The sequence below is a fragment of the Lactuca serriola genome, chromosome 8 (assembly GCF_051521515.1).
Source record: "Lactuca serriola cultivar US96UC23 chromosome 8, Lser_US96UC23_V15, whole genome shotgun sequence".
NCBI classification, from domain to species: Eukaryota; Viridiplantae; Streptophyta; class Magnoliopsida; order Asterales; family Asteraceae; genus Lactuca; species Lactuca serriola.
Window position 1 is genome coordinate 30423895 of NC_136415.1, and position 72089 is coordinate 30495983.

General features: G+C 35.9%; 3 protein-coding genes and 1 pseudogene across 4 annotated transcripts; 3 read left to right on the forward strand and 1 right to left on the reverse strand.

Annotated features, from left to right (window-relative positions):
- Positions 1 to 13207: 13207 nt before the first annotated feature.
- On the reverse strand, positions 13208 to 13687 carry LOC145066757 (uncharacterized). Its single transcript, XM_079014031.1, has one exon. The coding sequence runs from the start codon at positions 13685 to 13687 to the stop codon at positions 13208 to 13210; it is 480 nt and encodes a 159-aa protein (XP_078870157.1).
- Positions 13688 to 37877: 24190 nt separating this feature from the next.
- Positions 37878 to 39376, forward strand: LOC145065936 (galactinol synthase 2-like). The gene is made up of 2 exons (XM_079013055.1): positions 37878 to 38346; positions 38436 to 39376. Exons 1-2 carry the CDS (start codon positions 38011 to 38013, stop codon positions 39117 to 39119), a joined length of 1020 nt encoding a protein of 339 aa, XP_078869181.1. The 5' UTR covers positions 37878 to 38010; the 3' UTR covers positions 39120 to 39376.
- Positions 39377 to 58755: 19379 nt separating this feature from the next.
- Positions 58756 to 61379, forward strand: LOC145068939 (acetolactate synthase small subunit 1, chloroplastic-like). Its single transcript, XM_079015905.1, has 10 exons — positions 58756 to 59115; positions 59343 to 59556; positions 59650 to 59733; positions 59822 to 59974; positions 60071 to 60220; positions 60313 to 60399; positions 60468 to 60572; positions 60651 to 60773; positions 60871 to 61023; positions 61113 to 61379. The coding sequence occupies exons 1-10, from the start codon at positions 58877 to 58879 to the stop codon at positions 61260 to 61262; spliced, it is 1458 nt and encodes a 485-aa protein (XP_078872031.1). The 5' UTR covers positions 58756 to 58876; the 3' UTR covers positions 61263 to 61379.
- Positions 61380 to 62275: 896 nt separating this feature from the next.
- Positions 62276 to 65799, forward strand: LOC145068938 (U-box domain-containing protein 35-like; annotated as a pseudogene). Its single transcript, XR_013689180.1, has 8 exons — positions 62276 to 62813; positions 62880 to 63001; positions 63096 to 63301; positions 63396 to 63477; positions 63564 to 63822; positions 63904 to 64395; positions 64481 to 65200; positions 65545 to 65799. The product of XR_013689180.1 is annotated as a U-box domain-containing protein 35-like (transcript).
- The last annotated feature ends 6290 nt before the right edge of the window (positions 65800 to 72089 follow it).

Genomic DNA, 72089 nt, shown 5'->3' on the forward strand with positions numbered 1-72089 from the left:
CTTCTAGGTTATGGAGGAAGTTTCACGAGGAGTTTGGTACTCGATTGCTTTTCAAAAATGCTTATCACTCCCATACTTATGGGCAGAGTGAGCGTAGCATTCAAACTCTCAGGGATATGTTTCGTGCATGTGTATTGAATTTCAGTGGGAACTAGGATACTTACCTTCTTTTAGTTGAGTTCTCCTACAACAATAGCTACCACGCCAACATTGGTATGCCTCCCTTTGAGATGCTCTACGGGAGGAAGTGTCGGACCTCAATTTGTTGAGGGGTGGGTCAGATAGTGGGTGATGGGGACTAATCAAGACTACTGAATTGATTCAACAAGTGTGTGATATGATTTAGACCATGCAAAGTCGCTAGAAGAGTTATGCCGACTAGCGATGCTCTGATATCGAGTTTTAGGTTGGAGATTTCGTGCTTCTGAAGGTGTCACCATGGAAGGGCATCATCCAGTTCAGGAAGCAGGGAAAATTAGGCCCCGGATACATCGGTCCTTTTACATCTATTGTCCGGGTAGGCAAGGTTCCTTATCGGTTGAATCTTCCTATGGAGCTTAGTCAGGTCCACAACACCTTTCATGTCTCTCGGTTGTGGAAGTGTTTAGATGATTCCTGTAACATCCGGATATCCAGGTATGGGAATTTAAGTATTTTATATTGGGGAATGAGGAGAGTCGGCGAGTTGACGCCTCAACTCGTCGAGTAGGATCGCGTTTTGGGGACCAGTTTAATGAAGGGACTCGACGAGTCGGGTATTTGGACTCGCCGAGTCGGCGCTATCAAGGAAAACCCTAATTGTCCGGGTTTGGGACCTATTTAAAGGCCCTTATGGCCTTCAGTGGCGGCCACCTACACCTTTGAGAGACTCCTATCGAACCAGAGAGCTGAGAGAGTGAAGAAGAGCCATTTTGGAGCATTCTTGAGGTGGTTGTGCAATGGAGTAGTCATTTCCAGCAAAGGGAGGTCAAGGGGGGTGTCGATTCAGAGCTTCTGAGCTTGCATCTTCACCATAAAGGTATTAAATCGTTCTCCCTTTTCTGTTTTGGGTAAGATTGGTGATTTTAGGGTTTTCTAGCTTCTTTTATGCCTTGATTTGTGGAGTATAGTGTCCCATTGAGTGTGAAGTCATAGATCTGGACCCAAAGAGGTCCAGAGAGTCCCTTCCATCCTGCTTTATGCATTCTATTTGGAGTTTTGAGCTAGGGTTGTTATGTAATGAAGGGTTTCACCCAAATGAGCTTGTAGAACCTTGCATGAGTGCCTAAGGTTCAACCTTTTCGTGGTTATTGGCTTTGAGGGATTTAGATCTATGGTTTGGTGAAGCAGATCTGACCTTAGAAGGTCAGATGAGGGTTGTCATGGGAGCAACTCGCCGATTCCATAGGCAGACTCGACGAGTCGAGTCGGGGTTGCCCCGCGTTTCGTTGCCGAGTAACTCGACGAGTGGAGAGGGAACTCGTCGTGTCTAAGAGGTTTAAAAAGGATTTAGAGAACTCGCATGGACTCACCGAGTCACTCTTGTGTACTCGCCGAGTCTGGTCAGTGTTGACCGTTGACTTGAGTTGTCTTATGTTGACTTTGGGAGTTTTGGTCGGCAGAGGTAATAGAGGTCAGGGAGGGGTAAAATGGTCTTTTACCCATTACCTGACTAGAGAGGGAAAGAGTAATCTCCGATTAATTAGAGTTGGGACTTCGAGTATTAATTAGAGATATTTGCCTTATGTGTTAGGCGGTGGCGAGTCCGAGGTTCGCATGTGCAGATAATTGCTTTTTGATTGCCAGGTGAGTCTTCTCACTATACTTTACCTTGAGTAGGTAACCAGAGTTATGTGACAGAGTATTTGTATGTTGTGTATGTTATGTGTTGTACTGCATTATTTCTATGTGATTTATGTTGTGCATGTTTACAGAGTTAGAACCGGAAGGTTCCCAGAGTTAGAACCGAAAGGTTCACAGAGATAGAACCTGAGGGTTCACAGAGTTTCGGTGCACGGACCCACAGAGTTATAGCCTCGAGTGGCTAATATGTGTTATGTGTGGTATTTTGGGGAACTCACTAAGCTTCGTGCTTACAGTGCTTTGTGTTATGTGTTTCAGGTTTCTCTTAGGATCACGGGACGACACCGGCTGGATTGTACACACCAGAGAAAAAGTAATGTTTTGAGGATCCTGGTTTATTATGCAAGTGAAAATGGAGTTATGTTTTGTAATTCGATTATGAATGAGATTTTAAGCAAAGTGTTTTTAAGAATTAAACGATTATTTTTAAATGAAAAATTGTTTTGAAATTTTCGGTGTTACAATTTCGCAGTGGTTCCCTTTGATGATAATCAGGCTGATGAGAACCTGAATTATGTAGAGAGACAGATTGCGATTCTTGACAGGGATACAAAGACCTTGTGCAACAAGATAGTCGGTTTAGTGAAGGTACAATGGCGACATCGGGAGGGTTCTGAATGGATTTGCGAACCCGAGGAGGAGATGAGGGAGCATTACCCTAAGTTATTTGCAACAACAGATTTCGAGGACAAAATCTGATTCAAGTGTGGGAGAGTTGTAACTGTAATACTCGTGTTTCCTGCTAGATTAAGTCATAGTATATAATCACTTTGCTTAACTATTTTAACCTTTATATGAATGAATAAGAAATGATTATTCATATATTTATATGGTTACGTGTTTTATAGGATATCATGTTTAAATTATATAAGTAGTTAATAATAAAATAAATAAAATTAAAATATGTGTTAAAGATAAAACATTACTCAGGGAAAAAATCTTAAATTAGTTGCAGTACATGTAATAAAGATTCGGGAGATTTAAGGAGCACTCAAATCCGACTTCATATGAAGAAGTTATGCTTCTTCGAAAGTTTCGCAATTAAACTGACACGACTCTGCATTTAGTAAAAAATTAATTTTTAGCCTTAGTGATCTAAACGAAGGTCGTAGTAGTCATTAATCCGAGAGTGTGAATATATAAAACGTCTAAATCTGACTTCATTAGAGAAAGTTATGATTTTTCTAAGATTCAATGTAGCAATATACAACTCAAAAATCAAATTTTAGATCGATCGATTTTTAGCCGAAATAATCTAAATGAGAGTTGAAGATCTCGTTAATAGGAGTCTAATGATATAAAGTCTATCGAAAACGGACACCAGATGAGAGAGTTATGCTTTTTATACGAAATTTAACAATATAAGCTTGTGTGAAAAATATGAAGTCAAAATTATCCGACGGAGTCTAAACGAAAGTTGTAGATCACGTCGAGAGTTTTTCGGGGATATAAACTAATCAGTTGGATCTGAATTTGAGTTACTGAAAAATATAATTAAAATAATCATAGAGTATGATTCTTATTATTTCTTTTATTTTTATTTTAGTCTATTATCAAATTGAAAAATATTATCTTGAATTTGAACTATTGATATAACATATAGAAATAAGATTTAATTTGCAAGTTATGCTTTAAACATTTTAGCTAGTTTTCAGATTTTAATAAGGGAAATTAACTTACTAAGTTAAATACCTTTTTGGTATGTTCACATATAGGTAATATTTTTTTTGTATTTATTTACCCAACTAACTGAAAGATTTTGTATGCTCATGAATCATATTAAAGTGATATTGATAATTAACATATGATACTAATCGATCACACTAATAACAACTTGATACAATTGATTATTTATTTGAAATTGATTTTAACAAATATTCAATAAACTCTTATAATTAATTGGAAATTATTTATTTCATGAAAATTATAATTTTCATTAGCAAGTAACATTACATAATTCATGTGGTATGCATTAATAATTCATGCACAATATTTTGGAGTAGATGAATTCTTTTTTTTTTACCAAAAAGTTAAAGTTTATATTTTATAAACTTGGTTTATAAAATATTAAATACTTTGTCTTCTTTTGCTATATTATTTTCGAAATTACGAGAAGACAAAAGGAAGACATGCATTTTGATTATTTAAATAAAAAGTATGGCTTGTCGTAAGAATCATGGGGGACAATCTAGCTAGTAGAAGCATCGGTGATTAATGGTTAAAGACTCATGAATATTGTGCATGTTATATAAATGAGAAAAGGCTTTCATTCTATATACGTCATGCATTAAAACCGTAAGTCCCTTGGGACTTCTCATTATCTATTTTTTTGTTCTTCTCATGGAGGTTACTTGCTTCTTGATGCTCTCTTTATGTTCTTATTTTTATAATAACATAAAGCTTAACAATCTTAATACTTTTAAATAAATTAAAAGTCTAATTTATTAATAGATTAAACCACTTAGTATTTTAAATGTTTAAAATACACCCTTATACTATATAAAATTAAAAGTCTAATATATTATATATGTATAAGTTAAAAGTCAGTCTTACCATTAGCAGGCCTCATTTACGAAGCTGGTCTATAAGTGGTGTATAAGGAAATTGCCTATAAAATGACGATTGAATGGGTGTCTACTCTCACCCACCGCTTCCTTGACTAGTGGAGGGTCGTTAGCCGAACGGGTAGGATAGGACACTAAGCTCTCATTAAAAGTATAATGAACATATAAAGCAACTAAACCTTTTATACATTCCCAATCTTAGTTACTTTAGGAAAAATGTGAATTTGATGCTAACCCATGAAATTGCACATTGCATTTTATTGGTCGTTAGTGGAGCGTGTGTGGTTAACCGGCACACTAATATGAGACTAATGAAGGATGGCAATGGGTAGCTCGTGAATTATCATTAATCAATGGAGCATGTGTGGTTAACCGGCACATTGATTAGGTGATTAATGACATCGAGAGTACCAAGCTAATTTTTATGGCTATTCACACCTTGTTTGTAATCCTCGGTATCCCAGTTACAAACTTGAAGGACATAATCGAGATTAAACATTCCACTGAAAAATTCAATGAATCTCAAAAGATCTAGGAATTTCATGTAAAAACCTAATTCGTTTAAAATTTTCGTTTTCATGGTGGAATTGGTAAATCGTTATTTACATACCTTCAAATAATTTGAAAATGGATTACGACGTCCCTCTTTCGAATTATGAGTTATTGTGTTGTATCCTAGCCTTAATATTTCATTTGGGTGTTGCATTAAGGATTAAATCAACTTACTTGAATTTCTCCCCTTGTAGATGTCTAGTATTGACAAATATGGTCTTCCTAAATCTTTTGGAAAAAGCTTTCCTAATGAAGATGATGTTCCACATTTTGATTAAGGAACTAGAAATCGTACTTCATTTCCTCCACCTCCTCAAATAATTCTCGCTGACCCATATGTTCGTCGACTTGAAAAGTTCAGCATCACACAAGCCTTGTTGGCCAATAAACACAAAGATGGGAAGTCTGTGTGTGCTCACGTCTTGGATGAAGTTTCATATTGACAGAATGGGAATGTTAGGTGTCGCTTTCCCGAGGAAGTTGACTGTTGACTTAGTTCTTCAGTCACTTCCCGAGTCGTATGGTCAGTTTGTTAAAGACTACTATATGACAGATCACGACGTGACCCTTATTGATCTTACATATTTGCTAATTGTTGCTGAATCAGCGATGATTTGGCGCATTGGTCAAGAGAATTTGATTGGAATATCTACATCCCAAATTGCCATGGACATAGGTAATGACATAGACATCCCATAAATAATTCCTTCTCCTAAGGGAAAGGAATTGGCCATGGTCAAAAGATTTGACCATAAGAGAAAAGTCAGTTCTGAGATAGTTTCATGTGCCAATGCCAAAGAGTCCGCTTGTTTCTACTGCCATTTAAAGGGACATTGGAAGCGAAGCTGTTCTGACTACCTGAGAGATCTAAGAGAGGGTAAAATCAAATTGTATGGTTCTACTTCAGGTAAGTCCACTATCTAACTCTATTAAGTTCCTATTTATAGATTCTTAATACATGATGTGATAAGATTACATTTTGATATTTTGCTGAATCAAAGAGAAAGAAGGAAGCTTAAAGGAAATAGCATGTTGAGTATGATCATGAAGAAGTGGATTTCAATCGCATGGTTCGATGATCAGATTTTTAAGCGGCTACTTAGGAGTTATGATAGATTGCTTAGGAATATTTAGAAACATAGTTTTCATATGTATTTGCATTGTAAGGACAAGTTTTCCGCGTTTTTATAAATAAAGAAAATTTTGATTTTATCTTATTTATGTTTCCTTGCAATGAAATTTGTGAAAATTGTTGCTTGTATGTTTCTATTAATAGCAATGTTGAAAATGGTTTGAATCTTAGTCATATCGATTGTGGTATTGTCGGAATTTTCTAAGTAAGGAAAGATTCTCATCGCCCAAGTTTCAATTGGACAGAAACTTGGAATCATGTGATTTGATTTATATGATGTATGAAAATCTTGGTACTTGAGAAAATTAGGACTAATTCCTTGTTCACATATGTATGTGAGTCGAGTGAAGGAATAAAGGAGATCTAGTACACATTGTTGTGAACTGGTCAGGTCCACCACAAAGAATGATAAAGACTATTTGTCATAATTTACTAAAAGTTTAGTAAATATGATTTTTCTTACAAGATTAAGTGTAATTCTGAATCATTGAAAAAGTTTCAATGTAGAGCAGAACGAATAAGAAGAATCAATTAGGCAGAAAGATAAAAGTTTCTCCAATCTGAAAAGAAAGGAGAGTACTTTAGCATCGTGTATATTGATCATCCTAATGATTATGGAACCATGTCACAATTGATCCTTAAAGTACACCTTAGTGCATTTACATGACTAAGAAGAGGTATCGGAAATGATTGAAATGGTTAAATCAAGAAGGCGAGTCATACTTCGTTCCAAAATCAAGTCTTAGAGTTATACTCCAAGATTGTGTCTTGAATGACATATCCTAAGTAGGTGTATAACAAATCATGAAATGTGGAGTACAAAAGTTTTTTTACTCATGCACATTTGTAATTGTTAGTTGTGATGTCTTGGATAAGACAAAGGCCAACTGATATCAATTATATGAAGTGTGATTCTTGATAAGAATCCGCACTAACTCTTGAATATTTGTTTGACAAACTATGTTTCTTGAGAAGAGAATCTTATATGTCAAGAGGTTAGTGGACATAGGTAATAACATAGACATCCCATAAATAATTCCTTCTCCTAAGGGAAAGGAATTAGCCGTGGTCAAAAGATTTGACCATAAGAGAAAAGCCAGTTCTGAGATAGTTTCATGTGCCAATGCCAAAGAGTCCACTTGTTTCTACTACCATTTAAAGGGACATTAGAAGCGAATATGTTCTGACTACCTGAGAGATCTAAGAGAGGGTAAAATCAAATTGTATGGTTCTACTTCAGGTAAGTCCACTATCTAACTCTATTAAGTTCCTATTTATAGATTCTTAATACATGATGTGATAAGATTACATTTTGATTTTTTTGCATAAGGCAAAGCACTTGGATCAGTGAAAGTACATTAATCAATAAGGGTGAGTTGCTGAACAACTTGGAAGACATGGTAGGCCCTTGTGCCACCACATGGCAAGAAATTAAGATTAAACAAGTTCAATCCATATGAGTTCGGATTTTTCACAAACCTTGTCTTGTGATTATGGTTATGAAAAATTCACATGGATAGGAACACATACACCATAAAATCTAAGTGACATAAGGTCTCTCTCCACTTCATGAAAATAATTATGAGGAAACACTTCCACTAAGAAGGTATTGAAGAGATAGCAGTTGTGTTAATTACATTCTCAAATTCGATTATGATTACAACATCCCTCTTCATAGTTCGAATTGTGAGAAATGGAAAATAGTCTGAACATTTGGGACTTACTGTTGTAAGTTCTGAAATAGTTTAGACACATATATGAGCTATCTTAGGTGTATGAGTTTGAGAAGCCTAGATAAAGTCTTATCGAAGCATCTTGTATCAGAAATCTGAACTTTGGTAAGAAAGTCAATAATTATTGCGTTCTAGAAGTCCAGCTGATTTCTAGGTACATGTCAAAGCTAGTGGGAGCATAAGTGTTATGTTTGTAAGTATGTAATGATTATGCTAGTGGGAGCACAATTACTACATTGAGTGTTGCAAGTTAGCAATGCTATATATATATATATATATATATATATATATATATATATATATATATATATATATATATATATATATATATATATATATATATATGAAACAAAGTTTTAATTTACAAAGTTGCAGAGGTTGAAAAGTTGTTTCGCTATAGTAAAATTTAAGGGAGAGGGCAGTCATACTTCATTTCAAATCTAAAAGCATATATTGAAATTTTAATGGGACTTAGTCATGAATATATATGAATGTAATGTTGAAATGTTTCAGCATTTGAATTTTTATATATGGAAATATTATAGCAAGAGATTGGTCTAGTATCATGTCTTTATGTGAGACATTATGAATCCTATCTCATATGCTTCAGATATAGGATCGATTGCATATGCTATAATATTCGCCTATTCTAATTTTTCCGAATGCGTAGTGCATTAAGAGGGAAACAGGACCAAAACTTTATATGACTAAAGTTGTTAAACAACTGCCAAGGACAATCTAAGGTCATATGGACCATATTGATATAATTCGGAATAGATAGGATTCTATTTAGAATAGATAGTCATATGGAAATTATGGATATGTTTCCATAATTGGAGTTGGATATTAAGAATCTTTGTGTGTATTAGAAACTTTAATGCAAGAAGGATGTTTAAGGAATGCTCTTTGAATTTGAGACTTCAGTTCCAGGGAATTGTCTTGTAACATTCTCAAATGGAATACTTTGTAATTTCGTTGTCCAAGTCTCTGTGACTTTAGTGCCTCGACATTACAAAAGGAACATTGCGTAAAAGTTTAGACTCTAATGGATTCTATTAGTGACAAAGATTTTGTATTCTTATGCTTATAATAAGGATTAGGGAATTATGAAATGAGCATCATTGGAAATGTGTTCGGTTGATCTATTTCACAAGGTGAGGACCATAGGCAAACATAGTATGCATGCTTGGAGCATGAGATAACTGTTGTTTTAATTCAAGTATTAGGTTGATTACTCAAAACGTTATACAATGAATAATGTGTAATCAATATGGTTGAGTCCATATTGGATTGGATTATTCTTGTGTTTCACTTTGCATGTTTTACTTCCCGAATAATAAGATTATTCAAACATCTACAGTCAATCATACTTTGGAAGTAATGAGGTAAGATTGTCATGAATCTGACTGTAGATTGTCTAAGCTTTTAGACATAGCATAAGTTTGCTACATTGTTCATGAGTACTCCTGTAATAAGATTTGAGTATTGGCTTCAACACACGCTCATTTGAATCACTTCATGGATTTTATCACGAGTGATTGTGAGACGATAATATCTTATATTCTTGAAACGGAGAGATATGAGTTGTTCTTTACAAGTCGGTTACACATTGATAATACGTAAATGCATCAGTAACTTGATGTTATAAAACGCATTGTTGTGTGTCATTTGATGAGTAAATAGTACAAGCATATGATTCAAAGTTTATCCGTTCCTTTTAACATAATAGGGATAAAAGCGATATAAGTGGGCCCCTCGATAATTTAGTGATGACACCCCAAGCGCTTGGCCAAGCCTGGACTAAGTTGATGTGTTCAATGTAGTCTGTTGTTAGTCATCATAAATCGGAAGTCGAGAAACAACACATCGACAGAGAGAATGATTATAATCCATGTCTAAGTCCATATGATATCTTGAAGAATGGAGGAATATATGATTCCTTATCTAAAGGGCGCGTTATTGATCAGAGTTGATATCGACTTTTGAGAGCTACGTTTGCTAGTTGGTTTTTGAAGTCGTACTTACAGTTATAGTTATTAGACTTATCCAAGTGGGAGACTGTTGGATTAGGTGTCTTAGCCCATAACTTTAATTGGTAAGTACATGACCCAATAGTATCATGGTCCATTTTGGGTTGCCTTCACCGAAGCAATTTGATAGGATGGATATTTGAAAAATATGTTATTTTTGATTTATTAATATATTATAAGTATAATATATTAATTAAGAAATCATATTATTTAATTAGTAGTGATCAAGAATTAATTTGGAATTAATTATTGATCAAAAGAGACTGATTAAATTAACGGGGACTGATTATGTAAATCAGTGATACATATGGTTTGGGCTAATGATCCATGATTGATTTGTGATGGGCTAAGCTTATGAGATAGTCCATGGATTGTTAGTCCAAATCAATTGTTGGATCATAAGCCTAAGTGTAGGAATTAGGGTTTACAAGTGACCGCTGGACTTCTACACTATAAATGTAACCCTTAAACCCTAAAATCGACACTTATGCATTCCAAGAAGAAGCTAGCCGATTTTGGTGCCTCCTATTCTCTCTCTCTCTCTCTCTTATTGTCATCCAATTGTTGGTGGTGTTTTGTGAAACATTAGAGGCATCACACTTGAGGTTCTAAGCTCTTGAAAGGCTAACTTCTACAAGCTACAACAAGAGGTAATCATCTAACTAGTTTTTATGATTCAAATATCCAATTTTGTATTGTAGTTAGGCTTCATGCTTTGTTAAAACAATATTGCATGTATAACTAGAGAAAACTTAGATCCAAAGCATTAGGGTTGTATGTGCACTATAGAGATGTTATAGTGCTCAAAATCCATCATTGGCCTTCTTAGGTTGGTACATGATCTCACAATCATAATCTTTCACTACGTCCAACCACCTCCGCTACTGCATATTCAAATTCGGCTGGTCCATCAAACACCTCAAACTCTTGTGGTCAGTGTAGATAGTATATCGAACCCCATATAAATAATGTCTCCAAATCTGGAGGAAAAACATTACATCCCCCAATTCCAAATAATGTATGGGGTAATTCGCCTCATGAGGCTTTAACTACCTCAAAGCGTACACAATCACGTGTCCTTTATGCATCAGAACATGTACCAAGCCCAAAATAGAGGCATCACAACACACCATGAAATCATCCAAACCCTCGGGGAGCGCCAAAATCGGGGCCACACACAACTTTTTCCTTAGAGTCTCAAAGGCTAACAGCTGATCAGGCCCCAACCAGAAGGTTACATTCTTATTTGTCAGGGGGGTGTCAAGGGCACATCAACCTTGAAGAAATCCTGGATGAATCTCTGATAATACTCCACGAGACCTAAGAAGCTTCGAATCTCATTTGCGGTCCTTGGGACCTCCCAACGCATCACTGCCTTGATCTTGGTCGGGTCAAACAAGATTCCCTTTTGGTTGACAATGTGCCCCAAAAAGTGCACCTCTCTCAACCAAAACTTGCATTTAGAGAATTTAGCATAAAGCCTCTCCCTCCTTAGGGTGTTCAACACCTATCGCAAATGCTGCTCAAGCTACTCCTTGGTCTTGGAATTGACCAAAATATCATCAATGAAAACAATCACAAACCTATCTAGCATCGGCCTACAGAACCGGTTCATGAAATTCGTGAATGTTGTGGGTGAATTGGTGAGCCTGAAGAGCATCACCACGAACTCGTTATGACCATAACAAGTCCTAAAGGCTATCTTCTGAATACCCTCATCCTTGACCCTCATTTGGTGGTACCCTGATCGCAAATCAATCTTAGTAAATGAAGACGCACCCGGTCAAACAAATCATCAATCCTAGGAAGTGAGTAGCGGTTCTTCACTGTCAACTTATTCAATTCCCTATAGTCAATGCACATCCTATATGAACCATCCTTTTTCTTCACAAAAAGAATCGGTGCTCCCCATGGACAACTGCTCGGAAGAATAAAACCCTTTTCTAGCAGCTCTTGCAGCTGCATAGACAACTCTTGCATCTTGAGTGGTGCTAGGCGATACGGCGCCTTGACTATCAGATCCGTTCCATGTACCAACTTGATCTGAAACTCGACCTGCCTCTCGGGAGGCACTACAGGAAAATCCTCGGGAAAAACATCAGGAAAATCCCTCATAATGGGTACCCTGCTCATATCTATCGTGGCCTCCACCTGCGTATCAGAAACATCAGCTAGAAACCTAGAACAACCCTGATGTAGAGATCTCCTGGCCCTCGCGGTTGAACAGAGAGTTGGCCCATGTGAAACTCTCTCTCATGTAATAAATAGTTCTCCTCCACTTGGGGTTCGAACTTTCACCAGCTGCCATTCACAATCAATCACGACCCCGTTGGGGCCAAACCAATCCATCCTAATGATAACCTTCGATTCTCACAAGGGAATCAACACCAAATAAATAGAGAATCTCTCGCTAAACATGTTCATAAAACCCCTGAAGCACTCATAGTATGGTAATTCGCAATCTCTACCTCCAGAAGGAAGTCCAAAGTCATTGGAGCGTCTCGAAACATCTTGTTGAGTGAAATAGATACGAAGTATTAGGTAGCTCCTGAATCAAACATAACATGAGCAGACAAACCATTGACCAAAAAGGTCCATATACATGATCATAATAAACATGAGCATAAACAAGAAGGCAATAAAAGATGGGGTTAAGTCACATACCAGTAACTACATCAGGCGTTGCATAAGCCACATCTGTGGTCAGTTGAAACTAGGGCTGGCAAAATTGTACCATGGAAAACCAACCAACATGTTACCAACCAAACCAAGAAACTTGGTAGCCAATATGTTTGGTAGCCAACATGTTTGGTTGGTAGTACCGTACCAATTCATTAATGTTGGTATGGTAATGGTACAAAAATTGGAATACCATGGTAATACCGTACCAACCAATTCATTTGATATATATATATATATATATATATATATATATATATATATATATATATATATTTCAACTGTTAATTGTATTTAGTGTTTACAGTTTCAATAACATTTTATTGGTAATTTGGTCGTATTAGTCAATAGTTATTACTATGCTAAAGCACAATATTAAAACGTTACTTTAGCGTTACTTCAGTAAAATTCTTTTGTAAACTAAAAGAACTACATAAATAATTTCTATACTACACATCAAAATCCCGATGTCTTTGCTTGTTTTTAAATCCTATAATAGAAAATTAAAAGAAGTTGGTATATACCATTACCAATTTGTACCAACCAAACTTGTTAGTAACCAAATACTTCAAAGAAATGGAAATGTTTTTAAAGAAAAAAACAAAAATACCCCCGGGTTGCCTCCCGGTTAGCCGCCTTTGTTTTGAGTCGTTGGCTCAGCTTTGCCTTGTAGATTTACTCAATGTAGTTCGGGCGTTCCAAGTTATCAACCTCCATGTCTTTCTCTTGGAAACCTTCATAAAAGACCTTTAACCTGTGGCCATTAACTTTGAACACTTTTCCAGTTTTGTTACTCTTAATCTCAACTACACCATGATCGAATACATTAGTAACATTGAACAGTCCCACCCACCGGGACCGTAACTTACCGGAAAACCATTTAAGTCGAGAGTCATAAAGTAATACCTTTTGACCAATCTTAAAGGTCTTACGGGAGAGGTACTTATCATGGAATGCTTTGGTCTTGTCCTTGTAGATTCGCGAACTCTCAAATGCTTCATTTCTTATTTCCTCCAACTCTTGAATCTCTAAATTTCGGTGAACACCCTCTTCATCAATCTTCATGTTGAGCTTTTTGACAACCCAGAAAGCTTTTTGCTTTAGTTCAACAGAGAGATGACAGGCTTTGCTAAACACAAGTCTATAAGGTGACATCCTGTGACAACCCAAATTTATTTCCGTTACATAATCTCGTTTTCACTAACGGAATTCGTCGTTATATATAAATTTTCGTAATATTTGGAGTCGTAAATAAATAAATATCTATTTAATTATATTATATTTTCTTGACATTATCATAAGTAAATATAACTTGTAAGTGTTAACCCCGTTTAACAAAATAAAGTTATATTACTTTTCAACCACTTCACCCGGGTAAAAAAGTTTAAACCCCGTTAAACTTGAGCATCGGGTAGTCGGGTACCGGGTGCAATACCCGAGGCATATTTAAGGAAATTGAATGCCACTCTACACCCTTTTACCACTCCAAACATACACTCTCTCACTACCTTCTCTCTCTAGACCCAATTCCGACTCCAAAACCGCGAATTCCGGCTTACAAACGTAAGAGTTTCTTCCCTAGCTTGTTCTAAACGTACTCCATTGTATTTAGAACACAAAAATCATATGAATTAGTGGAAAACAAGGAGTTTACAGCCTAAGAAGCTCCTTAGGCCGTAAACACCCCAAATCATGACCAAAGTCCCATTTTTCCTTCCCTTAAGCTTGTATACTAATTCAGGGATATACCTACATGAGTTTGGACACCAAAACACAAGTTTTTAGGACCTAAAAGAGATTTTACGGCCCAAGCACATGCTTAGGCCGTAAACACCCAATTTCCATGTTAAAATGTCCCCAAAAACTCATCTAAGGCATGCTAGAATTTAGTTATGATCATAGGAAATGCTTAGGGCCATAAAGCAACACATTTTGAGGGACAAAATGGAGTTTACGGCCCAAGCACAAGCTAGGACCGTAAACTCCCCCAAATGACACCAAATGAAGGTTTTAAACCCCCAAATTGGTCCTAGACATTCACTAGAAATATAGGGGATTAATTTAGGGCCTTAAAATCCATTTTTGGGAGGAGAACAAGAGTTCACGGCCAAGCCTAGGGGCTTATGGCCGTAAACTCCCAAGGAGTGGCCTTTGGGTCGTAAACTCCAAGGGAGTAAAACTCTTGGACTCTCCCGTAACCCCTATTTGGCCTTGTACGATCCCCGAGAACCACTTCTAAGCCCTAAGACCCCGAAACAATGCTAGAATACCTAAATGTTTTAATAAAAAGCATAAAATGATTAATTTCTTGTAAAACATATATTTCATATGTTATTAGGGTCTTAAAAGGTGTACAAGTCCTTATTTGGTACCAAACGCTCAACCGACACTTTCACCCGATTTACTCGGTTTCAGGTGAGTTCATACCCCTTTAATGAACCTTTCAAATGTTTTTATATGTTTTAGGTGGGGGGATACAAGTTAAAAATACATGCTTATGGAAATTAATCACATGTGATTCACTATCCATAGTTCAAATCACATGTGATTTACCACTATGCCTTATAAAGAAATTTTGCGTTTTCAAAACTATTTTGGTTAAATAAACAATTTTCTAAATGTTCCCTTTGGACAAGATTTTTATTAAATAGATTTTCTTATAAAATGTAACCACACTAATATATCTATATAAGTAAGACTTGAAGGACTTAGGACCGATGGCTCGCCTTATTTCCTGTTCTTGTTTGATTGTGGGCTTAGGGTAGTTGTTATCCGTCCGGCTGTCGTTGATTTCTTAGTTATATATCATGTATATTAGTGTTGGATACGAGTATTTTCATTCCATTTGATGCCTAAACCACTAAATTGACAAGAACCATACACACTAAGTTAACTATAATAGGTATAGTTAAGGTCGCTACTACTTGTTACCGCTACTACTGTACATACTATAGTTCATACTATTACAAAACGATACACTAATAAGAGAACACACTATGAAATGCATAAAGGACTACTACACTATATTACAAAAGAAAACACTAATCCGGAATATAACACACTAACTCTCTACAAGATACTCTACGCGCTACATATTGTGACCAGAGCTTTCCGGAAGGAAGGCGACGCTACATGTATAGATCTATACGGAGCAGACACTATTAGATCCCGACTGGTAACTTCAGTCCGAGCCGAGCAGGCCCAGGGATGGCACTACTTCACTACATTGTGCATGACCGGGAAGGTCATGGGATTCCTCTATTACTCACACTATTGGTCACATGAAAAGGAATACACTACATCAACACTAAAATACTAAGACTTAAGTCTCAGTTAATATCCCGAAGTAAAATAAGTATCTATTACTAATGGAAGTTCGCACCACTAATACTGTCAACAAGCATAACTTTTCTTTTACCTACACTATATACTGGAAGATTTGGTACCTCACTTTTACAACAAACTGTTTTCAATGATAAAACTTACATTCAACTTAGAGTTTTCACTTACGATGTATTTTCTGGAAAATATAGGATTTTCTAGAGTTTTCTACTACTTATAAATGTGAATTGCAGTTTTTCACACTATATGTTCTAATACATTTTATACAAAATTCACACTAAATTCTTATGAACTCACCAGCTTTATGTTGATACTCGTTTTCAAAATAACTTGTATCCTCAGGTCAAAGATAGACAGGTACAGGTGCAACATTTTGGAGAAGGTGGAGCATACAAGATCCATCTCTTATTTTTGTATTACTTTTGGTGTTTGTTGAACATTACAAAACACACTTGTAATTAAACTCACTATGTAATGAAATGGTTGTATGTTTCTTGTTTTTACTCTTATGCAATTATGATGATATTGTACATGACGTCCTCCACCCCGAAACGTATTCCGCCGTTATCGGTTTTGGGGTGTAACACATCCCAATTGGAGTTTTATATGCAGTTCGATATGCCCAAAGGGCATCTTCTAGTCTCAAACTCCAATCTTTACGGTTTGTGTTCACTGTCTTCTCAAGTATGGACTTGATTTCTCTATTTGATGCTTTAGATTGTCCATTTGTTTACGGGTGATAAGTTGTGGACACCCGATGTTGGACTCCATACTTCTTGAGAACTGATCCAAGAGTTTTGTTGCAAAAGTGTGTGCCTCTGTGACTGATCAAGGCTTTTGGAGTTCCAAACCTACATAAGATGTTAGCCTTGACAAAATCTACAACAACTTTAGCATCGTCAGTTCTTGTTGCCTTTGCCTCCACCCATTTGGAAACATAATCAACAGCCAAAAGGATGTATTAGTTCCCAATAGATGAAGAAAAAGGACCCATAAAATCAATACCCCATATATCAAATATTTCACAAACCAAGATGGGGGTCAAGGGAATTTGGTTTCAGGAACTCAAAGAACCTGTCATTTGACATCTCTTAAAACTTTTACAAAAAGTGTAAGAGTCATGAAAGAGTCGAGGCCAATAAAATCCACAGTCTAAAATTTTCCTGGCAGTTCTTTGAGGACCAAAATGCCCTCCGCAAGCATAACTATGATAAAAGTTAAGAATAGATTGTACCTCATGTTCTTCAACACATCTTCACATTACCTGATCTAAATAGTGTTTCCAAAGGTACGACTCATCCCAAATGTACCTTCTCGCATCTTTCTTGATCTTATCTCTTTGTGACCTCGTGAGATCGGTTGGGAACTTTCCCGTGACCATGAAGTTGCATATATCCACATACCAAGGTGGTGTTTGGATGGCAAACAAGTGCTCTTCTGGGAATGTGTCATGGATGGGAGTCGCATCTTCGGGTTGGACTATTCGGCTCAAATGATCGGCGATTAGGTTCTATTTCCCACTCTTATCTTTGATCTCTATATCAAACTCTTGCAAAAGCAGCATCCACTGTATTAACCTCAACTTCGAATCTTTCTTTATGAGTAAGTGCTTCATGGCTGCATGGTCCGAATATATGATCACTTTAGTTCCAAAAGGTATTGCCGACACTTCTCTAGTGCAAACACAACAGCAAGCAACTCTTTTTCTGTTGTGGTGTAGTTGCTTTATGCACTATCAAGGGTCTTTGATGCATAGTAGATAACATGGTGTGCTTGATCCACCTTTTGACCTAATACCGCCCCAACAGTTGTGTTGCTCCCGTTACACATAATCTCAAACGGGAGCTCCCAAATAGGTGGTTGGATGATTGGAGCGGAGGTGAGTAAATCCTTCAAATGATCAAAGGCATCCTTGCATGGCTGAGTAAACTCAAATTCAACATCTTTTTGGAGTAGTTGACACATCGGCACTATGATCTTTGAAAAATCTTTGATGAACCGCCGATAGAAACCTGCATGGCCAAGAAACGAATGAACTTCCCGAACATTTGTCGGGTAAGGAAGACTCTTGATAACATCTATCTTGACTTTGTCAATTTCCAAGCCTTTTTAGGACACAATATGACCTAAAATCAATCCTTTGTCCACCATGAAATGGCATTTTTCATAGTTAAGCACAAGGTCTGTGTCAATGCTCCTTTGCAAAATTTTTGTTAGATTGCTTAAACATTCATCGAAAGAGTTTCCATAGATTGTGAAATCATCCATGAAAACTTCAATGATGTTTTCAACATATTCAGAAAAAATGCTCACCATGTATCTCTGAAATGTCGCGGGTGCATTGCATAGACCAAAACGCATACGCCTATAAGCAAATGTGCCAAAGGGACAAGTGAAGGTGGTTTTCTCTTGGCCTTCCGGGGCTACCAGAATTTGATGAAAACCCGAGAAACCATCCAAGCAAAAATAATGAGATTTACCCACCAATCTCTCTAACATCTGGTCAATAAATGGAAAGGGAAATGGTCATTTCTTGTTGAGGCATTCAACTTTTTATAGTCAATACAAACCCTCCACCCGTTTTGCACACGGGTTGGCACCAAATCTCCCTTAGAATTCTTAACAACTGTGACACCGGCTTTTTCGGGACTACCTGAACGGGTCTCACTCATTTACTGTCTGAGATAGGATAGATCATACCTGCATCCAAAAGCTTCATGATTTCTTTCTTTACCACCTCCATCATGGGTGGATTCAATCTTCTTTGTGCCTCTCGAGTTGGTTTGAATTCCTCCTCCATGAGAATCTTATGCACACACAAGGAAGGGCTCAACCCTTTTATGTCAGCAATTTTCCACCTAATAGCTTTCTTATACTTTTTCATCAAAGTCACCAACTCATCTTCTTCTGCAATGAACAACTTGTTGGAGATAATGACAGGCAGAGTCTTTTCTTCTCCAAGGTTGCATACTTCAAATGATCTGGAAGAGTCTTCAGTTCTAGCTTAGGTGCCTACACAACAGAAGGAAGAAGTTTTGTGTTAGAAATGGGAAATTTGACATTGCTATTATTATACCTCATTTTCTTCCTTTCTTCCATGATCTCCACAATTTCCAGCAACTCTTCATCTAACTTGAAATTTTCTGCAATCTCTTTGACTGAATTCTTATCAAAATTCCTGCTCAAAACTAACTCCAACACATCATGGTTAGTCAACTCAAAACACTTTTCAGTCAAAGGCTGGATTATATCAACAAAATTTATGCAATGAACATCACTTGGGTACCGCATTGCTTCATAGATATTAAAGTTACTTAAGGAACTTAGCATATCTAGGTACCTGTTTGATCGCATCTAAGAGGGGAATGTTGAATTCAACTTTCCGGAACATTGCCATGATCTCACTATATTCTCTCTCTTTTTTGTTGTTACTCAATCTTGATGGAAAAGGTGGTGGTGTGATCTTTGCTTCTTTCTCTTTCGGCGTCTTTTTCTCCACCATTTTTTATTTCTTTTCATCCTTTGTTGGTTCTTCTATCACCAACTCCTCTTCTTCTTCTTCAGGCATCTTCGGGCCATCATATTTCTTTCCACTCCTTAAGCTAATTGCACAAGCATTGTGCTTTGGGTTCTTTTCAGTTTGAGGAGGTAGCTTTCCTTGATTCTCCATTTTGCTCACCGATTGAGCAAGTTGTGCCATTTGTTGCTCAAGATTCTTGATGCTTTCCTTGGTCTCTTGCTGAAAACTTTGGGTGTTAGTGGCAAGGATTTTGACTATGTCTTCTAAGAACATACTTGAGGACCCGACTTGTTGAGGAGGAGGTTGTGGTTGCCTCGGTTGGTAATTTTGTTGTGGGAATGGAGGCCTTTGTTGATGTTGAGGAAATTGTGGTCTTTGTTGATAACCTCCATGTTGATTACCTCCCCAACCTTGATTGTTGTTCCATCTTTGATCACCCCTTGGCTGCTCAAATCCCCTTTGATTCGATCCGGAATACCCTCCTAAAGCAGTGGCTTCCGCATAATCCTCATCTTGAAGTTGAGGGCACATGTCGGTTGGGTGCCCTACTTGAGTGGAAATACCACAAGGGCGGGGTGTGGGCTGCACACCCTTGTCTTTAGCCAACATCATTAAAACTTTTGTAATCTTGGACAATTGAGCTTTAATTTGAGGAGTTTGGACCTCTTTTACACTTCGAGGTGCATTCTCCGTCATCGCTTGCATGCTTAGAATCTTCAGCCATATTCTTGATTAAGTTGCGGATTTTGGTTGGAGTCTTATCGGGTAAAGATCCGACACTCGAAGCATTAAGAAGCCTTCTTTCCATTGGGGTCATTCCTTCAATGAAATATTGGAGGAGTTGGTACTCGGTAATTCCATGCTTGGGACAATGGGCACAAAGCTTTTTGAACCTCTCCCAATATGTATGAAAGGCTTCTCTCTTGTTTTGTTTGTTCCTAATTATCTCTCTTCTTAGGGCTGAGGCTTTCATTTTTGGGAAGTATTTGTCTAAGAAGAGGCATGCAAGATCTACCCATGTGTTGACCGTCCCCAGTGGGAGGTCATAAAGCCAATCTTTTTCCGAGTCTTGCACTGCAAAGGGGAATGTCCTAAGCTTAATTTGGTCCTCCGTGACATTGTGTGGTTTCATTCCAACACACACAACATGAAACTCTGTGAGGAACTTGTGGGGATCTTCATTTTCTAAGCCTCTAAAGGTTGGGAGGAGGTGGATAAGACCGGATTTTAGTTCAAGGTTTGTGGCTGCTAGATAGGTTATGCAAAGAGGTTGTTGAGTAACCTCTTGCCTCACCCATTGGCGAAGGGTTTGTTCAGGTGGTGGGTTTGGAGGTGGATTCCCTCCATGGTTATCTCCCATGGTATGAGTAGGAGTCGAGGTTTCTGTGGGTGTAGTGTATGGGATAGTGTGAGTAGGCGAAGAGAGTAGGGTGGTATTTATGGGTGAGGATGGTTGAGACGATAATGAGGGGTTTTCTGTTTTAGTTTTTGACCCACTTAAGAGGGGTATATCCTCCCAAATGTTGATGACCGGAGGGGTAGATGATGAAGAAGTTCTGGAGACTGGTTGCCTCTTGCGAAGCTTGGCTTGTTTCCGTAGCTTCTTTGCAGTCTTCTCTATCTTCGAGTCAACTAGAAGTGGTGTACCTGTACGAAAGGATCTAGGCATAAACAATTAGTAACACTGTGTCCCCGGAAACGATGCCAATTTGTTAGGCGTGTCAAACCCAACAGATAAAGGGGTACAATAGACTCCAAATAAACTGCTTTAATGCACGAAAAAGTAGTACAAGGCAAGCAGGGTCAAACCACAGAGACACGGGACAAAATTCTATACCTCTTTGCGCAAGGAACTTTGACCACAAGAAGGGGGGTTTGTTTGCAAAAGTGAAATAATAAAATAACAATCAACTTTGTAACATGCAGAAAATGAAATAGAATTGTAAACAAGTTGTAAAAGTGCTTCCAGCTCTAGTTCTCAATGTTGTTGTTCAACTTGATTATGACTTGATGTAATTCAAGATTGCTATTCTAAGTTGGTACTGATAGACATTAACACGCTCTAATACCCCTCACTTGCCAAATTATCTAACCAAAATACACTCGTTGACTAGACCTAGCTTCACTAATTCAACCTAAACACGCTCTTAGATTGTATTGAAAAACTGCATTAAGTTTTGTACAAGCTTCCCAACAATGTTCATTTCTTCTCATACGCTCTAAAGTGTGAAAACATGTGATATATGTTTTACAATATGAAAACTTATTGCTTGTTACCAATTATTAACGTAATAGAATGATTAGGTGTCCTAAAAGTTAATTAACTGCACAAAAATTCAATTCAGGAAAGCGGCCAATCAAACACAAATCAAATTTAAGGGTTCTAGTTTAAACAAAAACATAATCACTAGAATAGAATCACAAATCAAACATCAAATCATATGCTTCAAGTCAAGCAATCAACATGTTTTGAACAAGAACTAGAAACTAGGGTTTCTTAGCCACACATGGCTAAGAACAAATCAAACAAGAATAAAGATGGAAATAATGTGCAATTACAACTTACAAATACTAGAAATAATGTTTCCAAATGATTACTGATCAAACCCTTGCAAAAACCTTCGAAATCCCCCCTTCCAAAATGGCCCTCAACCCGGAATATGAAAAATAGAAAAAACTGCCAAAAGTTGGTTTCTGGGTCGAACACGGCCCGTGTTGGACATAGGGTAAATATGACACGGCCCGTGTTCAACATGGTCAACAACTTCTTCTTTTCTGGTCAACACGGCCCGTGTTCCTTCGCAGTGTAAATCCAACACGGCCCGTGTACCTCTCTGACTCCAATTCCAAACATGATTTTTTCAATTTTTTTCGTTCTTCGCCCCAACATCTCGAAATTTTCCCTAATGCTTCCCGACACCTCCCAAAGCGCATTCCAACCTCCGGTTTACCTGAAAAAGATATGAAAATGTGCAAATAAGGTTGTTCTATAGACTAACATGAATATGATGAAATGCAAGACAAATGAAGAACAATTGTGCTAAATATAGGCATAAAAGGGGGGTAAATGATGTGCAAAAAGGTGCACAAAATGAACCTAACATTCCTACACCATTTTTACACCATTTTACATCCTTTTTCACTTCTTTCACCTCCCTAAAATTCCTTACAACCCCCCCCCCCCCTGAAGCCCCGGTATCATATCCAACACCCGAAGAACGTCCCGTAGTGTCCGAAGACCCTGAGAAATTTATCTTTTTGGTTTGAAGCTCAACCTTCACAAGTCCCGATTTTTCATTAAAAGCTCCCCGATTCATTGGAAACGATCGTTTTAAGAAACGAAGTGCTGCCCGATTATCGTTAAATCAAGTGAGTGTATAGTCACTTTCATCTTACACATAGATATGAAGTATTTTATATAAATTACGTGTTATGTGTATATATATATATATATATATATATATATATATATATATATAGATGTCGAATGAATGATTTAAACTGTATATGTATTTTGTATCTACAAAAATGTTGGGTAAAACATGGGTAGATGAAATAGTTGGTATGTGATGAAAGATGAGTTGGATAAATGAGATGATCGGTGATATAGATCATGAGATGAGGGTAAGGGGTGGAATATGAGTGAAGCCCTTACCCAAACGTTGGTCGCCGTCATTCAGCAGAGTATGGATGACAACGATGGACTATTCTAGACGGTCCGTGGAACACTAGCAGGCTCACAACCTGTAGGTGTTGTGAACTATATGTTCGTCATATGTACTCTAAAAACCCATTGACATGTATTGCAGGTGGATTCCTGTGAATAATACTGTCGATAAATGAGAGTTATGGACTTAGCACATGTTGTATAAACCCTAGCAACTATGGACTTAGTGCATGTTGTATAAACCCTGGCGACGATGTACTTCATGCCTAATCCTTAGGATGAATCCTTAGGAATGAGTGATAGATGATTCTTAGGGTAAATCCTTAAAAAATAAAGAAGATAATGGGGATGGGTAATTGAGTTAATTGTTTGATAATAAAACACAATAACTTTATTATTGTGGGTTGAAAACCCTATGTACTCACCAGGTTTCCCAACCTGAGCCACTCAAGTTACTGTTATTACAGGTGTCGATACGAAGCTACGTTACACTGAGAGATTAAACGATATGTAAAACCGTTAGTGTAAATGAATGTCAGTTATGTTTATGCTTATGTTTTTGTATTGACGATGATATCCCAAAGTTTTAAAATGATTAAAAATACATTTTCTCGGAAATGATTTGATAATATATTTATCATGTTTTTGGGAACAAATTCCGCAACATATTTCTTTAAAAAGATACTCTCATTTTTAAAATCAAGCATAAACAAATCGGTCTTTTCTGGCCGAGAAATTTGGGGATGTCACACATACCACCTTCCATATCTATCTGTTGTTGATTTTGATCTCATCTCAAGGTCCCGAACTACAACACACTTTGTCCTCATAAAAGCATCACACATACACTTAGGTGCTCGAATAGCTGCTTCTAATCCTCTAGATACTTATCCTAGGTCTTTGCTCAGCTACAACTCCATCCTACAAGAAGTCTCTGCTAACCTCGCCATTGGCTCTGTGCAAACCAATTGTACATAACTTAAATTCCATAGACATTCGAATAAGAGATTCCACCCCAAATCCATAACCAAACGAGGAACAGGAAGTAAGGCTATACCAGACATTCTAAGGCTATAAAATCCTAAGTATGTACAATCATGCAGTATACACGAAGCAATTAGAAATCTTAGTTTCAAACCAAGCAAAACATTAATCTCCTAGGCTATAATGCATCACATAATCAGGAAAACCTATCATGCAAGTCCTCAAGAATCCTTAGCCTATCAACTAACATGCATTTCTATCAGCTCAAATAACATTAATTCTAATACAGTATATGATACAAATATGAATATTTTGGGAGATCACTTCTTCAGGCTCCGGCTGACTGTACACTTTGCTTCCTTTGTTTTTTCTAAATATCCATTACTTAGTAAAAAGGTTTTTATAAAACTCTTAGATCCTTAGTTTGAGTCTAGAATCCCACGAATGTTCATCAAAATCCCTCAAACTAGGGCTCTGATTCTAACTTGTAACACACTGATTTTTACCACAAAAAATTTCATTTTTAAATAGAGAAAACATCCAATATTATAAAAAACCGAGTCATAAAAATCCTAAGTGACTCAAATACAGTCATCCCAAATCGGAGTATCAAAATGCAGAAAATCATAAAATCTGCAAGCGAGAGTGTACAGTCAATCCTTCGCCTTTCCTCAATCATCTAAAGTACATGAAACATATTTAATCCACAACTGTAAGCGCAGTGCTTAATGAGTTACCAAAATATTACATACAACTCAAAAAAAAATAAACAACTATGGGTTATCAGCAACCTTTGTAGATTAACAACACAATTTAAGGGCTATCAACTCACAGATAGCAACTAAATTAAGATAGCTTCTCACATGGTGAAGATTGGTACTAAGAAACTCTTAACAACAACAAAAAGTACTCACTCAGTCTACACCCTAAATCCTCTAAACTGAGCAAAAGTCAACTATGGTTAAAAGTCAACTTCAAATTCAACTTGATAGGCCTCCACGTCGTGGCCACCCATAGGCCACGTCGTGGGAACTCCAAGACAAAACATTCGGCCATCAATCAAATCCTACATCATGGCCACCATTGGCCATGTCGTGGCATTGTCCAAAGGAAAAGTTCGCGGAAACACCATTCGCAACGCCATGGCTACTGGTAGCCATGTCGTGGGCACTGTGAATCATTAACTTAATGGAATAAGCTGTTATACCTCAATACCAACAACTCTAACACTCAGATCTTGGTCCCAACAAGGTCTTGATGGATAAAGTTTCCAACTTTATCCATTAAGACATGCTAGTAAGACAAGATCTCCAATTCTAAGTTCTTAACGACAACACCATGGCATGGCTTCACTAAAAATAATCCATGCAAGCCAACTTTCCAACCAACCCCCAAGTACAGATGCTAACAAATGCACCTAAAGGTTCTGGAGTTCACTCAAACTCCAAGAACAAGAATATTTGGGGCTAAAAGCTCATAAAATGACCTAGAACTAGATTTGGATAACTAATGATCAAGGTAGAGACTTTATGCCTCCAATGATTTAAAAATGAGATGTAGATGACGGATCTGAGCTGGAACCACACTCACAAGCAACACCAAAAGCTCATTCTTCCTTAATCTTCACAAAAATGGAGTTCAAGCTCTCAGAACACCAAAAGAGGCTAGGCTTTGGATGGAGGGTTCATTTTCAAAGGGTGGAGGCTGCCAAATAAGGCAACCCTAGGAGTTAGCGTCCTTAAATAGGGCACTAACCCCAGGATTAGGGTTTTAGGCCCAAAACGAGTTCCATGTCGTGGGCACATAACGCCATGTCGTGGCCAAACGTAGATGCATGTTTTTCATTCACCGAGTGCCACGTTATGACACTCTAATGCCACGCCATGGCCAAGCCAACTTAAAACAAAATAAATAATTTAAGACATGAAAATTAATACTTGGAACAAGGATGTTACGGTTGGCTTCATCATCATCACTTGTTTGTGTTGAATTAGTGTCTAAGTCCATAACTATTTTGGTATGTAATTGACCCGATGGTGCATGGTCCTTTTGGGTTGCCTTCACCAAAGCAACTTGATAGGATGAATTATGGAGAGAAAGGATTAATTATGATTTATTAATATATTATGAGAATAATATATTAAATGAGAAATCATATTGTTTAATTAATATTAGTCAAGAATTAACTGATAATTAATTTTGTGGCTAAAAGAGATTAATTAAACTTAAGGGACTGGAACTGTAATTATAAGATAATTGCATTTGGGCTATGGATTACCTTGGAATAATAGGTTGGACGAATTCTATGGGGAAACCCATTAGAAATCGTCCAAGGGATATTCTAAAAGGGTCCATGGGCTGCTTAGGGCTTAAGCAGTCAAATTAGGGTTTCCTAGTTGAAAACCCTAATAGCCTACATGTATATATAGTACCCTTAAGCCCCAAAAACGTGGCTAAGAGTTCCTCAAGGGTTTTGGACGTTTTTGGGTAGCCTCTTTTCTTATCATTCTCCATCCTCTTGCTCTTGGTGTTTGTGAGCCATTAAAGGAGTGACACTTGTGACTCTAAGCTTTCTAAAGTCATTACAAGGAGGATTTGAGATTGTTATTACTACATAACAATCAAGGTAAGATCTAAAAACCCTTTCACATGTTAATATGATTAATTGTATGCTAGAACCAGGGTTTAAAGTCTTGGATGAATTGCATGTACAATAGAGAAACCTAGATCCAAGCATTAGGGTTTGCATGAGCACATAGGATGTTCTAACGGCTAAAACCCACCAGTGGTATCAGAGCCTGGTTGATTTCTATTGTATTGATGCCTAGTACATTCATTCATGTTGCAAGATCGAGTTTTTGGCCATCTGCCTGACAAACTCACCGAGTTCCAATGTGGACTCGTTGAGTAGGGTGAACTCGGCGAGTCCTTAAGGGGACTCGGCGAGTTTACCTGTCAGACAGACGGATTTTCGGGATTTTTACCTATTTTGACTTAGGATAACTGCCATAATTGTTTAAAATTAATAAAATTCGAATTTTATTGATTCCTTGTGATTATCTTTGTCAAAATAAAAGATTTTGGTCATCTAATTAGATAATTGTTACCTTATTTGATAAATGTTAAATTATATGAATTATTTGATCATTATCTTGCAAGAATTTGAACTAGATCTAATTAGATAACCACCAATTAAATTGTTAATTGCCTTATTTGAATTATGTGATCTAGAATATTCTTGACAAAGTTTGGAAAAGTTTCAAATTAATCCCTTTAGGTTTTATAGTTTAAATTTGAACTTAAAAGTTTTGTTTTGAAATTTAAATAGCTTAAACCCTAATGTTTTGAAATGTTTCAAAACTTGCCCTCAAGTTTTGAAATTTAAAAGTTGATTAAAAGTTTAATTTAGAAATGTTAAATTCTAAAACCCTAGTATTGTTTTGAAAAGTTCAAATCACACCCTTATGTTTTATTAATTAATTAAGGTGTATAATTAAAAGAGATTTAATAAACCCATAAATTTTGGTTTACATTTAATTAAATTAAAAGTATAATTTATTAAATTAGAACACCTAGTATTTTAAAAGTGTAAAATACACCCTAAACTATATATAACATTAAAAAGTCTAGTATTATATATGTATGAGTAAACAGTTAGTCTTACCGTTAGTAGGCCTCATTCACGAAGCTGGTCTACAAGGGGTGTTTAAGGAAATTGCCTATAAAATGGCGATTGAATGGGTATCCACTCTTACCCACCGCACTCTTGACTAGTGGAGGGTCGTTAGCCGAACGGGTAGGATAGGACAGAAGCCTTCCATTATAAGTATAATGAAGTACAAAAGTAACTAAATGCTTTTACAAAATTCCCAATCTTAGTTGCTTTAGGAAAAAATGAATTGATGCAATTCCATGAAATTACACTTTGTGCCCTTGCAAAGACGTTAGTGAAGCGTGTGTGGTTAACCGGCACACTAAATGGTTCTAAGCGAAGGTAGCAAAGGGTGACTTAATGTTTGTCATAGTTCGGTGGAGCGTGTGTGGTTAACCGGCACATCGAATAGGTGACTGTAACATGTGAGGGCACCATGTAAGTTTGCATGGTTATTCACACCCGCTTTGTGATCTTCGGTATCCCAGTCACAAACCAGAGGGGCATATCAAGATTTAAACATGTCATTGAAATGTTCAATGAATCTCAAAAGATCTAGGAATTTTCAATAGATTTAAAACTTAAATTTCTTTTTCGTTTTTCATGGTGGAAATTAGTGAATCGTCATTCACTTACCTTCAAATATTCTGCAACTAGATTACGGCATCCCTTTTCTAGGTTGTAGAGTATTGTGTTGGGTCCTAGCCTTAATATCTCATTTGGGTGATTTATTAAGGACTCAATCAATCAACTAACTTGAATTTAATTTTTCTCCCGTTTTGTAGATGTCAAAGTATGACAACTATGGTCTTCCCAAATCCCGTGGAACAAGCTTTTCACATGAAGATGATATTCCACGATTCGATCGATGAACACGAGATCATGCTTCACTTCCTCCACTTCTCCTATTATTCTCCCTAACCCACAAGTTCAAAAGATTGAAAAGTCCAAACTCACTCAAGCCCTTTTGGCAAGTAAACATGAAGAAGGAAAGTCAGTGTGTGCACACATCCTAGAGATGAAGTCACACATTGATAGATTAAGAATGTTGGGATCTGTTGTCTGTGAGGAGCTGGCTGTTGACTGGGTTCTTCAGTCACTTCCTGACTCATATAGTGAGTTCGTAAGAGAGTACTATATGATGAACCACGACGTAACCCTCATTGATCTCACCTATATGCTTACTGCTACTGAATCAGCAATGATTTGGCGCACTGGAAAAGCAAAGTTGATTGGTGGATCTGCCTTCCAGACCTCTATGAATATAGGCAATGGCAACGAAAGGCATGCCATGATCGAAAAGTTTGATCATAAGAGAAAGGCAAAGTCAGAATTAGTTCTGTGTGCTGTTCCAAAAGAGTCAATTTGCTTTTATTGCCAAGAGAAGGGGCATTGGAGACGAAGCTGCCCTATTTACCTAAGAGATCTAAGAGAGGGGAAAGTCAAAACGTTTGGCTCTGCTTTATGTAAAATCCATTAACTAACTCTTTTAAGTTCCTATTCTAGATTCTTAATACATGATGTGATAAGATTACATTTCGATGTCTTATAGGATCGAAGAAAAGAGAGGAAGCTTAAGGGAAGAAGTGAGCGGAATCTAATCGTGAAGAAATGGATTTCGATCGCATTACTTGAAGATTATAATCTTGAGCTACTACTTAGAGTTAGAATAGATTGCTAAGAAATATGTACTAACATAGTTTTTCAATGAATTCCATTGTAAGGACAAATTTTTCCGCAATAAAATAAAATTTGATTTTATTTATTTATTTATCCTTGCAATTGCGTGTATGAAAAATTGATGTTTGAAGTTTCTATTATTAGCAATAATGGATTTGATTCTTAATTATGTTATTTGTGGAAAGGTCAAGTATTTACCAAATAGGGAAAGTTTCTCATCGCCCAAGTTTCAATTGGATAGAAACTTGGAATCATACAACAAGTATTGCATGATGAATGAGAAGTTTCATATTTGGAAATTAGACTAATTCGTTGACAAAGTGTCAAGTGAAGGACTAGGAGATCAAGTACACAAGGTTGTGTGTTGATCAAGTCCACCACAAGAGTGACAAAGATATTCGTCATGATTTACTAAAGGTTTAGTGGATATGATTATACTTATAAGATTAAGTGTGATTCTGAGTTGATTTGAAAGAGTTTAAATCAATAGCAGAACGAATAAGAAGAATCAAGTAGGCAGAAAGATAAAAGTTTCTCTATTCTAAGAAGAAGGGAGAGTACCTTTATTATGTTTTATGATAGGTCTTAATGATTAAGAACCATATCTCAGTTGGTCCTCAAAGTGAGTCTTAGTGCAATTGTATGTCTGAGAAGAGGAATCAAGAATTGAAGAAATGGTTAAATCAAGAAGTCAATCATACTTCGTTCCAAAACCAAGTCTTAGAGTTAAGATTGTGACAATGAGTGACAAGTCTTAAGAAGGTTTATAACATTCATCAAATGTGGAATTTGAAAAAAAAGGTTTTCTTATTACTGCACATTTGAAATTGGAAAGTTGTGATGTCTTAGGTAAGACAAAGACCAACTAGGACCAATTTTGTGAAATGTTTAGTCTTGATAAAAGCCACACTAACTCTTGAATATTTGTTTGTCGAGATATGTTTATCGACAAAAGAATCTTATATGTCAAGGAGTCAGTGGGAGTCTTAATGGTCTTGAAAAGTTCAAGAATTAATAAAGAATAAACCTTATCGATCATCACTAGCACACGACTTGAGGTTTACAACCTATCGTGTTGACACTATCTTGTTTCTGTGTCGTTCCAATTGAGTTAATTATGCACGTGAATTCTATGAATTCTCATTTGAATGCATAAAAGGTGTAACGCCTGTGTTTCCGGGCTTGCCATTTTTAGCAATGTAATAGTCTAGGTTAACCTTTGTAACCCGTTTTGAAATAATAAGAGTGTATTATTTGAGTATTATGTGTTTTGTGCTTAATTGCTTAATTATGTGGTTTGATTAATTAAGAATAAAAATAAGCGTCAAAAATTAAGTGTAAAATAAAGTTGATATCATTGGATAATGTTGTAGTGGTTGAAACGAAGTTTCCGAATATATATAGAACGCCCAAATCTGACTTCGTATGAGGAAGTTATGATTTATCGAAGTTTCGGCTTAGCGGTATGCAGCCTGAAATACTCGATTTGAGATCAAGCGGTTTTTAGTCGAATCGATCTAAACGAGAATCGAAGATCTCGTTGTTGGTATCGAAGCGATGAAAAGTTAGGCGAGAACGAACGTCAAACGAAGAAGTTATGAATTTATAACGAAGTTTTTCTGTCCCAGCCTATTAAAAATAAATAATAAAAATAAAGTTAAAATTAGCCGACGGAGTCTAAACGAAAGTTGTAGAGCGTAGTCTCACCTTCGCGTGGATATAAAGAACGTCGAAAACGGAGTTCGTATGAAGAAGATATGAATTTTCGAAGTTTATTAAATAATTTGTATTTAAATTTAATTGGAAAATCCGGCATTATCCGAAGAGGAGTCATCGAACTCATCCGAAGTACGCCCCGCGTACACCGAGGAATGTCGACACTCGCACTCGAGCACTTCGGATACGTAAGCAATGACGTTTCGGAGCAGTACGCCCCACGTACTTCGAGGCTCCAGCCTCCTATAAATAGCATGCGAGGGCAGCCAACTCAATTGCTCTTTTTCTCTCTTCTCTCTCCCGTTTTGCCTCCATTTGCGTGCCAGAAGTACCCCGAAGCCCCGGTAATATTCTCGAGCCCCGAAGCAAGTCCCGAGATCCCGAGAAGTGCAATTCCCGAGCCGAAGCTCTGTCCGCGAGAAGTTCGATTTTTGTGAAGATCTTCTAGATCTGCTGAGGATTACTACTTTTGTAAGCCGTAGTGCTGTCCGATCATCTTCTGATCAAGTGAGTGTATACTACCTTTCATAAACACGATAATAATACAAATATGGTTTGAGTGTATTAAGTATATTGTTGTTTATATGTGTGAGTGTGTAGTTACTTTCTTCTAACGCATAATTATGAAGTATTTTATACGGAATGCCTATTATGTGTATAATTTTGTGGTTATGTGTGTGAATGTGTATTCACTTTCTTCTATCTCATAGATATGATTTATTCTCTATGAAATACGTGTTATGCGTGTGTGCCTCATCTGTTATGTGGAATATGTATTGATTAAAGCATGTTATACAGGTTTTTAAACTATGTATAAAAATGTATATTTTATCTACTAATATGTTGGGTAGAACATGGGTAGATAGTTGGTGTGTAATAAACAAATGAGAGGCCTCGTTGTTGTTTGATTTAGTCATCTAGCGGAGTTTAGATGATGACCATGGACTTTTCTAGATAGTCTTGTGGAAACATTAGCAGGTTCGCCACCTGTAGGTGTTAATGAACTTGGGTGTTCATTCGTTGTACTCCATTCCCCTCATGGTTGCCTTATTTGACTTATATTGCTGAGGAACCCCCGAAGCATGTGTTGTCGCCCCGATGAAATATTCTTAGGCTAGGTCCCTTATGTTAGTTGTTTTAGGGACATAAAGTGAGAATAACGGGAATGGGTAATTGGGTTATTGTTGGTTGGTGGAAATTAAATATAATTATTTATTGTGGGTTGAAAACCCTATATGCTCACCAGGCTCCCAAGCCTGACCCACTCAGTTTTATTTGTATTACAGGAAGTGGCGCGAGGGCATAAGATGGATGAACCATCAAGTTGTTTTGTTTACAATTCTGTATATGTATATATTTGTTTAATGACTTGTAATTTTATCGTTTATGCTTATTGGTCTGTATCGGAACATTACACCCCGAGTTTTGATTATATAATGAAAATACATTTCTTTTATGAAATGCTTTGGTAAACATTGTTTTATCATGTTTTGTTTTTGGGAACAAATTCCGCAACTCTTTCAAATCAAAAGGATTTACTCTGAAATTATTTAAAAGCATAAATGAAAATCAATATTTTTTGGCCGAGATTTTGGGGATGTCACAAAAGGCAAGGACCTTGATCAATGAAAAGTACATTGATAAGAAAGGATGAGATGCTTAACTACTTGGAAGACATGATGGGCGCTCGTGTTACCATAAGGCAAGAAATCAAGATTGAGAAAGTTCGGTCCATATGAGTTTGGATTTGTCGCAAACTTTGGTTTTGACAAATTCGCATGGATAGGAACACATACACCATTAAAATCTAAGTGTCATAAGATTCCCTCCTTCATAAAGATGATTGTGAGGAAATACTTTCACCAAGAGAGATTTTTAGAAGATAGTGATTGTGAAAATTGTATTCTCGAATTTGATTATGGTTACAGTATCCCTTTCCATAATTAGAATTGTGAGATTTGGCAATTAGTCTGAATTGTTTAAGACACACATATGAGTTATCTTAGGCAAAGGTGTATGATATTAAGAAGCTTAGATAAAGGATTATCAAAGCATTAAGTATTAGAAATATGAACTTAAGAAATGCAATAGGTATTGTTTTCTGGAAGTTAAGTTGTTTTCTGAATACATGTCAAAGCTAGTGGGAGCATAAGTGTTATGCTTATATGATAATAATCATGATAGTGGGAGCATAAATGTTGTGCTTGTATGATTATTAAGTCAAGTATTGCAAGTTAGCAATATTAATTATAGAAAACAAGAGTTATACCTTAGAAAGTCGTAAGGATTGAATAGTTGTTTTGCTATAATTAAGGGAGAGAATATTATGCTTCATTTCAAATCTAAAGGCTTAGGTTGTGGAATGTTAATAAATTTAGTCAAGGATACATAGTGTGTTCTCAAATTTTGATTATGATTATGGCATCAAGATTGATAAAGTATCAGATCTTCATGTAAGGCATTATGGATCGTATCCCATACGCTTCGGGTAAAGGATTGATTGCACATGCTATAATATTTGACCATTCTAAAATTTTCCAAATGCCTAGCGCATTTTGAGGGAAAAAGGACAAGAATCGGTTTTGACTAAAATAATTAAACAACTATCAAAGGACGATCCAAAGCTTGCTGAGGATTGGTCGCTTGTGAGTAGTTGGAAGTATGATATTGGATGGATCACATCGACTTTATTATGAATAGATAATATTCTATTAAGAATGAGTTGTCATATGGAAAATATGGAAATGTTTCCATATTGGGAAGTTGGATATTGAGAATCTATGTCTAGATTAGAAACTTTTATGCAAGAAGGATGTTCAAAGGAATGTACTTTGATTGAGAGACACCATATCTATAGAATTGTTTCTAATAGAGATTGGCTGAGTCTTGATGATTTTGAGCTATGACTTTACGAAAGAATCATTGCATAAAGTGTTAGAATCTAGCATAAGTAACAAGAATTTGATATTCTTATACTTATGATAAGGATTGGGAGTTGTGAAATGAGTATGATTGGAAATGTGTTCATTTGATCTATTTCACAAAGTAAGGACCGTAGGTAAACATTGTGTGCATGCTGAGAGCATGGGACAAGTGTAGTAATAATTCAAGTAATAAGAAGTTGATTACCTGAAACAACAAATAATGAGTAATTAATATGGTGATTAAATAAAATGTTTTATTTATACCCAGAGTTCTGGGCCATATGGGATTAGTATTATTCTTGTGTTTCACTTTGCATGTTTTGACCTCCTGAATAATTAAATTGGTTCAGAACAATCAAATTATTCGAACGGACCACAGTCGTTCATATGTTGGAAGTAGGTATGAATGAAGATTGTCGTGAATTGGTGTGTGGATTGTCTAAAGTGTATTAGACATAAGCAAATGTTTGCTGCAACGTTCATGAGTGCTTATGAATATGATTTGAGCATTGGATTAAACCCACGCTCACTTGAATCACTTCATGGATTTTATCACGAGTGATTGGTGAGACGATAATATCTTATATTCTTGAAACCGAGATGTGCGAGTTGTATCTTGCGAGTCGGTTACACATTGATAATATGTATACACACTAGTAACTTGGTGTCATAAAACATATTGTTGTGTGTGATTTGGTGAGTGAGTGCAAGCAAGCAAGCATTGAATCAAAGTTTATCCGTTCCTTTTATCCAAAGTAGGATGAAAGCGATATCTGTGGGGCCCTCGATGATTTAGTGATGACACCTAAGCGCTTGGCCAAGTCGGGGCTAATTTGATGTGTTCAATTGTAGTCTGTTGTCAGTCGTCATAAATCGGAAATCGGGAAACGACACATAGATGAGAGAATGATTTAAATCCATGTCTTAGTCTATACGATATCTAGAATGGAGGAATATATGATCCCTTATCTAAAAGACACGTATCTGATAAGATCAGAGTTGACAGCGGCTTTTGAAAGCTACGATTGCAGATCAGGATCTGAAGTCATACGCAGAATAGTTATTAGACGTATCCAAGTGGGAGACTGTTGGGTTAGTGTCTAAGTCCATAACTATTTTGATATGTACTTGACCTGATGGTGCATGGTCCTTTTGGGTTGCCTTCACCAAAGCAACTTGATAGGATGAATTATGGAGAGAAAGGATTAATTATGATTTATTAATATATTATGAGAATAATATATTAAAGGAGAAATCATATTGTTTAATTCAGATTAGTCAAGAATTAATTGATAATTAATTTTGTGGCTAAAAGAGATTAATTAAACTTGAGGGACTGGAACTGTAATTATAAGATAATTGCATTTGGGCTATGGATTACCTTGGAATAATAGGTTGGACGAATTCTATGGGGAAACCCATTAGAAATCGTCCAAGGGATATTCTAAAAGGGTCCATGGGCTGCTTAGGGCTTAAGCAGTCAAATTAGGGTTTCCTAGTTGAAAACCCTAATAGCCTACATGTATATATAGTACCCTTAAGCCCCAAAAACGTGGCTAAGAGTTCCTCTAGGGTTTTGGACGTTTTTGGGCAGCCTCTTTTCTTATCATTCTTCATCCTCTTGCTCTTGGTGTTTGTGAGCCATTAGAGGAGTGACACTTGTGACTCTAAGCTTTCTAAAGTCATTACAAGGAGGATTTGAGATTGTTATTACTACATAACAATCAAAGTAAGATCTAAAAACCCTTTCACATGTTAACATGATTAATTATATGCTAGAACTAGGGTTTAAAGTCTTGGATGAATTGCATGTACAATAGAGAAACCTAGATCCAAGCATTAGGGTTTGCATGAGCACATAGGATGTTCTAATGGCTAAAACCCATCAGTTTGACCATTAGTATTGGAAATACCTGAAAGTTTATTAAAAAATGTGTTAACGGTTTTGTCAAAAGTGTATGCCTCTTCATCACATTCATGTTTATATTCCATAATATCATAAATTTCCGAGTCCTTGTCATCCTCTTCATCCAAGTCATACCCTTTATCATCTACTAGCACCTCATTATCAACGCAATCAAGAATTGGTTCATTTTGGTGGTCAATGTATACATCCAACTTGCACCTTCAATTCCAAACCCTAATCTTCAATCTGTTGTATCAATTTCTCAATCAGGATGTGTTATTAGATCAAATTAAGCTGAAGAACCCTAATTAAATGAGAAAGGGGTGTAATGGCCACGTAAGAATCCACATAATGGTTTTTAACTGAGCAAAATCGATACAATCAACTACAAATGGTGATAGCCGGGAATAATGGTTATTTATGAACAGATAAAACAAGTTAGTTGGGTATATGTGAACATACCAAAAGGGTAGTTATTTTAATAAGTCAATTTCCCTTTTAATAATTATAAATCGCAAATATCATACATTGAAACATTAATTCTCAACAAACAAACTGTTTGATTTTATAATTTTGATTTGTTGTAACATAAATGTAATAGCAACTAAATAACAAAAAAAAAATATAAAGAAAAAGTGGGACGAAATTACTAATATAAATATAATTTTAACCATAAATTACCAAAAATATTTAAAAAAATAGAAAACAAAAAAAAAACGTTCGAACACCAAAATTATAATATACTCTAATATATTCAATAATTTTACTCTTTTTAAAAAAGATTAAAAAAAGTTATCAACTTGATGAAAAACAAAAAATTTAAAAATACGTAAAAATTTAAATTAATATGAAAAATAAAAAAAACAAAAATAATTAAAAAGAAACAAAAAATGTAAAATATATGAATATAGTATATTAATATGTAATATTTTAAAACAAATAATTGAATATAAACTTTAACCTAATTATTATTTTAAATAAATAAAAATAACAACTTCGGTTATTTTAAATAAATAAATAAAAATAACAACCTAATTATTATCAATTCAATTTACAAATAAGAAAAATCTAAGAAAAAACAATCCCGACATGGTTTATCAAATTTAAATTCATTTAATTGAGTCTAAATAAATAAAAACATTAAAAAAAACTATAAGAAAATAGAAACCAAAAGATCAAAACTATAAAAAGAAAAGTTATCAAATTGTTGAAAAATAAAAGAAAAAAAACAAAAAGATAAAAATAAAGTGTATATATAAAATCTCAAATTTTCATAATTGATTGTTGAGTATATACAGTTTTAATGACATTTTCATCCTTTAGAAAAAAACTTAACCAGTCAAAAAGTTAATTCTAGAAGGATCATTCATGTAATTTTCAGAACCATAAATACCAACAGTCGTGATATTTTTCCTAAAAGTACTCTAAATGCAATTTTTTACAAACTAAAGGACCAAGAAGTTTTGTCTAAAAAGTTAAATAAAAACCCATAAATAAAAACAGTAATAAGAATGTAAGTGAAGTGGTTGCAACTTGCAACGAGATTAAATGGATATTTTATAAATTGACTTTTCAAACTTAGTGTAGACCAAAAAGTAAAAAAATTCAAATTTTATCTCAAACTTCGCAATCAAATTATTTTTTAATATTCATAGAAATAGAAAAAAAATATGTAAGTTAGAAGATAAGCAAGTAAAATAAATATTGAAATTTGAATAGTAAAATCGTTTAATTTATCTTTTGATGTATTAAAATAAAAAATAATCAAAACTTCATTATCATTTTAATAAAATTAACCTATAAATATATATTACTTTGTATTTCCCCCTTGTGTAATAAAGGTTACCTAACTAAATATTTCTATCTAGTTGTATGAAAGAAAAAAAAACAATATAAATATATTTTCTTTTTCAGTCTCTCTATTTATTTAATAACCTCCGATTTCTATAAATATCCCCAAACGAAACTCTAGGAATAACACCAAACACACTGCTCACTTGCAAGTTGCAATCTTCTTCCTCTACAAACATCACTTAAGAGTTAAGACTTAACCTTCTCACTCTTCACTCAATCACCCTCACAAAATCATGGCTCCACCAGCTGCTACAAACACCGGCAACACACCCACTTCCGGTCACGTCAAGGCGAACACCTTGCCTCGCCGTGCATATATCACTTTCTTGGCCGGCGACGGTGACTACTGGAAAGGCGTCGTTGCTCTCGCTAAGGGTCTCCGCAAGGCCAAGTCCGTCTACCCACTCGTCGTAGCAATGCTTCCCGACGTTCCGATGGACCACCGCCACAAATTGCTCTCCCAAGGCTGCATCATCCGCGAGATTGAGCCTTTATACCCGCCGGAAAACCACACCCAGTTCGCCATGGCCTACTATGTCATTAATTACTCCAAGCTTCGTATTTGGGAGGTAGTTAACAAATATCTCTTATATTCTTTATTATAATCTTTACTTTGTGATCGATTTTTTTTGTTAATGTATTATGATCTTCTTTACAGTTTGTGGAGTACAGCAAGATGATATACTTGGACGGAGACATACAAGTGTTCGACAACATTGACCATCTGTTTGACTTGCCGGACGGCCATTTCTACGCCGTCATGGACTGTTTCTGTGAGAGAAACTGGAGGAACAGCCCGCAGTATCAGATCGGATACTGTCAGCAGACGCCGGACAAGGTTCACTGGCCGGAAGAGCAGTTGGGTCCAAAACCACCGCTTTATTTCAACGCCGGAATGTTCGTTTCCGAACCCAATCTCTCCACCTACCACGACCTCTTGGAGTCGGTGAAGTCCACTCCACCGACGTTATTCGCCGAGCAAGATTTCTTGAACATTTTCTTTCGAGACATTTACAAGCCTATCCCAAATATCTACAACTTAATCTTGGCGATGCTTTGGCGCCACCCTGAGAACGTTGAGCTTGACAAGATCAAGGTGGTGCACTACTGCGCCGACGGGTCGAAGCCGTGGAGGTACACCGGAGAGGACGTGAACATGGATAGGGAAGATATCAAGATGCTAGTGAGCAAGTGGTGGGATATTTACAACGACGAGAGCTTGGATTACGTTCATGGCGATTCTAAGGTCACAACCACACACTTGATGGCGGCGGATAAACCGTCGCCGCCGGTGACCAAGAGAGGTGGTCCTCTTTTCGTTAGTGCTCCGTCGGCGGCTTAACCGATCGATGGTGTTTTACACACTATTTAGTTTTTTCTTTGTTTTTTTTATTTTTTTATTTTCTTAATTATGCTTCTCAAACTCGTATAATATAGTATTGAGTTTTGATAGAAGTTGTAACTAAAAGCAAATAGTGAGTTGGGATATGTAGTACTAATGTACACTTTTGATTTTTGGCTTTGGTGTGGGTTTGTAACTATGAATAGTGGGATTTCCACCTTAATATATGTTAATGGAAAATTCCTATTTATGTATAAGATCGTTCCTAATTAAGTTCAAAGTGATCATAGGATACTTTCAGGAATGCAAGCCATTTCAAATGTTTGTGATTGTTAAATATAAATTCCTAAATGGTTAAACTAAATCCAGGGTTTTTTTTTTCTTCATATTTGTTAAGGTAAAAATAGCCTATAAATTATCCTTTTGAAAAACTATTTAAGTTTTTATTAAAAGCTTTTATTTTTCCACTGGTTACACTTGTTATATTTATTTATATTTCTTAAATCTTTTTAAATTTATCTTTAATTAGTCATACAAAAATTATTATTTTAAATATTCTTTTATATTATGTTATATCATATAGGTAACTTATTAGCTAAGTTTTTATAAAATAATATTTTATCAACTAACTTATAACCTTTTAGCTATCTGTTATAAGTTAATACGTCAAATTGATATCATATTTTATATTTAACTTGAATTATATTTTTCAAGTAAATCATATTGAATGATCCAAGTTTAGATGTATGATGTTTTCCCAATTAGATCATATTTTGTGGATGGGACAAATTAACATGTAAAGTTTATGTAAATAAAATGTTTTGGTAGTTACTTATTTAGGCCAAAATTATGTTTTAAATTTTAAACCAAATAAAGCAACTGATTTGATGGTTGGTGGTTTAGTCGTAGGAAGATACAAAGTTCCTTTATGGAGATTTTTGGGGCCACTCCCAAGTCCCGCTCGCTGTAAATAAAATGTTTAATCGGTTTTTATATAATAAAACGTTTTACATTTTATTATATAGATATATATCGGATGGTTGATATTGAAAGTAAAAAGGAGAAAATAAGGTCATGACGTTTATCTGGTTAAGTGTCGGTACTTCTGAGGTTTTTCAATGCTAGTCAGCACACGGCAATCTAAATGCCAAGCTGTGCCCATGTGGGCCCACTTAAGATAGACTTATCTTTTTTCATACAAGTCAAGGAAAGAAAAGTATTAAATTATTATGGTTTTTGTTTTTTTAATTGGAATTTCTTTCACCAAGTGTCGGGTCAATTTCTGCGTACCGATTAATTCCCGATGCATATATGCTTTGGAGTTACTGCAGACGAACCTCCCTAGTCACAAGGGTTAAATAATGTCAAGATTTGAATATTAATCGACTAGGTGTAAGACTCATGTATTATATGAGTTAATTAAAAAAATAAATAAATATAAAGGTATCAATATTTAAGAACTTTAGATTTATAAGAAAATAATAAATTATTAAAACTGATTTTTTTATCTTTTAAATTTAAATAAATAAATAAAATAAACTAATAAGATTTAATTTGATTATTTTGAAATAAAAAGGTAAGTCTATTAATGAAATTGATATTTATTTATTATTATATTTATTGTAATTATTACACTAAAGCATTATATGAAATTTATTAAAATAGAAAAACCCATAAAATAACATGTGAAAAAAAAATTAATTCAAAATAACCACAAAATGACATTTGACAAATTGGATGAAAGTGTGATATGTGGCAAAAAAACATTTGTTTATTAAATTATTAGAGTAGATTAGTTATCAAATGTATCTTCTATATGTTTTATCAAGTCACCACAACCCAAATGGTTTAATAATAAATATTATGGTTAAAAATATTGAAAGAACATCGAACGATCACTATATTATTAGGCTTGAGTGAGTGGCAGCGACGCCTCGCCACAACCCTCGCTAAGCCTACGTGGCATCCTCGCTACTACACCTTACCTAGGCCCACTTAAGATGACTTATCTTTTTTCATACAAGTCAAGGAAAGAAAAGTATTAATAAGTATTATGATGTTTTTTTTTTTTTTTTAAAATTGGAATTTCTCTAGCGAGGGTTTCGGGTCAATTTCCGCGTACCGATTAATTCCCGATGCAAACATGCTCCGGAGTCACTACAGACGAATCTCCCTAGCCACAAGGGTTGAGTAGTGCCAAAATTTGAATATTAACCAATAAGTTATCCATTATATCTTCTATATGTTTTATCAAGTAACCACAACACAAATGGTTTAATAATAAATATTATGGTTAATAATATTGAAAGAACATCGAACGATCACTATATTATTAGGCTTGAGGGAGTGGCCTCACCACAACCCTGGTTAAGCCTATGTGGTGGCATCCTCGCTACTTCACCTTACCTGGTTGCTAAACTCATGCACTAAATATGGTTTGATATCCCCTTGACGAGAAGAAAGAGAACATGAAGAGGAAGAAAGATGGTCCCATTTGACCTTTTGATTATTCCAGCTTTAGATGCATGTACTTCCAGCTTAACAACTTGTACCCTATTTTAAAGTTTATGTTATTTAAATATTTACATAATCATTTATTTGATTAAAGAAATAAAAATACCTTTTAAACACATTACTTGTTTAAAAGGTAATTTTTTTCTTTACTCAACTATTATGCTTAGGTGTCCAAAAAAAAGTATGATATGACAACGTTTTAGCACATGCTATCAAATGCTACCATTCCCTTCAGTGTTATAGTTGTAAAGTTGGATCCCGCTAAAACATTTAAAATCGGGTCAGGTCAATCTGCTTTCTAAGCATTTTTCCGTTATTGCAACTGTTTTTAGACATTTTCTTAGACTTAGGATTGTTTGTCGACTACATTATTTGTGTTAAAGGACCATGCAAAAAGAGAAAATATGTCACGTAATTAGGTTGCTTTCTTAAAGTCTATAAGTAAATCGTAGGCATGGATGATGATTCTAGAATTTGCATAAAGAAATACAATTTCATTTGGTCTAGAATATTACTTGAAATAAATAAATAAATAAATAATAACAGCGAAAATCTAGATACTACTTCTTTGTATTTGACAAGGTCAATATTCCAAAATCTTCTATTAAATGTCTATGAGAATATAATTAAAAAACACTGACTACATGTAATGAAAAAATAGATAAAATGAAGGTAACAAATTAAAGTTGTATGAGAAACTTAAACTTATTAGAGAATTAGTGAAATTGTGTAAACAAAGTCATAAATTCACAATCAAAGTTCTTAAATTAGGTTAATAAGGTAGCTATAAACTTGTGGCAAATAAATACAGTCATCAGAATTTATAAAAGTATTAAGAAACTTAATGATAAAATTATAAAATTATAAACGTGGCGTTATTTTTTATCTATTTTGAAAAGAAAACTAAGTTAACTTAACAAGCAAGCTAAGAGTTTACATGATTTGGTCGGTTGAGTATGGTTTGAATTTAATAGATAAAATGACATTTGGGACGTGGGTTTATTTGTTTAATTCATTCATCAAAAACATACGTCATCTAAAACCGACCTTAAACGGTCGTCCTTCCAAACTTTAATGAAGACCAAAAGATAACTTAAAATCGATTCGTATCTAGACGTGACAATGAAGTGAGTTTAGAACGAATCAACCATGAGGCCGGACGAAGTGGTTTTGGCAATAGGCTCGGCGACCTCGGCGAACACCGGGTCCTAGGTAACATTGTTTGGGCTTTGGCCTTTGAACATTTAATTGGAATTAAAAATAAACGTTAAGCAGTATAAAATATAAATTGGGGACAGGTTATATACGGAGCGGGTCGATAATAATCCATACCCAACCATTTTAATAAAAAAAATAATAGGTACAGGTCATTAACGATTAATCGAATAAAAAACTACGCTTTAAACTCATATAATTCTTACGGGTTTAGATCAAATCAGGATCAAAATTTGCTCCATTGTCAATTCTATTCGTATCTTAAGTAACGGATTTTCATTATGTTTATATTGAAATATAGTGGGAATGTTCAACATTTAACTTTTAGGAGCTTCTAACTTTTTAAAAAAACTCACAAAAAAAAAGATTTGTTTGGCAAAGGTTTTAGTTTTTGGGTTAAAAAAAAAAGCTACAAATTACTCTAAAACTACTTCAACTATCATTTACCAAAAAACATTTTTATATTAACAAATTGATTTAACTACCTTTAAAATAAATAAATCATATCAATTCTTTAGATAATTAGCTTATAAGATTAAATATAAATATATTTTAACAATTACAATGTTTTTACTTGAAACAACCATATAACCAAATTTTATAATTTATTAATTTTCATCTAACAAAATAATAAATATGTTTTAGTCCACTTGACTGAAAAAGGTATTGTTTGTTTTTTAAAAAAAACCTCTTCAAACCACTTTTTGTTGCACGACACAGCACACGCGCAACATTTTTCCTCTCGCAACAGTTTGTTTTTTGGAAGGCTTCAGACTACAAAACCTCTGCGCGTGTGCTGCGTGGCGTAGCACTTGACTTGCCTCTTCCAACCTCTTCAACTTTTATTTTTTCCAAGTATTTTTTTTTTAAATTTTGGTATAACTTTTTTTTTTTACAACGTTGATTTTTTTTAAAGTTTTATTTACGGATTTGATACAATTTCTTTTTATAGTTTCCACAAAAAAAAAATTAATTTGATTTTAAAAAAAACTTTTATTTCTTTAAACTTTTTTACTGTTTATGTTAATGATATTTTCAGTTTCAGTTTATCTTTTTTAACTTGTGTAATTTTTGACGAACTTTGTAGAATCGTTTGCAATACTTTCTTAATTTTTTATTATTATTTTATTTTTTAAGTTTTTTTAAATTAGTTTTTTTCTAGAATAAAATTGTTAGCTTATTTTATATTTTTGTAACTTTTTTTTAAAGTTTTATATTTTTATTTTTTTACATGTTCTTTTTAGTATTTTTTTCAATGTTTTAAGACTAGATTTATTAAAATTTCGGTGTTGAGAACTATTTTCAGTTTATAAAATTAGTTTATTTAAATTTCAGTTTACTGCAGCAGTCAGCAGATGTTAAAAAACAAACATGCTTCTTATTATAAGCTGCAGTCGTTTGTTCCACCTCTTCGGCTACAAAGGATTGCAGAGGTGGTCCACAGACTTCATGAATTTTCGCTTCGAAAAAACAAACAACACCAAAGTGTCTAAAGATGATTCTAACAAGGAGGTCATGACTTCAATCTCATGCATATACTAACTCACCGTTTTAAAAAAAAAATATTTGTGATATGAATTTATAAACCAAAATTAATATAATACAATGTGACATCTCCAATTTCACGGCCAGAAATGACCGGTTTGTTTATACTTTGTTTTAAAATCAGAGTAATCGTTTAAAGAAAACGGTTGTGAAATTTGTTCCCAAAACAAAATGTGATAAGAATTTATCAAAGCATTTCTTTAAAGAAATGTATTTTCATTAAATAACAAAATCTCAAGATGTCATGTTCCAAAACAGACAAAAAGCATAAACAGTATAAAATAGACCTTACAACAATTATTCATAACTACTGGCCTATAATCCAAAATCTCTCGTTATGCCAGCCAACGTATGCTCTCGTGTCGTAACTTATAATACAAAGAAAACTGAGTGGGTCAGGCTTGGGAGTCTGGTGAGCATATAGAGTTTTCAACCCACAATAATACAATTATTATATTCAATCATCCAATAATCAACCTAATTATTTATTCACATTATCTCCTTTATTTATTAAGGATTTACTCTAAGAATCAATTATCCTTTATTCATTTATTCCTAAGGATTGACTTAAGGAATTGACACAAAGTCCACCACTGCCAAGGTCCTCAAATTACAACCGGTAAACACTTCGTTCAACATACTTAACGAACACTTAGTTCTAACACTCCTAGTGAACACTTAATTCAAAACATCTGGTGAATACTTAGTTCTAAAACACTTATTGAACACACTTAGTTCAACAACACCAAGTTAACACCTCTAGTTCAAAAATACTTAATGAACACCTTGAGTTCAAAATCCAAGTGAACACATAAAGTTCAAAAATACCTAATGAACACGTTGAGTTCAAACACTAAGTGAACACATAGAGTTCAAAAATACCTAACGAACACCTTGAGTTCAAAATCCAAGTGAACACATAGAGTTCGGCTCGGGAATCTCACCTCTAGGGATCTTCGGGCTTCGGGACTTAATTCGGGTCTCGGGATGAAACCGGGGCTTCGGGGGTACTTTGGGATGGCTATAGAGGGTATCGGGAGTGAGAGAGAGGAGCTGGAGCAACCCAAACTCGTCTGACCCTCGATTTCTATTTATAGGGCCATTTTCAAGTCTCACGTCGTGAATCTCAAATATTCACGTCGTGAGTTCAGTCGTCACTGCATGCGTCATCGCAAGTTGCGTCTGCCAGGCTCCAGAAGTCATAAATACTGAGTTCACGTCGTGAACACTGTATTCACGTCGTGAACTCTGACAGTTTTGGGGTTTCGCGCCCCAAAGTTCAGAAATTCATAACTTTCGCATACGAACTCCGTTTTCAACGTTCTTTATATCCACGCGAAGGTGAGATTATGCTCTACAACTCTCGTTTAGACTCCGTTGTCTAATTTTGACTTAAATTTTAATATATTATAAATATATTACTTTTATATTATTTTTAGTAGGCCGGGACAGGAAAACTCCGTTATAACTTTATAACTTCTTCATCTGACGTCCGTTTTCGCCTATATTTTTATCGTTTCACTACTATCGATGAGATCTTCGATTCTCATTTAGATTGTTTTGGCTAAAAATCAATCGATCTCAAATCGAGGATTCGGGTTGCATACTGCTAAGTCGAAACTTCGGAAAAATCATAACTTCCTTATACGAAGTCAGATTTGGGCGTTTCTTAATGCACGCTTTCGGTTTAACGTATTCTACGACTTTTGTTTAGATTTCTAAGGCTAAATATTGCTCTAACGTAAATTCACTTTTTACGTTATTCAGCATCGTGCCGGTTCTGTCGCGAAACTTCGACGGGTCATAACTTCTTCGTTATAACTCGGATTTTGGCGTTTTTTATATGCACGGTGTAGCACCAGGGTACGTAAAATCTATCTAAGTATTTTCATTTTTAGCCATGGACTCGGCGAGTTGTAGGCTCGACTCGCCGAGTAGAGACGGGTTTGGGAGTATGTTTAAGTTGGCAACTCGGCGAGTCCCAGCTGTCTGATGAAACCCTAAATTTCAAGGGTTTGCACCCTATTTAAACCCTCTTATCCGCCCCCAAGCTCGCCCCCTTCACCCTCAGAGCTCTCTACTTCGTTCAAGCCTTGTTCCTTGTGAGATTGAAGCATTTTGGTGTGTTTTCTTGAAGATTTGGAGGGGGAAGGAGAGTAGATCAAGAAGAGAAGAAGGAGGCCAGGCATCCCTGTGTTATCTCAGTGATTTCCTTGATGTATAACTCAGTTTCCCTCTGTTTTCATGCTTATTGTCCCTTGTAGCTCCATGAAAGTCCTTCTTGAACCTTTTCCCAAGCTTGTTTTGTGTATTAGGGTTGGTAATAAGTTGTTTAGCCTCTAGATCTAGGCATGATTGAGCTCCAGGAGCTTGGATCTACTACCTTTATGGAGCCATGTTGCATGAAAGCCCTATATCTACTTTTTTGGTGCATTTTGAGCCCTAAAACCCCTATTGGTGTTTATTTACATGTAAAGTTGGAAACTTTACGTGCTAATCAGGCCCTAGAAACCCAGATCTATGAATGGCATGAGTTGGATTCAAGCAAAATCGAGTATATAGTATTTGCATGTGGGAGACTCGGCGAGTCGTTCCTCGGACTCGGCGAGTCGAGTCGCGAGTCCCCGAGTTGTCCCCCTTTTCGTGTTGCGGGTTGGAGTAGTGAGTCATGGGGTGTGACTCAGTGGGTCGGAAGCGAGACTCACTCATGAAGTAACTCGGCGAGTCAATGCCATGACTCGGCGAGTTCAAGGCAATCTTCTTGCCTCAAGAACTGACTCGACGAGTTGTTCATGCAGCTCGGCGAGTCTCAGCATAGAGTGTTCTTCAGATGAAGATGAACTCGGCGAGTTGTTCATACAACTCGGCGAGTTGTTCATAAAATTCGGCGACTAGGATGAAGGACTATTGGCCTTTAGCTTAGAAAGAGAACTCGTCGAGTCAATGCTTAACTCGACGAGTAGAGACGGGTTTATGGTCGGACAAAGGGATAGGGACTCGGCGAGTTGGCAAGTCAACTCGGCGAGTCGGGCCAACTGGCAGTTGACTTTGACTTTGACTCTTGGTTGGTTAGGGGTAAATGGTCATTTTACCCCGAGGTCGGTTAGCAGTATTTGACTGAGGGTTTGTGGGAATTATAGTCGGAGGATTTCCGGAGCGGCAGCAGAAGAAGACAGTCAGTTCCCACGCAGATCAGCAGCTACTTTGAGGTGAGTTACCTTCTAGTAGCGGTGGGTCTACGGCCACAATGTCGGCCCACCAGTAGGACTGTATGATAGATGTTTGTCTCTGTGATATTCATCTAGGGTTGCTACAACATGTGATATGTTATTGTGCTAGTATGATATGATGCTATGTGCTAATGACAGTAAGGGGAGATAGTCCCCAATATACCGGTCGATAGGGCCGAAGGGGCGGTCATGCCCAGCCATGCTAGATAGATTATGAGATATATGTGTTATGTGGTAGTAGTACGGGGTGAAATAGTCCCCAGTATCCGGTCGAGAGGACCGAAGGGGAGACCAGCACCCAGATATGCTAGTCAGTATCCGGCCGAGAGGACCGAAGGGGAGGCAAGCTCCCATATATACTGGTCAGTATCCGGTCGAGAGGACCGAAGGGGAGGCCAGCTCCCAGATATACTAGACAGTATCCGGTTGAGAGGACCGAAGGGGTAGGTCGGGCACCCAGATATGCCTGACAATATATGTATGTTATGTGATTGTATGGTATGTGGTATGTTGGGGGAACTCACTAAGCTTTGTGCTTACAGTTTTCAGTTTTGGTTTCAGGTACCTCTTCTTCGAAGGGGAGAGAGCTGGCGCAGTAGCGGCCCATCACACACATGCCCTGTATTCCGCACTATGAGATCTTCATGGGGATTTGTACTCTGACATTATTATGTTTTATGAAAATGTTTTTCCAGACATGCGATATCTTTATGGAATGTTATGATCGGTGAATGTTTTATTTTGAATGTTTTGTTAAGTATATGTTTTAAAAATGAAATTTTTGGCTCGTATTTTAGGGATGTTACACACGGAATCCTTGTAACATTTACTACGACTTAGTTAAGATTACTCCTTCTAAATAATCTTCCATCAAAAAGTCATTTTTGACGCTTATCATCTCTAAATTGACTAGCCCGGATCTACGGTCGTTACAAATATCTCCCCATTAGGATGATTACGTCCCAGAATCATCAACGAAAATAGGGATTGGATAATGATTCCATACGTTACCTCTTCATCCTAAGTAATAATCGTAACTTCCATGTTTCCTCGAAAGAGTATTTAACTCTATGGCTTTCCTGACCGAAGACGATGCCCAATCTTGCATCTGCTTATCGTACCATGTTGGACTTTCAATCGTAACCAACGAGTTACAAAATAAATCCTTATTGATGACTCTTTCTTCTTCTAAGGATAAGTACTTTCCTTTATCTATTGTAACAGATCGATGGGTCGTGTTCTAATGACCTCTCATCGTATGATGCAACGCTTAGACTCAAGTCTCTTAGAGTCAAATTCCAGAATGGAATATACCTTCCTTCATATTCTAATGTGATATAATCACGTTTCAACATGTAGCATTTCTAGGTACAAACTTTATGAACAACGAGCGCGATACCAATGATCGCATTGACTTCAATCTTCTGACTTACGTCACATGTTACTTCGAACTTGGTTCTCCGAACCACGTAACATACTCACCGTAGTCAGACTCCAATTGGATATGACCACTAGGGTCGGAACAACAACCATCTTACTAGTCATTACCGAAACAATGGTAATGACATACCAGAATAAAACGGAATCAATTACTAGCTTCTTGGTAACCTTGTGACTCTCCCTGATCCAAGTGCGAGTCATGTGCTTCCGGTAGTATATGCATCTACTACCTTTCACACCTACTCATACTCGTCCCAAGTATTGTCCTGCGGTCGACCAAGTCACCATACAAGAAAATCACAAAACAATTTAACACATATGAATGTGTCCAAATAATCATAAACAATTTCCCTAGACTCTAGTAGGACCTCTTCATTGCTCAATCTTCAATCATCAACTCTACTTCAACTTGATTGGTGATGGAATTACCAGACGATGAGACAACTTCAAGAATTTCATCAATCGTTCCATCATCCTGCCAATCGAATGTGTACTTTTGACGTACCGTACTGATGGGTTTTAGCCATATGAACATTCCTATGTGCACATGCAAACCCTAATGCTTGGATCTAGGTTTCTCTAATTGAACATACATTGAATCCAAGACTTCTAATGGCTAATAGAGTATAATAACAATAAGAAATCAGAATTAGAAGTTTACCTTGAATCACTTGCTTGATCTTCTTGTCCTTGGAGCTTTAGAGTCACAATTGTCACTCCTCTAATGGCTTACAAACACCAACTAGCAAGAGGATGATTTGAGAGAGAGGAGAGGGAATCAAAATCGTCCAGGGTTTCTTCTAAAGCATAGGTGTCGATTCCCTTAACCCTTAGGGTCTATTTATACTTGTAAGGCTCCTAGGGTTTCACCCTTAAAACCCTAATTGGATAACTTAGGCCCTAAGCAATCCAATACCCTAATTGATAAGCCTTTGGACGATTTCAAGGCCTATCCATAGTCCTTAAAACTGTCCCCTTTTATCCATAAGGGATTTATAGCCCAAAGTACAACTATCATACAATTGACAGTTTATGCCCCTTTATTCAATTAATCTCTTTAAGTCACCAAATTAATTCCTAATTAATTTATGATTTATATTAATCAAATAATAATATTATTATTCCTTATATTATTCTCATAATATATTAATAATATTTCTTCTCTCATAATAAATCATCCTGTCAAGTTGCTATGGTGAAGGCAACCAAAAAGGACCATGCACAATCGGGTCAAATACTTGCCTAATATAGTTGCAGCCTTAGACACTATTCCAACACGTACTCCTTTAAACATAATATTATTTTATAAGACGTACTCTAAAGGCAAGATACCACTCTTACGATATCTTCTGATAGGTGTCATCCACTGCCATAAGCCTTCTTCATTTCCTCCATTTACCCGATTTCTCTACAAGTCTTCACCATGACCTCTTGTACATCCAAGCAGACATTCGGTGTACTGGGCGAGAATTTAAGATATGAAGCTTTATTTACGATAAACATATAAATCTCCTTATCACCCCGAAACGTTTACATGCTAGTTCTAGTATCATAGTCATACGCTTAGAATCCTACACACATAAGGTTTCCAGATCTGGTCGGCAATAGACCATGGATCCGAACAAATAATAGCATCAATTTAGCTATCACACAAAACAATTAACACATAAAAGCATTTTAGGCATCATTCCTAAAATAAACTAGTGCTTGTGTCAATTTAGGTGTACTACCTAACATATTTTAGACACACTCCTCACAATCATTACTTAGCATTCTAAGTTTAAGTCTAGAAATTTCCAACAAATTCCTAGTTCGCTTAAACTAATGCTCTGATACCAACTGTGACATCCCCAATTTCACGGCCAGAAAAGACCGATTTGTTTATGCTTTGTTTTTAAAATCAGAGTAATCTTTTAAAGAAAACGGGTGCGGAATGTGTTCCCAAAATAAGATATGATAATAACTTATCAAAACATTTCTCAAAGAGAATGTATTTTCATTTAATAATAAAACATCGGGATGTCATGTTCCGATACAGACATATAAGCATAAACATAACTTACATTTAATTACACTAATGATTTATATATCCTTTAAATCTCTCTGTGAAATATGTCTTCGTATAAATACCTGTAATACAAAGAAAACTGAGTGGGTTAGGCTTGGGAGCCTGGTGAGCATATAGGGTTTTCATCCCACAATGTTATATCATATATTTATAAATACAGAACATTCAAACTTGTACAATTTCACCATATAAAGGCAACTCTTATCCCACCCCATCAGTCCTCACAACGACACGATCTAAACTCTCATATCTAAAATTTTCCTCTTTACCTGATCCCTACTCACGGATCTAAAACTAACATTTTCACCCGATCCATACTCACGGATCTAAAATTAACCTTTTCACCTGATCCATACTCACGGATCTAAAACTAACCTTTTCCCCTGATCCATACTCACGGATCTAAAACTACCTAATCCATACTCACGGATCTAAAACTAACCTCCTGATCTAATCCATACTCACGGATCTAAAACTAGCCTCTTGATCTGATCCCTACTCACGGATCTAAACGAATCTCTTGATCTGATCCATACTCACGGGTCTCATCTACCCATGTCATACCCAACATATTTGTAGTTATAAAATACATATACAGTTTAACTCATTTAAAAACTATATAAAACATCCATTCCACACTCATCTCAATAAAACAACAATATATAAACACATAGCACGTATTTCATAACAAATACTTCATATTTATGTGTTAGAAGAAAGTAACCACACACTCACTTGATCAGAAGATGATCGGAAAACACTACGGCTTGTAGAAGTAATATTCTTCGGTAGATTTGGAAGATCTTCACAAAAATCGGGCTTCTCGCGGGCAGAGCTTCGACTCGGGAATCTCACCTCTCGGGATCTTCGGGCTTCGGGACTTGATTCGGGTCTCGGGATGAAACCGGGGCTTCGGGGGTACTTTGGGATGGCTATAGAGGGTATCGGGAGTGAGAGAGAGGAGCTGGAGCAACCCAAACTCGTCTGACCCTCGATTTATATTTATAGGGCCATTTTCAGGTCTCACGTCGTGAATCTCAAATATTCACGTCGTGAGTTCAGTCGTCACTGCATGCGTCATCACAAGTTGCATCTGCCAGGCTCCAGAAGTCATAAATACTGAGTTCACGTCGTGAACACTGTATTCATGTCGTGAACTCTGACAATTTTGGGGTTTCGCGCCCCAAAGTTCAGAAATTCATAACTTTCGCATACAAACTCCGTTTTCGACGTTCTTTATATCCACGCGAAGGTGAGATTATGCTCTACAACTCTCGTTTAGAATCCGTTGGCTAATTTTGAATTAAATTTTAATATATTATAAATATATTACTTTTATGTTATTTTTAGTAGGTCGGGACAGGAAAACTCCGTTATAAATTTATAACTTCTTCATCTGATGTCCGTTTTCGCCTATATTTTTATCATTTCACTACTATCGATGAGATCTTCGATTCTCATTTAGATTGTTTCGGCTAAAAATCACTCGATCTCAAATCGAGGATTCGGACTGCATACTGCTAAGTCGAAACTTCGGAAAAATCATAACTTCCTTATACGAAGTCAGATTTGGGCGTTTTTTTATGCACGCTTTTGGTTTAACGTATTCTACGACTTTTGTTTAGATTTCTAAGTCTAAATATTGCTCTAACGTAAATTCACTTTTTACGTTATTCAGTGTCGTGCCGGTTCTGTCGCGAAACTTCGACGGGTCATAACTTCTTCGTTATAAGTCGGATTTCGGCGTTCTTCATATGCACGGAATCCTTGTAACATATACTAAAACTTAGTTAAGATTACTCCTTCTAAATAATCTTCCATCAAAAATTCATTTTTGACGCTTATCGTCTCTAAATTGACTAGCCCGGATCTACGGGCGTTACACTATGCTCACGTCGTGAGCCTCTCATACGCACGTCGTGAGCTCGATCATCATCCAGTGCGTCATTGCAACTTGCCTGCTCACGTCGTGAGGACCCTGCTCACGTCGTGAGTTCTGACAGACCTCGAAATTTGTGTTCTGAAATTCAGAAATTCATATCTTTCGCATACGAGCTCCGTTTTCGACGTTCTTTATATCCACGCGTAGGTGAAATTATGCTCTACAACTCTCATTTAGACTTCGTCGGCTAATTTTGAATTTAACTTTTATTATATTATTTTAGTAGGTCGGGACAAGAAAACTCCGTTAGAGAATCATATCTTCTTCATCGGACATCCGTTTTCGTCTGTCTTTTCACCGTTGGGCTACTATCGATGAGATCTTTGATTCTCATTTAGATCGTTTCAGCTAGAAATCACTCGATCTCATATTCGAATTTCGGGCTGCATACTGCTAAGCTGAAACTTAGAAAAATCATAACTTCATCATACGAAGTCAGACTTGGACGTTCTTTTTATACACGCTCTCGGTTTAACGTATTCTACGACTTTCATTTAGATTGCTAAGGTCAAATATCGCTCTAACATAAATTCACTATTTACGTCATGCTGTGTCGTGTCGGTTCTGTCGCGAAACTTCAACAGGTCATAACTTCTTCGTTATAACTCGGATTTCAGTGTTCTTTATATGTACAAAATCCTTTTAACATATACTACAACTTAGTTAAGATTAATCCTTCTAAATAATTTTCCATCAAAAAGTCATTTTGATGCTTATCGTCTAAATTGACTAGCCTGGATATACGGACGTTACATACAATAATATTGTTTCTTTTGGAACACATAAGCACTTGTAATATGTAAAAAATGTTTGGCTTGGGTTATTGAAAAACCTTATTTATTTTATTTGTAAAAAAATCATCATTTATGCTGCAAAGAGTACCAACCTGCACCATATGGTTTGCTGATTGACATTTTCACCGCACCAGGGAGCACAACACTATGTGTGCGGTTTAGGTGAAAGATTTCTCTATTTGTTCTCCATTGCCGCGCTCTTTCTTTCTCTCTCTCTCTCTCTCTCTCTCTCTCTCTCTCTCTTTTTCTTTTTCAGTTTTTATTATATATATATATATATATCCCTATTTTAATAAAAGAATAGATTTATTCTCCTTTTGCCATGTGTCATCCTATTAGGTCCCCTGATTAATGTCATGTCATTTGTCAACCTATTGATTTTCCATTTCAAATTTCAAATTTTCATTCTAATTACATTAAATTAATAACATAAGAATAAACATTAAAATAACATTAATACAAATTATAAGGTCACGCATTTATTTAAACAACGATTATAATTTTATATAACTAAAAAAATATCTCTTAATTTACAATTTAATTAAAATAATTGATTAATAATTTTAATTTTTTTACTATGAAAATTTAATTTGTTTTAAAACCGTGGTTACCACGAGTTATAAACTAGTATATATATATATATATATATATATATATATATATATATATATATATATTAAAATTTATGGTTTTTAATTTTCTACAAAAGAGTATAATAATGGTATAAAATGCATTTAAAAAAAAAGGGAAATAAAGTGCAACAATTTTCGGGGTTTTGAAGAGTGAGAGAAAAATGAGGTGGCGCCAAGGTGACATAGAAAGTATGAAAGATGAGTGCACCCTCCAGCCTTACTAAGGTTGTGTTTTGCACGCCAGATCTAGCTGAAAAAGTAGCTTATTTTTTGAGTTTTTTTTAGTTGTCATGTTTTGCAAACCAAACAGTAGTTTATAAGCCATCATTTAAAAAACTATTTAGACTAGCTTCTAAATGTCATTTTATGTTATTTTATTTATTTCAGCTAGTTTACAACTATTTTTTACCAAACACTATTTTTTATCAACTAGCAAATAACTTTTCAGCTAGTACGCCATACATAGCCTAATATGCATAATTTTTTTTACTAATTGAGAAGCTTAACCGTTGTACTTGGTATTACAATTTGGATGATTTCTAACTTCTGATAATTAAAGTTTAGAAAAATTAATTATCATCATTATATTTCAATTTAGTTTATATTCATATGATCTTATATGTAATTTTACATATTTCAAAAAATTTTAGTTATTTGTGCTGACTATTATTTAAAAAATAAAAGCTACAGCTTCCAGCTACCAATTACTTTTGTTGAACACATCCAATGTCTTTTAACATAATTTTTCATAAGTAATCTTTCTAATATTCTATATATAACTTAAGAGAAATTTTGCTGAGTTGTTGTAGGTATCGCGTTTATATGTCACATATCATACCTAATGTGGCTCTATTTGAGAATAACAGTATTTGGTAACATGGGAGCGTTGAAGGGGGGGGGGGGGGGGGGCAATGTGGCAACTACACATGACCAATTTTATATATAAACTTATAATAATGATAAGGGCTGTTTTTTCTGGCTTGTCCTGGGCCTTTGTGGATATTTAATTCCTCATGAGCGACCATGATTGGTAAGACTTTGTTTTCCGATGTTTCGTTTATGGGGAATAAAACCTACAAACAAAAAAAATTAAATACTCATAAATTCAGTAATATTATATATATAAATAAATAATTATTAAACTTAACTAACAATATCCGCATCCTTCCATTTAGGATAGTCTCCAACATCATTTGCTACATTCCTAAAAAAATGATTTTCTGGGTTGCAAATTGAGTTCTTGAGGGTATATCGTCCACCTTGCGTTCGTCGGTCGTCTTTCCATGAGCAAGGCACTCCATATCACAATATATTGTACATTTTAAGATAAAAATGTTACAATTATTTATATAAATTATCGGCTAAAAAAGTAGTTAAATTTTTAAATTAACGAATGTTACCGAAGAAATTAACCACCCAAAGTCAGTAACTACAAGTAACCTCGACCGAAACTCTACATCCAGTGGGAGTATATGCAACCTATGTGTAGTGTCGAGGTTGGAAGAGATCATATTCCGTTCTTTCCAAAAACTCAACACACGTAGGTGTACGCCCAACTTCCCCCTCCAAACCATGAGTAGATATATCACCATAGTCCAACTGTGTACCATGGTAATATGTTTCTTCCTCCTCTTCATTTATCATCTCCCCCTCCTCTCCAAAGCATGTGCCTGGTTCATCTTTTGTGTCTGGTTCATCTTTTTTCTGTAATACACGATCTACTTTAGAAGTTAAGTCAACTACAATGCCTAGTAGATGCTTCAATAATGTCTTTGTGCTCGTCTTCTTCTTCTTTACCAACCTTGTTGATGTATCGCTTGACATATAAGTTCTTTCTACTTCAGGCTGCTGCGGCCTGCGAGAAAGAAGCATTTGTGGAAGATTCAGTCGAAGATGTTTCCGACTTGTACTTCTTTCTTCGAGGAGGCGAGACAACAACAAGTGGACTATGTGGGACCAAACTATGTTGCCGTGGGGGAGACTCTTGATGTTTAAGAGTGCAATTGACGTTGCAAAGATAAAACGGAAACATCAGCTCCGTCAGGTTTGCCACGACATAAATAGGTTGGTTGTTAGGCTGCAAAAATCAAATTGTCTGTTTAACTTGAAAAAACATTGGAATTTGTAATTATATATAATCATTAATATAAAAAGCATACCACAGACACGTTGATTATTCGAAGACATTGAAGCCAAGATAACGATGTTTTACTTCTCCACGACCTCATCCGTGGCAATTCTGTCGGCATGCGTATATAATACTAGGTTGCCTTTGGGAACGTCTCCAAAATCCATATCTATGGGGAAAAAAGGTAAGTATCATGCTATTATAGTATAAAAATGAAAGTACAACGGTATTATATAGTACAAACCGAAGTACAATGTTATTATCATAAACAAACGAAAGTATGATAATTATTTAAATGCATTAGAAACTAACCTTAAACGGAATCATAAAACCAACAACGATATACTTGTGTATTTTCTTGGATTCGGGATTGGCCAGCTTGAATATTATAAAATTTTCTATTTTCTCAAACATTCCACACATCAACCCCGAAGTACAGGTCCAGAAACACGTACCCCATGCAAACCTGCAATTTTTAATTTATTTATTATAATTACATATTATTGTATTTATACACAATCTTTAAATGTAATATCTGTTCAAATCATCTATATTATCAACAAGCTTGTATACTGCCGCGAGAATGCCTGTTTTAACGTCCCGTCCGTGGAGACCTTTCAACATAAAAACAAGTTGGATAAGCATTACAACATCTTTATCCTGAAGTGACAAATAATTCAAAGACATAATGTAGTCTTCTAAATCTTTCAGTCGCAAACGTGCATTAGAAATGTCTGGGAACAACCAAGCACAAAGATTTGAATTTGACCGACCTTTTTCGTCATGGAGTAAATCCACATAAGGACCAACTCTTAAACCACAAATCAAAATATATCTAGTTTCACCAAAATCAAGCTGCATCCCTTGTATCTCAAAAAGAAACCTCCCCATTTCAAATACTTGTTGAGACCTTACTTCATGCAACATCATCAAATGCACAAGTAAGGGGTCATCATGTGGGACATGCATTCCTAAGAATCTTCCAAATGACGAAACTTCAAACAATACTCGTTGCGATTGTGTTAGGCGCGAAAAATAGTCTTAATGATCGTACCCACCACACATTTTAAAGTTAAATATGCTTTTTGATTGAGATAATCGTGCTACAAAACACATACATTTAGTTTCATATAAAACGTTAGTAACTGAAATAAAACAACGTTTCAAAATTACTTTTCTAATTCGGTTTATGAAATAAATAGCAACTTAGTTTTTATATAATAATAAATAGTTCATCTAAAAGGGCACAAAAAAGGGGAAAAAGCCAATTTTAGGTCATTCCGTGGAGGCTAGAGGTCATTCCACGGAGACCTCTCTGCGGAGTGGCCTACAGCTCCGCAAAGAGTTAATTTTGGAAAAAAGGAAAAAGTCGTTTAATTCATTCCTCCGAGGCAATACATCTTTGCGGAATGGATCCTCCCAAAATTCGAATGCCTGTTAATCCTAACATTTACCAAATCAAAATTTGTATATATTCACGGTAATCAATTGGATTTTCGTAACATTTGAATCATAAATATATACAATACGACATTAATCAAAAGAGAGAAATATGAGAAATACCAGGGAGCCATATCCATCGACGAAAATATTGGGAAAATTGCACTCCATTGGTGTTGGATTTTGTTGTTTCAAGTCGATTTAGCCGGAAAATGACATCGTTTGATGTCGTTGTCCCCGGGTTTGAAGTCGTCGCCGGAAAACATATTACAATACCCACCGACGCGGAGAGCAGTTGGAAGTTGAAGAGGTATCAGGGGACAATGGGGGACCAAAGAGGGGGACCATTTTTATCAAGGTGGAGAGAGGTGAAATTACGAAAATACCCCCTCTCCGTGGAGAAATCATCGTTCCGTGGAGCCCCGTAGAGGCTGAGGCTCTCAGCGGAATGCGTGACTATATTCGGAAAAATCATTTTTCATATCTAAAATTTGAAAACCCCCAAAAATTATTATAGCCGCTAATTTCCCACGAAGAAAAGCTGTTAGAAATAAACATATGTAAATTTTATTATTTTTATTTTAAATTGTGTAATGCTTTTAGTATTATTTTTATGATAGAACCTTGAGGCTTTGGTGGTGTGATGAACACGATCATACGTTTGTGAAATTCGTTGATACGGGGTAGCCTTATGTTGTCTTTTGGCTTGGGTATATACCGTATACATACCTTTGTGAAACGGTCCAAGGCTAACTCAACGAATTGTACTCCTGCCCCCTTCCTCTCCAAGCTTCTCCATCCGCTCTCTAATGGCGGCTGCTGTCACTACATACTCAGGCCTATTTCACGGTCGAAGAGCTCCGTCTTTTAAATCGCCTTCCTCAAATATACTGCCTCCTTCAAAGACCATAGGCGGCTTGTCCACTCTATTCTCTCACGACCTCTCTCCAGAACAGAAAAAATGCGAGATCAAAAAACTCTCTGTTCAAGCAAGCAGCGGAACCGTTTCCACCGCCGTTGAGTCAGCTCCATCTATGGCGCGACCTAAGTGAGTTGTTTCGATTATTTGACTTTCATTTCAAGCGTTGGTTTTCAACTTCTAGGGGTTTTATTACCTATTGGTATTCTTAGGGTTTTGGTGTTGTTAATACATACGAACAATTCTTTCGCCATCAATTTCTCAATCCTATACGCTAGTAGCTTCATTACAAAAGTTACAATGTATCTCGTTTAGTAGCTCAAAATGAATATGTATGTGTGTGTGTATTTATCCAGGGTGAGGCGCCACACAATTTCGGTATTCGTCGGTGATGAAAGTGGAATGATAAATCGAATTGCAGGAGTCTTTGCAAGAAGGGGATATAACATTGAGTCCCTTGCTGTTGGTTTAAACAAAGACAAAGCTCTTTTCACTATAGTTGTATCTGGAACTGAAAAAGTGTTGCAGCAAGTTATGAAACAGCTTCTAAAGCTCGTTAATGTTTTAAAGGTTGTCCATTTACCCTATCCCACTGAACTTGCATAATTGATAACCCCATAACCATTTCAATTACAGCATTACTGTTTTGATTATCTCTTACAGGTTGAAGACATCTCAAAGGAACCACAAGTAGAACGCGAGTTGATGCTCATTAAGATCAATGCAGATCCAAGCTACCGATTGGAGGTAATCATGTGTGTTATTCTTAACATTCTGCATTATATTTTGATAAAATGTAGCTCTTATCCATGTTTTTTATGATCTTAATTTTCAGGTTAAGTGGTTGGTGGACATCTTTAGAGCTAGGATTGTTGATATTTCACAGGACTCATTAACCATTGAAGTAACTGGTGACCCTGGAAAAATGGTTGCAGTGCAAAGAAATTTAAGCAAGTTTGGAATCCGAGAAGTTGCAAGGACTGGAAAGGTAATAAATCATAACTTAAAGTACATTGCTCTAATCATTCACATCTTTTTATTTTTTTACTTTTATAAAGTACATTACTATATCTTATATTTGTAGATTGCCTTGAGAAGAGAAAAAATGGGTGAATCTGCTCCTTTCTGGAGATTTTCAGCAGCTTCATATCCAGACCTTGAAGAATTGAACCTTAAAACTCCTCTTCAGACCAAAACAAAAACAGAATATCTGGATACTGATACATCAGTTGGGGTAAATTAGTAAATCTCTCTCTCTCTCTCTTTTTTTATACCCAAGTATTCTATTAATATCATTTAATTGTAAATAATGTTTTTTCTATGAAGGGAGATGTTTATCCAGTTGAGTCTAATGATGACTATGCATTCAATCAAGTTCTTGATGCACATTGGGGTGTTCTTAACGAAGAAGATGTAAGAAATTATTCTCATTTCTTAATTTAAAAAAAACATATATTTTATAAATTTTTTAATGCTTGTAGACAACCGGGCTTCGCTCACACACTTTATCAATGATTGTAAACGACTCTCCTGGAGTCCTCAATATAGTAACAGGAGTTTTTGCTCGTAGAGGCTACAACATTCAGGTATATATTTTTATGTTTTTTTATTTATTCTCTTCAATTTTCCTTTTTATGAATTTTTTTTAATATTTTTCATATCAGAGCTTAGCAGTTGGTCATGCAGAAGTAGAGGGACGTTCCAGGATTACAACTGTTGTCCCTGGGACAGATGAGTCGATTAGCAAATTGGTGCAACAATTATATAAATTGATAGAGGTTCATGATGTGAGTATATGTTATATTTATATATAACAATTATAAAATGATCTGTTTAGTTAAAAATAAATTTTAAGTAAAACACATGGTTTATTAATTTATTCAGGTTATTGATTTGACATCGATGCCATTTGCTGAACGAGAATTGATGCTGATTAAGGTTGCTGTGAATTCGACAGCTAGACGCAATGTTCTTGATATTGCTAGCATATTTAGGGCTAAACCTGTTGATGTGTCGGATCATACAATTACACTTGAGGTTAATTATGTTGTTTTTCTTTTGAGTTACTTATTTGTTGACTATTAGCAATAAATGATTATTATTTTTTTTTTTGTTGTGATTTTCAGGTTACTGGGGATATAAATAAGATGGTTGCATTGCAGAGATTGTTGGAGCCGTGTGGAATTTGTGAGGTGGCAAGAACCGGGCGGGTCGCACTGACCCGTGAATCGGGTGTTGATTCGTCTTACCTTCGTGGGTATTCGTATCCTGTTTGATTTTTGATGTTTGTCAAGTGTTTTATTTTTTTGGGTATAAATTGACAAAATAAAATTGTCACGTTTTGACTTCTTGTTATTGTTATTGTTAAGTCTTTAATCGTTTTTTGGACTCAATTGGCCATGAAACGTTTTTGGTTTTGTGTGAAAATTGATCGATTTTGAAAAAAAAATAAAAAATACGAAGGGTTTATTTATCCGGTTACGTCGTTGGTCCAAATTGACAAATCTCAAAACAAACACGAGCACTAGAGCTATGGGCCCAAGACTAAAATTGCAAAATAAATTATATAAACAAGTTTAATCTAGTACACATTATGACATGCCAAAAATCCAAACAAGAAAATTAAGATGAAATATTCTTACATGCTAATCAAAGTGGAACCAATTGATTCTTTTTGCCTTTGAGGTTTTGGAAAATTGTCTCTAAACTAGAGCTATGGGTCATATCAAAGTACAAAAGCAATGAGTCATTCAAAACAAATCTTCCATTTTATTTTGTAACCTCGATTTAATGAGGCCCACTGTAGATAATGAACTCTCCAATGTAGCAGCAGAAAAATAAAGTTTCTAGTAATCGACACATATCACCTCTTTGAAATGGCACATTAGCACTTTTAGGATTTAAAGTTGTTGATAGTGTCATCGAGACATCATTAAACTGATGATCTATTTTCCATTAACCTGTAGTTAATTGCTTTGTAAAAAATATTCACTCGATAATGATGTTCAAGTAGACTAATCGTCCCATCTTCCATACTTTTCTTTTTCCAATATCACTTTAGTGGATGCAACTTGCGTCAGTATTATTTTAAGATTCTCTTTGTAAAGGTTGATAAAGTAAAGGGGTGCTGCTACATGCGTCAGTTAAATCAGTTTTTCAGATATTATATCATTTTAAAAATTGAATATTGGGTGAAGTTTAATCCTTGAAAATATATTTGAGATATTTTAGGCCGTGATTTATGTTGCCCACATAGAACATGTGGTTTTTTTTTCTGACTTGATACCTTCAAACCCTACTTTTAAGTTATGTTCAAAGCATGATCAATCAATTCTCTTGGAAGTCAAAAATCCGTTGACAAAATTAGAACGAAAAGGAAAACCAAAAAGAAAATTGAGAAAAGGTAATCAACATGATAATCGAAAATTAGATAAAAGAAACGGAATCAAAACATAAAATGTGGAAGAGAGGAGGCAGCTTACACGGTGGTGGTGGTGGAGACAAATTGCTGCGGAAGGGCAACAACATGGTGGCGGTGGCAATCGACAAAGACAAAAACAGCCAACACGCTCTCAAATGGGCCATCGAACACCTGCTTACCCGCGGCCAAACCGTCGTCCTCATTCACGTCATTCGGAAACCAGGCAATTCTAATTCTTCTCTTCCTAATTTTCTCTCTAACTTCAATAACTCGATCAATGAATCATAAACCTGCAATTGGGAATGCAGGTGGAGGAGTCGATGCATCTGCTGCCATTAAGCAACAATATGAGAAGCAAACCAAAGACCTGTTCCTCACCTTCCATTGCTTCTGTACCCGTAAACAAGTACGCAATTTACCACATTTTAATTTTTTTTTTAGTGTTTTTGAATTCAAATCCGTTTTGCTACAGATACAGTGCTTCGATGTTATACTCGAAGATACAAACATCGCAAAAGTGCTCGCGGAATACGCTAATTACGCCGCGATAGAGGTTTTGGTCCTTGGAGCGTCTTCGCGACATGGTTTCATTAGGTCATAATGATCAATTTCCTTCTGGTATGGTATTGTTTCTATTGATCCAAATCGGATTTTTGACTAATCATGAAATAAACATTCATGGCGATAGATTCCGGAGTTCTGATGTTCCGAGCCACGTCATGAAATCGGCACCGGATTTTTGCACCGTTTACGTCATCTCAAAAGGAAAAATATCCACCGCGAAGAAATCTTCAAAATCAGCTCCGTTTCCATCTCCAATACGCGAGAAAATCGAAGAGCTATCTATCAACTTAGAAGCAAGCGTACGCCGGAAGGATAGTATTAGCTTACGAAGTCTGTAATTATTGATCTCCTGTTAAACTATGATCCGAATCCCTAAAAATTCTTGTATATTTTTTTACATGACACCAAGAATATTTGTAAACAGGGTCGGAAAACACTTCCGAGAAGCCACGTCCACCTCCACTTCCAATTCCGGTGCCGCAAGACCCTGACCCCCAACCAATCGAGTAAGTTCAAAAAGCTCCTCCGATGCCTGTTTGAATTGCAAGAGCTTAATTAAAACTAGAACCTACATCACAATTCACATGTACAGGTCGCCGTTTAATAAAGGGAGAGGATTGAATGCGAAATTGTTGTGTGGGGATCTTTCGGATACCGATATATCATTTGTGAGCACTGGGAGGCCGAGTGCTGCAATGTACTACGATACTGATTTGAGCCCAACTCCCCGAAAATCAACAGCTTCAGATCGTGCCTTTGGATCACCGTATTATGGAAACAAGGGACCTGATATAGGTTACATGATTTCTTCTTCCTCGAGAAACAGTAAAGGATCAACTTCGTCACGAACAGTACTAATACTATTTCTTCTTTCTCCCCTGTCAATTTCCGGCGACATTTTCCGTTGCTATAAAAATATGTTTTCTGAACAGGATGACGTGGATAGCGAAATGAGAAGACTAAAGATGGAACTCGAGAAAACAATGGAGATGTACAGCACAGCCTGCAAAGACGCACTGACAGCAAAACAAAAGGCTGGAGAACTTGAACAGTGGCGCGTGGAAGAAGCAAACAGACTAGAAGAGGCGACAACTGCAGAGCAAGAAGCACGAGAGGTGGCGGAGAAAGAAAAAGAAAGATACAAAGCTTTAATGGCGAAAGCTAGAGCTTCTAGAAGAATCGCAGAAATAGAATCCCAGAAACGAGCGCTCGAACACCCAGAAGAAAAGCATCAGGAGTCGCATAAATACAGAAGATACACCATTGATGAGATCGAAAAAGCTACAGATTTCTTCGAGAAGGCAAGGAAGATCGGTGAAGGAGGGTATGGTCCGGTTTTCAAAGGCCGGCTTGACCAGATCCAAGTCGCAATTAAGGTTTTACGACCCGATGCTGCTCAAGGAAGATCACAATTTCAACAAGAGGTAATTAGTATTAATTAATTAAAAAACATCCTACTTAATTACTTATTGTAAAAAAGTAAAAAATTTCATATTTTTGTGATGATAGGTGGAAGTGTTAAGTTGTATGCGACATCCAAACATGGTTCTCCTCCTCGGAGCTTGCCCGGAATACGGTTGTTTAGTGTACGAATACATGGCTAATGGAAGCTTAGAAGACCGATTACTAAGAAGAGGAAACACCCCGCCATTATCATGGCAACTCCGGTTCAAAATTGCGGCGGAGATAGCCACCGGAATCTTGTTCCTCCACCAAACGAAGCCGGAACCGATCGTTCACCGTGACCTGAAACCCGGAAACATTCTTCTTGACAAAAACTTCGTGAGTAAGATAAGTGACGTGGGACTAGCCAGACTACTCCCAGCATCATCATTAACTGAAGATGTGACTCAGTATAGAATGACATCAGCGGCCGGGACGATGTGTTATATCGACCCAGAATATCAGCAGACCGGGCTACTTGGTGTTAAATCGGATGTTTATTCGTTAGGGATAATGTTGTTGCAGTTAGTTACGGCTAAACCGGCTATGGGTTTGACTCATCATGTTAGAAGGGCGATTAATAAAGGAACATTTGCCGAGATGTTGGATCCGACTGTGACTGATTGGCCAATTGATGAAGCGTTAGGGTTCGCGAAATTGTCAATACAGTGTGCGGAGTTGAGACGGAAAGATAGACCGGATCTTGGGAAGGAGGTGTTGCCGGAGCTTAACCGATTGAGAGATCTTGGTGTTGAAAATACGACTTCTGAAACGTCTCTTGACCCGGTTAGTTAAAACCTTTACTTTTATTGTTTTATGATGTAAGAATACGAGCAAAAGAGTATTCTACTGGGGTTAACATGCATTTGATTAGACTAGGACTGGTGACAATAAAACAAAAAAAAATACACATCTAAAATGTTTGAATAAGGTGGGGTATGATAAACCTTTTATTGATATCTCACATGTACAAAATCAAAAGACATAAATACCCTCTAATAATTTTAAAAATAACTTTAAAAGGTTTTTATAGCCTCTCCAATATATTCATGTCACATGCAACAAACACACCCTAAGAAAATGTGGACTCAATCTAACTTAAACCTAACAAATAGGATTGGTCTATGCAGGATGCATAAGTGCTTCAAGCATGACCGCGCACCATAGGCAGTTAACCTCATGTAACGAAACTAGATAAGTAGTTCAATTCTTCTGACTTTTTTTTAGTTCGATTTCATTAGACCCAAGGCAAATTGAACGTTCAGCAAACCGTTTAGATCGAAGCTCTTTTATGTTCGTTTATTTAATAAATGAACAAACATAAACACGATTTTTTGTTTGTGTAGTTAAATAAACGAACAAGAACAAATGTTTTCCATCGTTCATTTATGTTTTGTTTATGTGCGTTTATATTAGGTTATATTACATTGTATATATATTTACTTATTTAGTATTATACATGTAGTGAGATTGAAAGACCGAAAGAAATTGTAGATTTTAAGAGTGATTTAAGTTTTAAAACTTCTAAATTTTCTAAAAATATCAAATGTGGCATCATTAAATATGATCAATATATTATAATTGTTAACGAAGTTACAATTTATATTCATTTATGTTTATATGTTTTCATAAATGTGTGGTTATGTTGATATCTGTTCAACGAACGAACATGAATCATATAATTTGTTAAATGGATAAACACGAACAAAAACATTCGTACATTCGTTCATTTATCCATGATGTTCATTCAATCAATTGGTCAACTTAAACGAACGAACATGCACAAGCTTTTGTTCGTTTTCATTCGGTTCGTTTACAACCTTAATTAAACCGAGAGACATGCCATTACATCTTTGGTCAAACCGATAAGTTTTTTGGGTAAATTTGTATGACCAAGGCCTTATATGACACAAATAAGCAAGATTATTATAATTTAACGTTTTGGTAAGACAATAAAAATAGCTTATAAACTAACTTGAGATAAGCTTAATAATAAACTAGCTTTACAGCCTGAACATTAAAGAGAGCCCAAGTGTTGCATATAATATCTTGTCCATAATGGCCAATCCAATTTATTTTCTTTTTACGAGATCTATTAGAAAGTCAAAGATATGACCGTGAAACAATATTATCAAATATAGCATCCTTAATTTCAAAGATGGTTGAATTTTGACAAAACCAAAACACCCAATTTATTATGAGAATGAAAGCATCACAACCTTTCTTTTTAGTCGTATTAAGTCGTGTTTTATCCTCCCTACAAATCAAGCCTTTGTCATTGAGTAGTGGTATTGCCTACATAAGGGTCGTATCTCAATACGACAATTCGGAAGACCAGAACTCTTGGCTACGACACAACGACAAATATTGAAATCGTAATCTAGTCTTGGCGCTAAAACACCTGCCATAAGGACACAACACCCAAAAATGGCATAATACCTTAAAACCAATATCCGTGTGTTCCTCCCTTTTCTAAGCTGATCATATCAAAAAACCAAATAAAAGCACATAGTACCAACAACCTTTTAGGCCAAAAGTCAAGATTTGTCTTCTACATCAACAATATAAAATATAAATACCACTCTCATGTCGGGTTTTAGTAATACATACATCCATTCTTTACTATTCACATACATCCACTCTTTCACTATTTACCATCTCTTACACTCTCTTGAGTTATCCTATCCTAACTTTGGCATCAAAGGATAATCCCCTATCATTATGACTGTGGCCTAGCTTTTCCTTTGTGATCACAAGTTTTGGAGATACCAACTTTTACCCAAACAAACCCCATTTAAGAATGGGTTTGGTTTCAACGAGTAACACAAAACAATAATATTCTACCAAATACCAATCCGACGCCATAAAGAGATCATCAATTAATCAAGACGCGAAAAGATGATCCAAGGACTCAAAATTTTCTTTACATAGCAAACATAAATTCAAATCAGCATCACCTCTCGCATCTAAGTTAACCTTAGTTGACAACCTTTTATGACCAGTTGACCTTGTATTTAACATTTATCTTTACAATCATTCATAAAAAAGAGTAATTCATGATACTTTTACTAACTACTGTGTGGTTGAATGGCAGATATGAGCTACATTACCAAATGATCAATCACATTTGGAAAGGTTTTTTGCACAAAGAGTAAACCAAACTGTAATGCATGTCCATGACAATGGCACTACCTCAAGTTGAAGGGTATTTTGGGAAACAGTGTGCACCAATTATTGAGGAACCAACAACACCTGAGCTAGAGGTTGTTGAATTATCAATAAAAGACATTGATGATCAATAGTACGAGGGTTCACAAGTGGTTAGAGGAACCATTAAGCTATATGTCTACTTTCATCACAGATACCATGTAGAAGTAGTAGAATTAGAACAGCTACACGAGGGAGCTTTCCTCTCAATGGCACTTACTTCCAAGTTAACAGAGTACATGTTCATATGATTACATGAAATTTCATATCAATCTTTATCTAGCAAAGGATTTGAGATAATATGATCTATTGGATTCATACAGAGAGCGTGCATATCGAAATATAAAACAAAATGATTACAAAACCGATATGAAGCAACAAATCAAAATTTTATATACGATTATCATCAAACTATGGATGATAACAGAAGATGTAGACTTTTCAAGGGAGGGAGGATCAGAATCAAAGCAAAGTAATAAGAATGAAGATAAGCAGAGCAGCGATAAAAGAGTACTTGACAGCAGCAATCAGTATCGCAAACGATATGACGAACAGCTGCCATAAAACTTGTACACTCGCCCACGCCAAAACTCCGGTTAACCCTACTGCCACCACATTATCCGGATCCGGATCAAACAGCAACTCGGTCCACTTCAAATTGAACCGCGGCTTTTCATCTCCTCCTTTTTTCTTCATATCTTCTTCTTCTTCTTCATTTTCACCATTCGGCTTTTCGCTCAATTCTTCTTTATCTACTGAAAAAGACGTCTTGAATCCTCTAGGGTTCTTTCTCCTCGATTTCAAACATGGTAAATCGTCAGTACGGATAGATGGAAACCGAGTTTGTTGTTTTGGAGTCGGGTTCGATATAGAAATTGACGGAATTAGATGGGTGTGTGTGAAGGTCATGAACCCTAACATTTTGCCTTCTGGTTTTTGCCAATTCCAGAGGGAAGCTTCAACTTGGAAACCCCTGATTCCAGTTACGTTTCTTAGGCTTAATTCCAAAGTATACCCTTGTGGTTTACATTCGTACTCTATAGACCCCTTACTTTAATTATCTTTATATGTCGGGGCCTCCATCCTTTAAATTCAAATTATTTCAAAGCTAAAACTGAATCGGTGGAAATCAAAAAATCTCTTGATGAAGTTGAAGTGAAACCCGTTTTTGGGAGCATTTCTTTCTATTTATTTCTTTACTTTTAAAGCATTATAAAAAATTGTTGGCATCTTAGAAAATATGAGTAGAAATTTCTAGGGAGGAAGATGGATAAAAAGGAAGATCAATTGGATGATAGGACAAATGCTTGTGCCAAAAAACATGAGAGGTTTTGGAATTGGTAGCCTTCGGATCTTAAATCTCGTTTTACTAACAAAATACTCGTGATAAGCTTTTATGGTCTCAATTCGGTCCCTTAACAAATTTAATGGTCATGACAATTGCTTAATGGCGAGAAAGTCCAACCTTAGATTGTGGTATATTCTACTACAAACATAACAAGAGACATGATAGAATATGGTGTTCAACTTCTAAAGTTCTTTAAGACGATGCGGTATGAGCCAGTTAAACGACATTTTTGCTGATCTGGAGGCCGAGCACGACGTTATAACAAGGCCAACACCACCCCAAATTGCTCGTTAAGGGTAACTGGTTGTAACGAGAACGAGCAAAAATGAGGAATGCGATTGACTCCTCCATTTTTTAACACTAATGTTACTGTTTGGAATATAAAAAAATTATTTTTTTATCTATAAATACCTATTATCTACCATAACTTGATTCACAAATTTCTCCTCTTTCTCTATAGAAGTTCAAAATATTAAAAAAAAATTATGGATCCTCCCGACTCGTCCGATGATGACAGTGGTGATATATTCTTCAATATGATGTATCAGTATTACACTAACGGGATGCTACAACCAGACTCAACCCCACTACTAACAAGACGTGCGATGTTAAATAGATATTGCAAGGCTGGAGCCAAACGTCTATATCAGATTACTTTGCAAAAAATTGTGTGTACGAGTTAGGGGCTGTTTGGTAGGATCTGAATTTATAAGATCTGAATTTTTAAGAGGTCTGAATTTCTAAGAGGGTCTTAATTTTTAAGATCTGAATTTTAACATGCTGTTTGGTTGGAAGCTCTGAAATTTAGTGTTGAATGATAAAAATGACCATTTTACCCTTCTGTATCATTTCTTTCAATTACAACATCATATCCTTGAAAAAAAAATTACATCAAAGTACAATATAAACTAAACAACCAAATACTTCATTACAATTATCAGCCAATAATTTTGTCAACATCATACCCCGTACAAGGTTTACATGAAATAATGCATATGATATTTTTGGTTCTTGAACATGTGAGTGAAAAAATGTTGTTAATCTACGGAAACACACAGAGGACATCTTCACCATTAACATGCAACAACCGATCACCCTCTTCATTATTCGCTACCATCATACACCATCATTGGGCACCCACCTGTCATCGACATTTATCATCATCATCGCAGCCTTCACGACACCATCAATTTCTATTCACCAACCCTAGTCACTCAAACAATAGATTTCAACAAAAATTTAGCACATACCAGCAAGATTAGCAATAGATTTTAGCAAATGGACAAAATCAGCAACTTGTATTAGCAACTACAAACACATTTTCAATAAAATAGAACAAATCAGCAAAGTTCAACAACAAATTTTAGATATACATATCAAATTTCAGCTATACAAAATCTAAAAAAATAGCATTTATATTCAACATTTGCATAAAACTATACTCCACATCTGATTTCAGAAAAAAAAAGAAAAAAAACAAAGTTTTCTATGAAATCTCTGAATTCATGGAAACATAAACTCACAAAAAACATCAACACTTGTAGAAAATTTGTAGAAAATGATAGTACTTGCATAAATCATCAGCATAAGATCAAGAACATCCGATTTCAATATCAGATTTCAGCATAACATCAAGACCATCTGATTTCAACGAACATTTCAGGATAACAACAAATTAACATAATTTCAGTTGTGAGTTTCAAGCACATCAGAACAAACTACATACTATTTAAACATAAAAAACTCGATTTTCAGAAGAACAAACCACATCAGAAAAAAAAAGACAAAAATAACCCTAATATCTAGAACTCGATTTTAAGAGGAAGAAGATAAAAAATAGCATCTTATACTCAAAATCGAGCATAACACCAAAAACTTATTTCGATTGAACAAATTAGAAACTGATGGCATAACATCAAGACTTGATTTCGATTTTTGATTTTCGAGTTTGGGGGGAAAGAATGAAGAAACAGACGAAGAGAAACGAACAAATTCTGATTTTGATTTTCGATTTTCAGAAGAAGAGAAACGAACCTGCTTTAGGGCACAATCCGGAAAAACGAGTTGGAGACGGAACTGGTGCGACGGTGCGGCGTTGCAGGTGCAGCGTCGTCGACGTTGGGGTGGGCGGTGTCGTTTTAGGCAACGTCATCGGAGAATTGGTGGTGAAGGGAAGCAGACGCGAAGTGAAGCAGACGCACATGGAAGAGAAGGGGAGGCGTGTTCGATTGTTGTTTAGGGCAAAATAGGAAACACGTCTTTTTTTTAAAATTCAGACTTTGTTTAGTATCTGAAAAATTAAGAGGCATTTATAAGTTTAAGAGGTAAAAAATAAGATGCAACCAAACGATCTGAATCTGAATTTTTAAGACATTGCCTCTTAATTTTGCAATTAAGAGGTAAACAAACAAGGCCTTAGAAAGATCAGGGATTCAAATCGACAGGTTTGGTTTCTTCTTCACCTGCACTTCGAAGTCCAAATGCAATCAGGGACCATGTCGATACCCATCACAACATTTCGAAATCACACCTTCTCAGCATTATACCTATTTCGAACCGTCAATCCTCGACTCCAAACCATCGATCCTCAATTTCGAAGTCTTCAAATTCGACACTCGACAACGAATACACAACCTTCGTTTTACACATCGATGCTCGACTCCAAAGCTTCGTTCTTCAGTCATCCCAAAACATCCAAGTCGTGATTCCCATTTCGAAATCAAAACCAACTCGTCTCAGACTCCTAGTCGACTATCAACATTTGTTATCAGCCTCTCCAATTGAAGTCCAATATTCGCTATTCAAGCTTCAATTTTGTTACCAACCCCTTTTTCGTAACGAACCACAAATCCCATTCTTTACAATCGAGTCGGATAACACTTCTTCCTTCACAATTTTCTGCTTTGTTATCAATGAGAATAGTGAAGCACCATTGCTCAATTCATCGATTGAAATTGCTAATAATCTTCTTTGATACAATCCAAATCTAACATCCGGTCCTATGTATAATCTCGTTTCGCCATTTTTTTTTAATTCTCATAAAAGTTTTCATTGCACGTTTGGTCCATAGCATAAATGGAGTAATATAGGTCAATACATATTGATGGAAGGCAAGCGGGC

Excerpts from the sequence above, each read along its gene's own strand:
- LOC145066757 (XM_079014031.1), bottom strand. The coding sequence starts at position 13,687 with ATGTCACCTTATAGACTTGTGTTTAGCAAAGCCTGTCATCTCTCTGTT.
- LOC145065936 (XM_079013055.1), top strand. The coding sequence starts at position 38,011 with ATGGCTCCACCAGCTGCTACAAACACCGGCAACACACCCACTTCCGGT. Across the intron at positions 38,347-38,435 it reads CCAAGCTTCGTATTTGGGAG|TTTGTGGAGTACAGCAAGAT; the intron begins GTAGTTAACAAA and ends TCTTCTTTACAG.
- LOC145068939 (XM_079015905.1), top strand. The coding sequence starts at position 58,877 with ATGGCGGCTGCTGTCACTACATACTCAGGCCTATTTCACGGTCGAAGA. Across the intron at positions 59,557-59,649 it reads AGCTCGTTAATGTTTTAAAG|GTTGAAGACATCTCAAAGGA; the intron begins GTTGTCCATTTA and ends TATCTCTTACAG. Across the intron at positions 60,400-60,467 it reads GTGTTCTTAACGAAGAAGAT|ACAACCGGGCTTCGCTCACA; the intron begins GTAAGAAATTAT and ends TAATGCTTGTAG.